The sequence below is a fragment of the Bombyx mori genome, chromosome 13, assembly GCF_030269925.1.
Source record: "Bombyx mori chromosome 13, ASM3026992v2".
NCBI classification, from domain to species: Eukaryota; Metazoa; Arthropoda; class Insecta; order Lepidoptera; family Bombycidae; genus Bombyx; species Bombyx mori.
In genome coordinates this window covers 8,635,239-8,707,327 of record NC_085119.1, presented here as the reverse complement: position 1 = coordinate 8,707,327, position 72,089 = coordinate 8,635,239, and the positions used below count along the sequence as shown (strand labels likewise).

The 72,089-nt window shown below is 35.5% G+C and overlaps 2 protein-coding genes across 3 annotated transcripts; one reads left to right on the top strand and one right to left on the bottom strand.

Moving 5' to 3' along the window:
• The first annotated feature begins 31,901 nt into the window (after window positions 1–31,901).
• Window positions 31,902–41,951, top strand: LOC101741162 (ankyrin repeat, SAM and basic leucine zipper domain-containing protein 1). The gene is made up of 8 exons (XM_004927804.5): window positions 31,902–32,166; window positions 33,385–33,499; window positions 33,819–33,947; window positions 34,052–34,278; window positions 35,612–35,871; window positions 39,963–40,214; window positions 40,977–41,205; window positions 41,781–41,951. Exons 1-8 carry the CDS (start codon window positions 32,092–32,094, stop codon window positions 41,934–41,936), a joined length of 1,443 nt encoding a protein of 480 aa, XP_004927861.1. The 5' UTR covers window positions 31,902–32,091; the 3' UTR covers window positions 41,937–41,951.
• A 9,781-nt stretch (window positions 41,952–51,732) lies between these two features.
• Window positions 51,733–61,096, bottom strand: Hsp21.4 (heat shock protein hsp21.4). 2 transcript variants are annotated; one of them, XM_062671619.1, is made up of 4 exons: window positions 60,461–61,096; window positions 58,761–59,470; window positions 53,224–53,404; window positions 51,733–52,602 (listed from the first exon to the last, which is right to left on the bottom strand). In XM_062671619.1, the coding sequence occupies exons 2-4, from the start codon at window positions 58,946–58,948 to the stop codon at window positions 52,408–52,410; spliced, it is 564 nt and encodes a 187-aa protein (XP_062527603.1). In that variant the 5' UTR covers window positions 58,949–59,470; window positions 60,461–61,096; the 3' UTR covers window positions 51,733–52,407.
• Between the last annotated feature and the right edge of the window lie 10,993 nt (window positions 61,097–72,089).

Genomic DNA, 72,089 nt, shown 5'->3' with positions numbered 1-72,089 from the left:
TTACTAATAATAAATTCGCATCAAGGATAACTCGACGTGATTTTTGAATGGATCAAGACTTTCTCACACGGAACTCAACAGGCAAATTAATTAATTAAAAGAAAAATGTAAGAGATTGAAAAACTATATATGCTCAAGCATAAAAGGTAGATTTATTTTTATTAAATAAAAAACTTAATTCGTCTGTCTACAATAAAAAAGATAATACCAACACAGGCAAATGTGTTTATTGAAAAGACGTATAGCAAGCCTGCATAGGCAGGTAGGTACCGTAATCTTGTCCATTTCTGCAACTAAGCAGTTACACATTCCGGATTTAAGGGTGAGTTAGATGTTAAAGAAATTTATTGAGACATCGATCTCATATCTCAAGATTGGTGACGGCACTCACTTTGTGATGTTCCTGAGCAGCAGCAACCATTTAACATCAAGTGGGCCGTGAGCTCGTTCACCGTTCAATGCAATAAATGAATAAGCTTAAGAGCATAATTTATTTTACCTTATTAAAATGTATTATTAAATAATAAATAAATAAATTTAAAAATTAAATAATAAGTAAACACCATATAAAAATAAACTAGATAAGCACTAAAATGACCATATTTCATACACTTGGACAATAATATTTATATTCTAATTACTATTACATGATGTAGCTAGTTACTATCGAACTTTCATATCGCTAATTCTTGATACGCAAAAGTACCTAAATCTATCATAAACATCCACTCAATATAATGCTATGTTAGAAGACTGTAACTAATCACAGACATATACGAGTATCTAGTGGAGTGTTCGTCTGCTGATCCATTATGCGCACATCGTAACGTATAAATAAAGGCAAAAACTCGCAAGATCCATTAAAAGTATTGCTGCCATACGATTACTTAATATGGATACTCGGAGTATTTTAATTAAGTAACAAATTGGTTTACATTAAAATAGATAAAACCGGCCTCATATCTTACCATGTTAAATGAAGTTCTTAAACAATGTTCCTACTCATTACTGACTCTGCGATAGGTACAAAAACACTAAGTACCAACTTTATCTTTAACCTACATTATGAAAATTGTACAATAAAAGAATTAAGATATGCTGTCAAACCTAGTAAATATTTTCATATTATCTAGCCTCTTTCTGTGTATATCTTACACAATGAAACACATTACGTTCCATTTCAAACGAAATATATTCTTTAATTAACCTAAACATTAATTACCTTGCACATATTAAACTGATAAACAATGAACAACTTCTTTATAAAAACGTTTGTGAAAAAATATTGATAAATGCAGATTGTGGGAGGCATATCCACTATATTCAACATCAACCACTTCCGTAAGAGAGTGAGTGCCATAAAGGAAACCGGGTGAATACGTTGACCGAGCCACTGCCAGCCTTGATTTGGCGGACACTTCGGCTAACACCACCCTCGTCTACCCCGATAAATATACCGGATTAAAAATAAACCTGCGAATTTTGTATCTATATTATTATTTAAAGTTATTTATGGGAAGCATTTGATTTGAAGTGATTTTTATTAAATACTAGCTGACTCGGCAGACTTCTTAGTGCCTCAATCGACAAATAAAAGACCTAACTTTTGTATAGAATAAAATTAAAACAAACAAAAGGAATCCGTCCGACGACACACCAAAGGAAAAACAAAATTGTTATTTTTAATTCCGAACATTTTACATATTTATCTTACCTTCTCTGGACTTCCATAAATAATTTAAGACCAAAATTAGCCAAATCGGTCCAGCCGTGCTCGAGTTTAAGCGAGACTAACGAACAGCAGTTCATTTTTATATATATATATATGCATACGACGCAGCGAAGTCAATTCAACAGCGATCGGTGTTAAGTTGCAACTGGGTGGCAGAAGACCTGGTCGCTTGTACGTACTTGGCGATGTACCGTGGAGAGCGTGATGAGAACTGCCAGCATGACCTGGAGCGATGTTAAGGAGCGGATGAAGCGGAAACAACTTGCGATGGCCCTATGTATCAGTGGTGTATTGCAGGTTCGAATCGTATTGCTTCGAAGAAGAAAAAGGCAGTATGGTACCCATCCGAGTAAGCTCACAATAACCCCTTTTAAATAAAATCCTATGAACAAAACAATTAGATATTATTAAGTCGCATTTCTCGTTTTGAAGTAGTATTATATCATAAAAAATTTCTTTTAGAACTTGAATTTTCTGCAAAGAGTCATACTGGATATAATTTCTGTTTTCCTTTGAGTAATATAACTGAGTAATATAACTAATATTATAAAATACACGTTTTTTTTTATTGCTTTTATGGGTGGACGAGCTCACAGCCCACCTGGTGTTAAGTGGTTACTGGAGCCCGTAGACATCTACAACGTAAATGCCGCCACACATCTTGAGATATGAGTTCTAAGGTCTCAGTATAGTTACAGTTATAATAGTTACTCTTATTTTGTTCTTCGTCTTCATTCAACGGGCCTGTATTACCTTTTTTCCCAACCTATGCAATGCGCTTGTAACCTGCTTTTCCTGCTATTCCTGTCTCATTCGGACCAGAGGCCTAACTTAATAGAAATGTCTCGCTGTACATTCATGTATTAATATTATTTTATATTGGTCATAACATAAGATTCACATAATATAACAAATTTATTTAAGCAGATAATTTATATACCTAGACGTTTTGTATTATAATTATAATGTAGTAGTTATGTATTCATTGCAAACGATTGACTTTACATTTTATTACTATCTTGACCAATCATGTTAGGATTATGATTATGAATTACTGATAACTTTTATGAGGATTTCTTCACTCTAAATATGAGAATTTTTGTTGTGTTTCTTCACTATTATCCTTCTAATTATCAAAGAGAGAATTATACATAATAATATACAACTTGTAAATATGGTGTCGAAAATCAGCGTGTACATTGTATTCTTTCTTTTCTCTAATCACGCAATCAAAATAAATGAGATACAAAAACAAAAATTATTAACACGTTTTAAACAGCTGTTAGCCTCGATGGATTCCCGCGTCGCCTTGTAATAATTGTGACGGGAACCACAGAACGTAGTAGCAAAAACTAACGGCATCGGTGATAAGTGGGTGCTTCAATAAAATAAACGGTTCCTAATCGCGAACAGCCTCGACAACTCTGCAGTTGATGTATCTAACTACGCGTGTTATTGGAATAAAGTAATCGTGGAGAATATTGTCCATTTTTTTTTAATTCTCTAGCCATAATTTATCTGCTGATGCTGTAATAAAAATGATATTATTTACGAGTAATCTTATGACGAATTTTCAAGAAACTTCAACGTCTTAAATTTTGAAGAACAAGGTTTTTTTTTCGAGTTCAAACATATAAATTAATGTGATTTACGTCTCGAAGTAACTAAAACTACCTTCTAATAATTTCATGATTCTAATTATAAAATGTCAATGTATTAACGTCCATCACAAATCAAGCTGTACCTGGTTACTTTTGTTTTAAGACGGTTCTGTCGTCGTCTAGACGGTTTTGTTTGATGTTCTCTGAACCAATCGGTTGCTCCGTTAAAAGTATGTGCTTCAAAGGCGAGCAGTTATTTCAATCTCGTTTGACAGTCCTATCGCGCAAAAACCTTGGAAGCCGCATACGCATGCGATGATGCCCGCGCGCACGACTTCCAATGAATTTAGATCAATGATCAAAAAAGAAACAAACCCGTCCTGATTGAACGGTAAAGACGATGTCACACTTTTTATATCCATTCTACAATGTGGCCTTACAAAAGGAAAATCCGTATTCGGCTTATATTAAATACTTCTTGTAAGCTATTGAAATACTTTTAAAACATCGTTGCAACTTGAAAATAAGTCTTAACCAAAAAAATAAATACAATTCCTCAAGATTTAATAATTAGATTCTAACTCCTTTCATGGTACCTGGAACGTTTTATTTTCACATAAAAAATGGAATTGTTAGATGGTTTGGCCTGGAAATATTTCTTTTGCATTGTAAAGGGACGCACTTGAGATGGTATACCAATTAAGCGCTCACCAAGAAAGGAAAGTGATCTTTTTGCAAGTCTCGGACATGCTTTGTAGACGCCGAACATTTTTGGCAATGACAAACATGCGACTGCTCTGAGCATTAGCCGGTCGGGACATTTTATCGCTACAAATATCTTCTGGTTTAATGATGTCTGCAGACGCCCACTTTACAGCGATAAACAATGAGCTAACTGGCTCTGGTACTACTTAAAAATCAGTGGAATGATACCTCATTAACTGAGATGAAGGCAGTTCACATTTTGTTTGAAATTCTTTCGAAAATGATCGCTATTACTTTTCTCATTGTAATGGTTAAGAATCACAATTGTTAGTATTGTATTATTTAAATTTTAATAAAGTAGTTCTTTGAGGCCTGGGTTCTTCAATAGTGAAATAAATTATGGTGAATAATAAATTAGCGAGTAAACAATTTATTTGCAAATAAATTTAATTTGTTAGTTGAGAAATTGGCTCTATTACTTTTTTTTTTTTGGGAATGGGTATGAGTTCGAGATACTCATTTATCTTTCTCAACCTATTTTTTAAATTAATTTCTTCCTTTTATGTAAAATGTATGTTTTTACCGGTGGTAGGACGATTAATAAATTAATGACGTCAGCGTGGCGTTCAGTAGATCGCAAGGTCTGTGGTTACGGGCCACTGAGAGTGCTGCCCGTCGATGCTCACGTTGTGGCTGAAGGGGTCATTGAGGTCGAGGTAGTTCAGACCGTATCGAGGTATCTGTGAGTTACGAAAGATCCCAAGGAATTTGAATTGAATTGAATTTTCACGGTGAAGGAATAATAAAGAAAAATTTTCTAACAATCACGCCACGTTAACTGGTCCCGTACTAAGCTCGTAAAGAACTTGTGTTACAGGTACCAGATAACGGAAATAAATGTAAGATTTTTATTATACACATACTAGACATATTTTATTACTACTGGCGGTAGGACCTCTTGTGATTCCACGCGGGTAGGTACCACCACCCTGCCTATTTCTGCCGTGAAGCAGTAATGCGTTTCGGTTTGAAGGGTGGGGCAGCCGTTGTAACTATACTTGAGACCTTAGAACTTGTATCTCAAGGTGGGTGGCGCATTTACGTTGTAGATGTCTATGGGCTCCAGTAACCACTTAGCACCAGGTGGGCTGTGGGCCCGTCCACCCATCTTAGCAATAAAAAAAAACTGGTGGCAGGATCTCTTGTGAGTCCGCGCTGGTACGTACCACCATCCGTCCTATTTCTGCCGTGAAACAGTAAGGCGTTTCGGTTTGAAGGGTGGGGCGGCCGTTGTAACTTTACTTGAGACCTTAGAACTTATATCTCAAGGTGGGTGGCGCATTTACATTGTAGATGTCTATGGGCTCCAGTAACCATTTAACACCAGGTGGGCTGTGAGCTCGTCCACTCATCTACGCAATAAATAAATAAAGTATTTCTCGACTTCTGCAAGTATCCTCTTCCGGAATTAATACAATACGCATAATACTCTTGAAGAAGACGAATCCTGATCACGCAGAAACAAGTCACCGTCGTCGCCCTAGACGTCCTTACGGATCCATCAGATCCAATAACTCTTGCATTAGACACCTTCAGCTCTAACACTAGGCTTAGGGGTAACCGTACTCGTCGGACTCGGCAAAGAGTTCGACGTCAACCCGCTGAGTTTCTCGCCAGGTCTTCTCTGCTGGTCGCGATTCCGATCCGGTAGTAAATTCATTCGCGAAGCAGCTGCTCTTGAGTTGTTAGGTGTTCTTCGGAAGCGCTGGGATAGCTGTTAAATCCCACCCCTCCTGGCTGAGCCTTGCTCGCCCACCTGTCCTGTGAAACTGGGAAGGCCTTCAGGCAACCAGTAATAATTCAATAATAAAAAATAAAAATAAAGTATTGAAGAAGTTATTCAAGTCACCATACACACACGTACAATAATCATTAATTAGCATTTGTAACAATCAGCCACTAGAAGACACGTAGTGAACAAATTCTCTCACCGTTTTCACGGAATTTACCCGTAAATAAGGTTGTGTAGAAACAACGAGCCTTGGTGTGCAATAAGCAGAGGTAGCGCACATGATTAGCGGCGGCCGGCTGGCGAGGGCGGCTGATTGCCGGCCCAATCGAGCCTTATCCGCCCGCACATGGGAAATATTTTTAATCAACACCTCCATTGAACTTACGAGCGGTCGTACGTGAGCTCTTTATAAGGGAGCGAATTTGGGGAAATAAGTAAAATGTTTATAGCTATTACCTACAACGTGTGAAACAATGTAGGCGTATTACTTTAGAACGATTGTTATCTGAAAATTGAATATAATTTTTAACGGGTTCTTACTACAATTTTCAACTTACACAAGGCTAATGAAGGGTAGAATGAAGACTGCGAGTAGAACGCTAGGAGCAGAATAAATCTATCTACCCTCTTTCTAGTTCATTTTGACTATTACCATAGTACATTGTTAAAGTGTGTATAATATTTACAGGTTGTAATATTATGCGTATATTTTTTTTTTAATTTCCCTCACATGTAATTATTTCGTTCAATACAATATGTAAACGTATCATATTAAACACATTATATACAGTTTATACAAAATTAAAGAGACTCATCATCCATTAAATCTGTCAATCGCTTTTGAACTGCTAACTAGACATCTGAACTCAACTTAGTTGAAGAGTTTTAATAAGAGTCAACCTCATTAAAGGACGTTGTTCCTAACGAGGTGCCTACAACTTTGCTTGTTAACCTTTTAACCAAAACATTTGTTAATAATTTCGTGATAGTCGAGATTAAACACAGCATTTGTAAATAATATACCAGTTCAAGAGATAATTTTGAGTTATTACGATAGAAAGATCCGAGCGAGATCACGGTAATTACTATACCACCTTGACAGGATTAGTGGTGAGACTCACTAACTCACTCATAGCCCTCCTTGTGTTAAGTGGTTAGTGGAGCCCATAGATATCACAAAGTGGATACTGCGATCCGGCCTGAGATATGAGCGCGACAATTTTATTTCGTAATGGCTGCCCCGTCCTTCAAGCCGGCTGCTTCGTGACAAATATAGGCAAGTAGTGCGTAACCCCATACGTTTACAAAATGCTGTATCTGCAATGATTCCTCCTTCTCCTCCAGTCGATCGCTCATTGCCGAGCATCGTGATGCGCCCGCCTGTGACCTTTTTTTGTAATCTTTAGCCACTTATGTCGGTCAGTGGTACAGAGAAGTGCGTGGTTCAGTCTCGTGTCCAGATGCTCGGACACTTGGTCACTCCATCTTTTTCGGCTCCGACCTCTGGATCGTCTTCCATTTTTTTTTATTGCTTAGATGGGCGGGTGAGCCCACGGGTGTTAAGTGGTTACTCTGGAGCCCATAGACATCTACAACGTAAAGGCGACACCCACCTTGAGATATAAGCTCTAAAGTCTCAAGTGTACTTACAACGGCTGCCCCACCCTTCAAACCGAAACGCATTACTGCTTCACGACAGAAATAGGCAGGGCGGTGGTACCTACCCGCGCGAACTCACAAGAGGTCCTACCACCAGTAATTACGCAAATTATAATTTTGCGGGTTTGATTTTTATTACACGATGTTATTCCTTCACCGTGGAAGTCAATCGTGAACATTTGTTGATTAGGTATTTCATTAGAAAAATTGGTACCCGCCTGAGATTCGAACACCGGTGCATCGCTCAACACGTATGCACCGGACGTCTTATCCTTTAGGCCACGACGACTTCCATCCACTTTACCCGTCACTATGAGTCTCTCCAGATTATGATTACTAATCTTCTATAATTACTTAAACATCTTGCTCGTCGCTAACTCGTTTATCCGTCCGAGAAACAAACAAACACAAAGCAGATGCAGACTACATTTTAATTTCTTAAGTAATAAACGTTTTTATTTCTATGATGCTGCTGTTAAATAGAAAATAATTATGACTGTCGTTAAAACTAAATATTTGAAACGTTTACATCTTTATCTCAAGAATTATTTGTGTTTTATTGCTATCTAGATTCGTACCTGATTGTGAAGGGATAAGTAAGGGGCGCGGATGGCAGCGGTTCGATACTTGATTGGCTCTATGAATGTGAGTAGATTGCATCGATAATACAACGATCACTCGCCACTGCTCATAACCACTATTTACCAATAAATTTTAATCTAATTTAGTTATTCGTTGAACGCATGAAAAATACAGAGCTATTATTAGCCACAAGAACGATACAGCATCAGATGGGTTACAAACACAGAAGGCAGTCTGTTGAAATAAATTTGGTGTTTCTAAATTTCTTTATTACGTTGTAAAAGAAGACAAGTTCATTTCATAGCTTGCACGTCACCCGTAGATAATTGTTTTGACGTGATAACATCTTATAAATGGATAAACACCGGCTGCATACACGAAAATATGTCACGTTCCGCCTGAGCTTGAGCGTGCAAGCGAGAGCGCGGAACAAGCGATAGAGAGGCACGATCTGCCCAACCGTTAATTTATCGAAAAACATCTAATTTTCAATTAACTCATTCTCTTTATAATGCTAAATAATGATAATTCAGTGATAATAATTCGATTCAGTTCATAAAAGTATGCATTTTTCCATCAATATTTCTATATAATAGGTTGGGGAAAAAGTTTCATCGCATTTTTTAAGAAAATTCACAACATTTTTTAATATAGTTAGTTTATTTACGTTTAACTAAAGTATGTAAGTACCATTTTGTTCGATAACTTTTTGTCATCTTGTAGGTTGGTAGGGACATGATCCCATTGCCATAGAAATTTTGAGGCTTCTGATCAAAATACCGCCACAATTGGTTTTGGCAGTCCTCTCGTGATGTTAGCCTGACACTGCCTAAAGAATTCTGAAGAGACCGAAACAGGTGGAAATCTGACGGTGCAAGGTCAGGACTATACGGCGGATGCATTAACACCTCCCAGCCAAGCTCTCTTAATTTTTGCCGAGTGGCTAAAGATGTGTGAGGTCTAGCGTTGTCATGATGAAAAACTACACCTCTTCTGTTGATTTATTCTGGCCCATGATGCTTTAATCTCATCACTTGTTCGCAATAGAGTTCAGAATCGATGGTCCTGCCTGGTGGTAACAGCTCATAATGAATAATGCCTTTCCAATCACACCACACATGCAGCATCACCTTGTTGCGAGTTATCCCGGGTTTCGCCACAGTATGTGAAGCCTGACCGGCCTTTGACCACGACCTTTTCCGCATGTTCTTGTCGTACGTGATCCACTTTTCATCACCAGTTATCAGCTTCTTAAAAAATGGTACGGTTTCATTACGTCGTAATAAACAATCACGAATGAATACACCTTCCATTAGGTTTCTTTCAGTGAACTCGTGAGGTACCCAAATATCGAGCTTTTCTGTGTATCCATTTTTTTTCAAATGCCGCAAAACTGTTTTGTGGTCAATTCCCAGTCCTTCAGCTACGTCGTAACTACAGATATGCCGATCTTGCTCCACTTTTTCAAAAATGGCATCCATTTTATCCGTAATAGGGCGACCAGAGCGACGTGCATTTTTGACATCAAAATTTCCGGATTGGAAACGCTTAAACCAAATTTGTGCTACTCTCACAGATACTGCGCAATATAGGTCCATAAACATCACAAAAAAATTTTCGCGGTTTGCTTTGCATTTTTACCTTTTTTGTAGTAAAATTTTAAAATGTCGATTTTCTTCAATAGATTCACTCATCTTGACAATACGAAAAATAAATAAAAATCACACAATTTCCTAATTTGAATTTGGAATTATCATTCTTTATAATTTAAACTTTTAATGATACCAAAACCAGCCAGATACAAAGAGTACCTATAGCCAAAGAGATTTTATTACAAGTTCATACATACTATAATGCGAAAGACTTTTTCCCCAACCTATTATATATATTTTATTGCCTTCTTTAAGACGTTATCACGTAAAACTATCGTCCGTAAACCGACTTTATAGATAACCAATTTACACATAAACATTACACATAAATTAAGTACGTCCAATCTTCCTTTTCATTTCAATATGCACCAAGACATTTTTCTAGGGGGAGCGCCCGTTTGCGCATTATTCTTATCAATTTATCTGATTCATATGCAATACATTCCATATATTTCAGCCCTACAAAGTATCTTGTATGTACTCGTGTAAATGTAAGTCACGTTTTCAATAACCTACAGTTTTAGCTTCATAATTTTAACCCCGGCTGATATTAGACTTCATTTTGTATGAAAACATCCAGCGGCGTACATTTTATGTAAAATAAATATATGTACATGCTTTTATAAAAGAAGCTCTTCGTTTTGCCCGTTTAGAAGTACATAAAAATGTATTTATATATTTAACTTAAAACCATCGAATGATCTGTTAATAAAATATAATAATTGTAGACTAAAATTTATTAATATCTCAACTAAATATATCTGTTATTTATATTTCTTAAGATCGTTGAATTACCTCATTAATTTACAGACTTTATTTCTCCAAATACCATCCTTACTATTATTGTTTTCTAGAAACATTATTCTTGATCAAACCATTTTGTAAAATGCTGAATTATTTTTAACGGACAACAAAACAAATACTGATTTCAGTTATCCAAAATCTTATCGCGAGTAACGGGTGTTGCATCGTGTGGCGGAAGCGGCAGCGGTTTCAGGCGTCATGTCATAATTGGCAGAGAAGGAACACCGAAGAGTGGCCCACACCCGCACTCTGTTCGTATTATTAACGACGTGTATTGTAATCACGCGGCGGGCGATCGCCTCCGCTGAAGGTAGGGCGGTATTAAATTCCGACAGCTACGTGATAAATCGAAATTGGAAAAGTTTAATAATGTTCGGTTGCTCCGAAAGCAATAAAACCGTTTATAAACGGGCACGAGCGAACGAGACGAACGGTAGGGACGCCCGCCTATAGGACTTTTAGGGACTCTTAGGTGAGACGGTGCGGCGCCCTTATGGACTCCGAATTGATTTCTCAGGTTCTCGATGAAGTAATAGAACGGTCGCATCTCTTAACGACTTTACAAACGTCTCGAAAGAAGCTCCATTTAAACAGAGGTTTTATTCGACTGTTTTTAAAATTTTAAAGTAATTGTCAGAGAAGTATCATAAAAATGACAACCCTGATTCTGAAATTCATTGTTTGAAGTTTTTGAAGATCTAAATTTGAAATCACGTCAGTTAACATTAAGTTCTAAAATATCGTTTATTACAAATTGTCAAGTTTAAATGATTCTTTAAGCAGAAATTAAATGTTTTACAATGGGTCTTATACTATTGTAATTGTGAATAATAGCATTTAGTTAAGAAATAGAATAAGTACTATTTTCTTGAAACATTCGGCTTAATAATTAGTGATGGTAATTGTAGGGAATATTTTAGTCAAAGAAACTTCGTTGAACTCTTTTGGAGGCCCTATTATTTTAAATTCAGCTCAATTCTTATCAAGTATACATTGAATTTAATTAGATTAAATAAAATAGGGTGAACATATTCATCCATTTTGTTTTTTTGTAATATTAATATTCTTAGATTTCACTCACTTTTAAAACAAAGTACCTATGTGTATATTAATTTTATGGATGCTGTTGAAGGTAGATGAGGAAATATTTTGAGTTTTTATTATTTTAGTTTGTTTTTTTTCACCAAGATTATGCGCACGACTCCTAATCTTCTTTTAACTCGATTTCTAATCTATCTGTAATGCAAAAATGATGCAGATAGCTGGCTAATTGTAGCATTGATATCGCGTCTTAATATCGTTTTGTCTTGTCGTTTTACGAAACTATTTACGTTTCATGCAAGAAGAGGTAATAATCATATTGGCGTCGTACATGCAAAATAATACATCACGAAATAATACGCTCAAAATATCAATGCAAATAGTATATTAGAGAACGGTCGCGCTCTGCTGTGACAATGTCAAAATTATTTTTAATTAAAATCAGTCAAATATATCGAGTTTGCATCGTCATATACTTGGCGGACGATGTTAATTTATTTGTTTATATTTATTTATCCTGTACATAATTTTAAAATTAAGTTAACCACATTAAAATTGTGGAGAATAATTTTTGTGAAATATAATTTACTACTATTTTCTTTTAATATAACTTTAAGAGGTAACAAGGTGTACAGAACAAACGTTTTTTAAAAAAAAAATAACTACCCAATGCTGAGCCTGTGTCTTTTATAAGCACTATACTTGAGACTTGAGAACTTATATCTCAAGGTAGGTGGCGCATTTACGTCGTAAATGTCTATGGGCTCCAGTAACCACTTAACACCAGGTGGGCTGTGAGCTCGTCCATCCATCTATTAATAAAAAAAAAATATTAAAGCGTCCTTTCGTGTCGCCTGTTGCCTTACTACATTTCTATGTCCAGTTCATGGTCAATTTAGTTGTATCACTGATCAAATATCCGCAAGGGTATGATGATCCGAATAGGCGAAATATTAAACTGCGGGCTTACAATTATTTGCTCATCTAATAGAATAATCACATCGTCGTGGTGGAGAAAGATAATTACGTATGTTCCCTAGCACGAGACCGTAATGGATCCCAAACTATACCTGGAGACCTTTTCATATGAGATGCGCGACAAATATAATTAAACAGCATTAGAACCGCTTAGCTCCCCATCCTTTGTTTTAGTGAGAACATTGTTTTGAATCCTTCGTAATTATTTCGCTTCAACCACGTTGAAAGACAGCGTAGTTCTTTTTTTTCGCATTCGTTTTAAGATATTATTTACATATTCAAATTACATCTATACAAAACTCCTGTTTTTAATTATAAACTTAATTTGCTTATGATAAATCTATGGAAATTTTTACCTCGAGCTTCAACCCTCTATAGCGCCAAGGGTAGAGTAATTACTTCTTTTCTTCGTAATAAAAACGGATTAAACTTTGCTTAGGGCGGCCCATTCATTTTGTTTACTATTCAGAAAGGCTTGTGCCGAGAAAAAAAACTAATTTACGCCGTTGTTTGGACTTGGATATCTGATTTAACATTTTAATGAAATTAACTGATCCATTATTATTCAAACTCTTTAATTGAGTTAAAACTGATGAGAAATGCATATTTTTTTTGTTTCAGTGCGAGCTTTTCAGTGTAGTGCTATTTCTGCCGTGAATCAGTAACGCGTTTCGGTTTGAAGGGTGGGGCAGCCGTTGTAACTATACTGAGATCTTAGAACTTATATCTCAAGGTGGGTGGCGCATTTACGTTGTAGATGTCCATGGGCTCCAGTAACCACTTAAAACCAGGTGGGCTGTGAGCTCGTCCACCCATCTAAGCAATAAAAAAAAACTGATAATGCTTCGAATGTATACAGAAACGTAACACCGCAAATAATTTTTATATGTTTAAAATAAACGTTATTTATTTATACATGAACATCAAGTTTCATTACGAGCGAAGTAATCTGTTCAATTACGAAGTATTAAAATGGTGAGCGTACGAAAGCCGAGCGGGGAACTAATAAAAAGAACACAGACAAATGAGCGCTTAATTTCTTTTCCCCGTTGGATGTTGAGCATTGATATAAATTATCAGGAAACAGGAGTTGGTATTGTAGACGCGAATTGTTCCATAAAGCCGCTAATCCTGGCCCGGACAACCCACAATTTGTCCAAACGGTTATGTTATTGCGGTCGGTAAGCCGGACCGAGGCCCTCCGACTCACTGTATGATTTTTAATAAAAACTTACTTCTGTCCTCATTCGTTGCTTGATTCTGAGCCGCTTAATTTTGAATTAGAATTTGCTCGAAGCAATTTGTAATTGATTTTGAGTTAGCATAGGTAGATGAAGCTTACGGCCTATCAGTTATTAGACAGTTAATGGCACTCACATTCATAATATCAAAGCGACCAAATTTTTGTAATGGAACAATGCGTATCAAGTCTCAGTTGTTTTGTTAAAATAAAAATGAAGCTGTTATCGTCCGGTGCAAAGTTATAACTTTCCTTACCGCCATCATTATCTAATCTTTTATTATTGCTTCAATAGGCAAAGGAATGAATACGCAGCCCAATTCATGGGAAGTAGTCACCGCCGCCCATCACCGCCCATGGTCACCTATAACGCATAAGGTGCAGTCACACCGATACCGACCGTAAAATACTCGTCTTAAGCCTCGTGTGAAGGAAGAGATGCATAGCTCCTGTAACACCGGTTATTAGGTCTGGCGAATACGAATCGAATTATTTTAATGAATAGACAGACGTAATACTCGCAAATAGTGTTACGTAACGTAATAATGTTAGTACTGTTGACGATTTATAGGTTATCGATTTTTTTTTATTTAAAACTAGCTGACCCGGCAGACATCGTAGTGCCTCAACCGATAAATAAAATACTTATTTTTTTTTATAAAATTAACTTAACAGAAGCAAAAGGAATCCGTCCGACGGGGGACACATCAAAGGAAAAACAAAATTGTTATTTTTATTTAATTCCGAGCTTTTTCTTCTCTACCTTTTAAACCGTTTCTGGACTTCCACAAATAATTCAAGACCAAAATTAGCCAAATCGATCCAGCCGTTCTCGAGTTTTAGCGAGACTAACGAACAGCAATTCATTTTTATATATAGAGATTAATTTCGATTCGAAGATTACAAAAATATTCGAAAGTGTTCGAATATACAAAAAAAAACCTCAACACCGCTGCTTCTGAGTAATCTTGGAGAGAGTAATGTAATTAATTTCAGTACGTAACGTATATTGTGAAAAGTCAAGCTACCCTGTCGTATCGTGCTTCAATGTGAGCGGACTCAATTTGTCGAAACTGTTATTGCACGGGACGAGCCGGTTCAGCCAACGCGCCGGTCCGGTTTTATACGGAATCACCCATAACGGACAGCACTGTCGGCCCTAACTCCTCGGAATGGACACTTGATTAAGATACTTGTGTCACTTTATTTTCCGATTACATCTGACATGAGGTTAGAACGCTCTTAATTGTTAATTCGGTACAAGTCTTACTGCTGTGGATTAAGTCGACTCTGAGATAAATTGAACTGTCACAATAACTTTATCTACCGGATATAAGTAGCAACGAATTTAATTGCAGTTTTAATTGACGATTTTCTACTGTTTCAAATTCGAAATTTTAAAATAAATAGTTTGGAGTTTTTCTGCTCACGAACGAAATAATAACCTCGAAATTAAAAGCAGTTTTAATTTATGCAAGTAAGTTTATTTTAAAGTAGATACTTAAACATTACATATTACGTTTACTACCTACAAAAGTTACCGATCAACATTCTCAGCCAATCCTGATATTGTGTGCATTCAATAAAATCATAATAATATAAAAATACCATACTGAGGAACACTACTAAGTTACATATTTTTTGTTAATATTACGACGTCGCCCAAGTTTGTCCTTCAGTCGCGTCCCTTGACATGTTGTCATCTAATCTATCGCGGAATCTCACATTAGGCGGATGTATGGGTATTCGAAATTGGATCGAAGATTGTAAGAGGGATTGAAGGACAAAGACGGCGCGGTGTGGGATGCGAGGGGGTGAGCTGCCCACGCACCACGTCCGACCCGTAATGAGTTGAAAGCGGATACTTGTAGCGCACTCAGCGCGCGCGTGTCCGGTTACCCGCCTAATGTTGCCCGGATAAACAATGACGGCCAGCCTTTTAGCGACATTTGTGGACCCACTCAACGCTGAACATAAGCCTAAAAAGATTTTACTATTTGAGATTCTTTCGGATGTGCCCATTAGGAAATGCCAAGTAATGTGAAAGAGGCAAGCACTTAAATATGTATGTATACCACACATTCTAAGTTTTATCGTGCAACTCCCAAATACTATCTTTTTGTGACTTTTTTCAAATAACGTTTTGGCATGCGTTCTTGGTCTTTTCGGAGTTCCGTAGCCAAAAAGTAAAATAAGGTATCCTTTAATTCATAATGACCAACTGTCTGAATGTCACAGTCATACTCTGAAATCGTCGTGGCCTAACGGATAAAACGCCCGGTACGGTATCGAGCGATACTACTGTACTGGTGTTCGAATCCCGCAGGCAGGTACAATTTTTTGTAATGAAAAACGTACTCATGTTCACGAATTACTTCCACAATGAAAGAATCACATCGTGTTATAAAAATCAATACAGCAAAAAAATATAATTTTTGTAATGATTGGTGAGCTCGCATCCACACATCTTTTACTTGCCTGCCTATTTCTACCGCCAAGTATTAAAATATCAGGTTTCAAAAGTAAGGGTAATCGTTCTACTATAGAACTGAGGCTCAAAACGGATGTCTCGTCGAAAATACATCGTAAAAATGACACACAGAAATCTAAATAAGTTTATTTATCGTTGTACATTTTAAAACTTAAAAGAAACTTGATCGACATAAGCAATTTTCATATTAGATGGAGTCTCGCTTTTCGCCGATAACACACTCGTCTAATTGAAACTTTAGAAAAATGCTTTAAAAACAAGATGCTTAATTTTTTTAGAAATGGGAAATTTCAATTACACTTTGAAAATTTTCCGTGCACTTTCATACTAACTACGGAATACGGAACCATTCCTCGGGCGTCCCTCGCTTACTTTGCCAGCCCTTTTAATCGGAAACGGAAATTAAAATAATTATAACAACCAACGATTAACCTACCATTGTTTATGGATATTAGAATAGCTAGTTTTGTTATTGCCGTTAAAATGACGTATAAAATCTTTGGAAAACAGTTTTGGACTATAAAACCTAAATATAAAAGATGTGAAACGTAAATTTAAATTCAAGCTAATTCTCTTTTAAACAAAAACGCTATGCTCACTAAATTATATAAATAACAATGAACAGCAATGTCACATACCTATTCTGTTATCAAAATAAATGAATAAATTTGTTTCAGCACACACTATAAGTTTATTAGGTATATACCTAGGCACATATTCATTTATACACACTATACTATCATCTAGCACATAATATATCTATAGTGTGTAACGTCACAGCTCCCAGCTACGGGTATTAGGTAAGTGCTGTGAAAGCCGCCAAGTCAACTATATAGTGACGGACCATCATTGCTCCATTAACTGAGCGAACGGCCAACGAGCCGGGGCCGGTGTGAGAGGTTTGATACGCCATTAGTTCATTAACAATCTTACATTAACCACAATCAATTATGTAAGGCTAGCTCCTCTTCCACAGAAATCAATAAATTTAATAATAGATTTTAAACAATCTACAACTTACACGTATACCGATTAATAATAATAAAAAATACACTGAAATCTTTCCATTTAAATCAAAAACCAAATCTGAATCATGGTTATGAAGGCGTTTCAATCTACTCCGAATTATCGTTATACATTTTGCGGCGAGCGAGCGAAGCTAGTGCAGGGGTGAACTGCAAGGACCGAAGTCCATTATCCCAAAGTGAGAGCGTCGCAACAGCAAAGACGTTTAGTCCGAACTCCGTGCATCGGCGACTTTATAACGTTATCTCTAACAGGTTCCGTCGTCGGGATGGAACAGCCCCGACTGCTAAAACCACGGGAACCTCTGTTATGCCTGATAATTGCCTTTAATGGAAAAGTCTGGTCACTTCTCGCGAACAGCATTCCAAGTTTTCATCTCTTAAAGGTATAACAAAGTTATCAAACTAATGGGCTTTGATAAGTTGGGAGAGTTGAGAAACAGCGCATGCATTTAACTTATTATTGCTTTCAATTAACAACTTAATGTTTTTTTTTTTAACTAATTCAATTTTATGTCGTATTATTTTTGTTACAATTTTCATTAAATTTAAGTAAACTAGTTGAAAACAGCTTATAACAAATTCACGGCAAATTGACAGAGAATATCGTAGTAAGGTTAACCACTTAAATATTTCTCGCTACCGATGGTAAATAAATCTATGCGTGCCCCGAATTCTTAAGCAAATTTATTTGAGCGCTTTATGTCCACATCAGTTAATACATAAGTAGGCTACTTGACAGAATGAAAAAGCAAGCAAAATCTAATACACTTACAAGCATCTTACAGCGCATACATATTTAACACGCATATTTACCGATTGGTGTGGATCGGGGGGGGTACCGGGATGTAGATGGGGATCGGGCGGGGGGTGAAGACGGTCATTCAATGAGATTGCTTCTTGCCGCCACTCCCGAGGTAATGGATCTCTCTGAAATAGACTGGATCAAGGAAACGTGGACATTGCGTTAGTGATTTTTGTTACGTTAAAACTGTAGATACGACCCTTGTAAAATACACTGAAGCCAATCTTAAGAGTGGTTTTCAAATATTTCATTAATTTACTCTTTTTTTTATTGCCCTTGTAGGCAAACGAGCAAATGGCCTACCTGATGGTGAGTGGTTACCGTCGCCTATGGACTTCAGCAATGGCAGTCCAGGGGCAGAGCCAAGCCGCTGCCTACCTTTAAGTACTCTCCACAAGTACTCTCCTTTTTTTTCTGGTGGTAGGACCTCTTATGAGTCCACGCGGGTGGGTACCACCACCCCGCCTATTTCTGCCGTGAAGCAGTAATGCATTTCGGTTTGAAGGGTGGGGCAGCCGTTGTAGCTAAACTTGAGACCTTATATCTCAAGGTGGGTGGTGCATTTACGTTATGAATGTCTCTGGGCTCCAGTAACCACTTAACACCAGGAGGGCTGTGAGTTCGTCCACCAACCAAATCAAAAAAATAATAATACTAGAGTCATTTGAAGAATTACATAATATATAATCTGTCAAACTATTCCAGTGTCTAGATTGTAATTCGTGACGCTTCCGTCGTCTATAAATTATAATTGTTTTTGAATTTACAAGTACACGTTATAAATTAAAACCGCAACAGCAATGCTAATAGCTACACGTAAACGCTCTTAGATCTATGATTTGCGGATATCTAGACGTAGGAGTGGAGATGGCCTCTCCAGGGGACAGCGCCTGGTCAAGACAAAGTGCACATCGATGTTTGAACAAGACAAGGAAAGTGGGTTTATATAAAGTTTAGACATCGCTATAAATAGGAATTGAAATGTAATATATCGCATACGACAAGATGCCGCAAAGTAATTTTGCATTTAAGGTTGACAGTAGGAATAATGAATTTTATGTCGTCGATATCGAACGTGATGCTTATGTAATACTTACGTCGCGTCTACACTATGAAATTAGTGGCATGACACTAATTTCACCAAAAAATCGCGCAGGGCACGAAACTTGTTTGCATTCATGAAATTAATGCATGCATTACGAAAATGTTAAATTACATGTGAAAATGTTGGTAAAACTAATGTCACGAAATTAATTTCATGCAACTAATATCGTAATGTAAATTCGCCCTTAAAACCAGATGATCGTCTACCTACCAAAGTAATAAAAAAATTAAAAAACAAAATGTGTGCAATTCACACGTGGTAGAAGTGAAACCTTCCAAAATTAAAATACAATTATCCTAAACGTCTTAAGTATAGGAAAAATTTTGTCATTAGTAAATAATTGTAAGGTAGCGCCCTCTGTGAATTGATATTTTATTTTCACGTACAATCCTAAATTAAAATTCACTACAAGAGCTTTCATACACACGTTAGTATTAAAAAATCTCACAGATGGCGCTGTATTAAATAGTATGTATATTTCTGTCTCATTCTTTGCTGGCTTCATCCTACACATTTTTGTATTTGTGTCTCTTACCTGTCGTTTTTTCCGTTGCATCCGGTTTGAAATCACAACGATTCTAAAGAAGTTTTCACTTCAAAAGGTTATTTTAAAAGCATTATTCTCGATCAATTTTTAAAATAATAGTAGGATTATTGGTAATATAGTTTTTATCTCAACGTTTTCGCTAGTCGCTTAAGGAGTTCCAGCTACTTAGATTTCCAGAAAGTTCATAGCTCCTTCCCACTCAGTTTCAATTTCGGCAAATTCATAACGCTAAAGCTATGAAGTAAAAATGCAAAAAAGCGTATATATTCTGTACGCGATTTATGTATAAAATACTATGTGTCATAACTGAATTCGATAGTAATTTTAAAAGATAAATATTAAATAAAAACTTTTATATTAACGTTTTTAAACCAAATATTGCCGGTTCAGCATTTCAAGTTTAACAATACAAATGATAATCATAAATAGAGCCGAACAATAACATAGTGGCCACATAAAGTACAATAGAGCTATATGTGTAGAACGTGTTATTGAGTGGTGTATCGGCGCACAATGGATTCGGTATGGATTGAATTATGGAAGACGCAAAACTGGGCCGGCGTTGGGACTAGAGGGAAATGGAAAATGTGTGTCGCCAAGTTACCCTAACAGCTCCTGGACAAAGTACGGCCGCCGATAATGGATTGATCAGATACACTGTTTGTGAACACGGAATAGCCATCGTTCTTAATGGTATACTATGTTGAGATGAGGTTTAATTGTATTAAAAACTTGGACAATTTATGTTAAAGCTCTTCAATTACTTAATTTATTACTCTCGATAGTTGGCTGTGTCCACTTGTTAGCTAGATTTTAAGGGGTGTGACGTATTATGAACACTTTTTTTAATTTTTTTCCTGCCTATTCTACTAACCTCGAAGGGTTATTCTAGATTCACCGAACTAGTTGGTGCACTCACGGGGCTCAAACCAGGTGTGTTGTTAAAACTGGCCCGAGCAAGAGCAGTGCTTCGCAGATTCTACCACCGGATCGGAAACGCGACCCATTGAGAAGACCCGGCGAGAACCTCAATGGGCTGTGTATATGGGTTAATTTACTCGTCCAGTCCTTCGTTATTGTGAACACGTGAGTTATGCAGTGCACTTAAAAATATGTATCAACCGTTTCTACAATTGTGACTTTGACCCGATGTCTCAATACGGGCGGCGGTATTCTCGTTATGATGTTCATGGGATCCAACTGATTTAACATGACCTGGGCGTTGGGCTTAGTTCCACCACTTAGGCATCAAGAACTATGTAAAAAGCATTAACAACATTTTAAGTTGGGTTAAGTATGGAGTAGAGTTCATCCATACTACCCGAGGCCACTGCGTTCATCCACAGTGCGTTTCCAGAAAACTTTTTTGCCGCGTACCATCCAGCTTTGGAATAAGCTCCCCCCTCCACGGTTTCCCGAGTGCTATATCATGTCCTTCTTCAAACGAGGCTTGTGGAGGGTACTTAACGGTAGGCAGCGGCTTGGCTCTGTCCCTGGCATTGCTGAAGTCCATGGGTGACGGTAACCACTCACCATCAGGTGGGCCGTATGCTCGTCTGCCTAAAAGGGCAATAAAAAAAGGTATATTATCTCTTCAAATAACTTTTGTATTTAAAATAAAATGAAGTTTATAATATTATCTATGTACAATGATCTGCAATTCGAAGTTAATATTTAGCGCTACACTTCAGATGTTTGGATTAGTTTTAAAAGAACAGCGTGACAGCGGTACAATAAAATTTATGAAGTACTAGAGAGCACGACAGACGTCCGCTAGTGTTAGCAACCTCGTCAGGTTTAAAAAAGAAAAAAAAAAAAAAAAAAGAAAAAACGTCGTAAATGGAAAATTTTAAAATGAAACTTTTTTAATAGACCGATTTGTGGATATAATAAGCCTTTCACTAATTCACTAAAATACACACAAAAAAGTTCATCAAAATCGGTCCAGTCGTTTAGGAGCCGTTCAGTCGCGTACACACGAAAAGAAGAATCTATACTAATCTATTAGATACTAATATGTATTATAAAGCTGAAGAGTTTCTTTGTTGAACGCGCTAACTACTAGTCCGATTGGAAAAATTCTTTCAGTGTTAAATAGCCCATTTATCGAGGCTGTAGGCTATATTATAACATCACGTTAAGACCAATATAAACGGAACACCAATAAAAAACGTTTCAAAATCGGGGTTTTTTTCCCTTTTGAGAACTTCCGCTGCGTACACTGCGTAAACAGTTAAAGTTTCGCTAAAATAGTGTATAACAGAATTGTTCCCCTTTAAAAGATCTAAAAAAAAATCTGCGATAACATATGTCTATATGTTAAGGTTGGCTCACTATAACGTTTTTTATGTTAACCAAATTTGTTCTAAAATAAATCATTATTTGTGAACTATTCCACGCGCACGAAATCGCGTGCAAAAGCTAGTTTTAATATAAATAAAGATTAAACTCAAGTACTGATGCAATATCACTTACGAATAAAAAAATTAAAAGGTCAAGAAAATACGTAAAAGACAAAAAAAACTAATTAAATTAATTATTGAAACGTGGGGATAAATAATTATCGATATTATTTATATCAACGTCTGTACAATAAAAGACCTCAGCGAGGCTACAGTCGCTAGTTCATTATCCAAATGGAATACAGCTATTTGATCCACTTATGTGATTGCCTGCAAGCATTATCTCTACACCGCTGAATGGGAGCCATAAGTCTACCTCGTAACTCTCCCGTTTCTTCTAACAATATTCCTAGTTACTTCACATATAAATATGTATGCACATAAATATTGAACAATACACCAAATTCGCTATCAGCTGATTAGTATACTTTGTTTCGAATATCCGATAAGCCGCATCATTGGTAAACTGTGATATAAAAAAAAAACTAACTATAGAGTAGCGATTCTTTCATATGTAAGAGTATTACTTATAAGCAATGAAAATACCTGAATGTTGATTGAATAAAATTCAAATAAAAGAATAGTCTTTTAATTTTATTTTCAATTCATTCAAAAACCACAATTGAATTTTTTTTTACATTGGCCGCATTTTTGAGGAAGTAATGTGTATCAAAAGTGTTTAAGTATAAATAATAGTTTAAAAGAACTAACAAAATACGCTTTTGTAGAAAATCCAACTAAATTAGGGATTTGTTTTTTAATAAATTTGAATTAATAATAGTGTAAGAAAAAATGATTTTAAAAAATCATTTTTTAAAATCAAATTATTGTAATCGATTTATTGTAAAAAATCAACCTTTTTTTTTCAATTTTTTGTTGTTGAATTGTCATCTGTCCTTAATAATTATACCAAATTTCGGGTTAATCAGACGTTTTGAAGGGGGTCAAAATCATGTTCAAAGATTCCGTTACAAACACACTGAAGCTAAGCGTATTAAAAATGCACTTAGTGTTACTTACTCCTAAACAAAATTTAATTTCGAAATACAAAGTAAGTAATTTCAGGATGGTATTTTCTTTTTCAATAGCAAAACAGATAAATACGACACATTTGTATTCATTGCCTCGAGTGAATCAAAAGAGTTGGGCGTGCTCGTAAGAATCAGTACATACAACATAATGAACAGATCCAATCACTTAGCAGGCGTCCGATTCGGACTCCTCTATAGCGATGTTAAGATTCTTGACAGCTCTCTAAATCTTTGTACAAGCACACAAATAATACTCACAAAGGCTTGGTTTCGTTGATAAAATATAACATTTCAGTTTGTGTTTTACTCTGTCGAATATGTAATTAAAGAATAATCACATAGAAGTGGTAGTGTACTAGTTCGGTGATTTATCATTTGATGAATCGATTTTTTCGTTAAAAAAAATGAGACTCGTCTAATTTATGAATTATTTAGAAACTGAGCATGTACGAATATCTGTAAAGATTAAACTAAGAGTATAGACGCAAAAATGCTGACGTAGTTAAATTAAAACATTACTCAGTGGGTAGATCGGTTAATCTAACGGATTCTAACCATTAAACGTTACTATGACAAATCACAAAACTAATCTAGTAATAGTACCGATTTGGACAATTCAAAACCAAGTATCACATACACTGTCTAAAAATACATTGTGAAGCAGTAATGCGTTTCGGTTTGAAGGGTGGGGCAGCCGTTGTAACTATACTGAGACCTTAGAACTTAAATCTCAAGGTGGGTGGCGCATTTACGTTGTAGATGTCTATGGGCTCCAGTAACCACTTAACACCAGGTGGGCTATGAGCTCGTCCACCCATCTAAGCAATAAAAAAAAAAGAAAAAAAAGATGAATCCGTTAATATTTTTTATTAGGTATTTTTAATAAAGCAACATAAAAATTTCTTAGGTTTTTTTGGGACCTGCAGACATGATTCATATCAATCACAGTTTTTATAGAACTTAAATTCATAACATCGAATATAATAAAAGCGAGATTGAGCTTCACAGATATTTTTATCCGACTCCTCCTAAAATTATTCATCGGAAATGAGATTTCGGATTAGACTGTCTAAAGACGCCAAAATCCACAATACGACGTGGAACTACAAACAATTACGAGTGGCAAAACAAACACAAAATATATCATTAATATTTCACTGAATCTTTACGTGTAATTGACAAAGCCATAGTATATATAGCCACTTTACAGAATTAAAAATCTACAAGACAGTCTAAGAGCGCGGGTTTTAAAGAGGATTAAATAAAAATATGCAACATTATTATTCTACACTCTTTGTAAAAATAGCTCACATGTCATTTGTAATAGATGATCCCAGGCGGGTCCCTATTTTTCTAATGAAATACGTACTTAACAAATTTTAATGTTCACGATTGACTTCCACTTCAAACCCGCAAAATTATAATTTGCGTAATTACTAGTGGTAGGACCTCTTGTGAGTCCGCACGGGTAGGTACCACGACCGTGCCTGTTTCTGCCGAAAAGTAGTAATGCGTTTCGGTCTGAAGGGTGGGCAATCGTTGTAACTATACTGAGACCATAGAACTCATATCTCAAGGTGGGTGGCGACATTAACGTTGTAGACGGGCGGTTGTCTACGGGCTCCGGTAACCACTTAACACCAGGTGGGCTGTGAGCTCGTCCACCAATCTGTGCAATAAATTAAAAAAAACTATGCTAGAGTTATTATTTGAAATGCCAATACGAACTATACAAACTTCCATTCTATCGATTCAAGGCCTAAGTACGATGGCACTGTAGAAAAATTCAGGATTTTAAATATCGCGTTCATTCAACACCAAGTATTTTTATGAAAATAGAAAAAAAACTCTCTTGCGTGATATTTCACATCAGAAAAAACAGGATTGAAGATTATATAGAAGTGTTTGTGGGTCATGGCCTATGACTTAGAATTTCAATAATTGAAATGAATTACATATATAACTTGTAATTTCATTTTCTTTTAATAACTAAACTACTTGAACTTCAAATTAGGTGAAATATTGACAATATTTAGAAAAAGGAACGAATATGAAACAATTAAAATTTTATATTGCACATTATTAAATGATCCAAACACTAAAATATCTCTCAGTGTGATCATTATCCTCCAAAGTGGTGAGTTAAATAAAGTGGACCGTGATATTCTATGCTATGAAATTTATAATATTATTATACCTAATAAAAATATCACAGATTTTTTATTTCTTTATAACTAGTTTGCATTTTCGTTACAGATCTTTTGTAATCTTGAGTTACCATTCAATTACATTATTTAGAAGTCATCGAAACTTATACCTCATTGGGTGAGTTATCCATTAATATGTGTGATATAGTTACCTACATAGATTGTGGTTACTAATGTCAATCAAAGACTCATGAGTAAATGATTATAATTGGTATTTTACTAAGCAGGTAGACTCATCAGGAGATATTTTACATCTTATATTTACGACGAGCTAATAATTACCCGACTTTTCGACCTTTGGGATAATTTCTGTTAATTCTCAGCCGTCTACTCCTGATCTACAAACACCAGCCACATTCATCCTGAAATAACGCTTAGAGATAAGAACTTATTGTCTTCTTAGTACACGTGACTATTGTCAGACTCTCATACCAAGTATGCGATGCAATCTTACTATTGCATAGATGTCAAAACCAGCTTGTAGACACTTGATGGTAGTTACGGAGTCCGTAGACATTGCAACGTGAATGTTACCGACCATCTTGATACATGAAGTTTGTCTCACAACGCAATTACACAACAATTGTTTTGCTGATACAAATATACCAGGCGTCTTAACCTTTAAACCATGACGACTTCCTAAAGTTAGCCAGGTTCATTTTACGTAGGTACTTCTCTGTGTCCCCCATGTCGAAATGCCCTGTATCCTTGTTAGACGGTTAAATTTGAGGGGACTGGGTTCTGTAGGTGAGTGGCTATTTAAAAACACTCTGCTTCATGGTTAAATAAATAAAATGGTAATGGTGGTAAAATACTTTGTTACCCTATTACACCATTACAATATTTGACTTTTATAAAACTCTAAGATGTTGCACTGTCCATGTCTAGATGAGAAGTCCTTGTCTTCACTGAAGAGAAGACAATCATCTGTTTTAAGCATTTAAATAAGCATTCCAATATTCGAAACTGTAACCTTAGGTACATGTGTCAAGTGTTGCCTGCCATTACTTTTATATTCAAACTCCAACAGTCCTGTTCCGAGCAAATATGTTAGCTGACTTCTATAAAGCCTCTATATGCTTTAATCTCACTCAGAAACTCTTTGGTACATCTTAATCGCTTGTAATAACTGTTCCATTCCGTTAAGAGAAAATGAATATTTAGCTAAGTAATTAAAGTTAATCAATTCTCAACAACAACATAAAATCGACTGGTTACAGTTACTAAATGACCCGTTCTCGGTTTTCTAAATTGCATACAAAATGTTCCGAACAGACTTGCGGGTTCCTGACGGCTATTACTTACAACGCAATATCAAATTGCTTTCAATTTATTTCGCAATTGCCGTCTTTGAGTTTCGCTTTGTAGGGGCCTCTGACGTCGGTCCGAGGCAACAATAAAATGTATTCGTCTCCGGAATGTTTAATATGGGGAAAAGTTTAATAACGCGTCCGGGCGGGCGGGCGCGGCCCAGCGTCCGAGTATTGGGCAGCGGGCGGTCGCGCGGGGTGGTCAGCGCGCCTTACTGGCCTACGACGATAAATCAAATTTCTTACCTCCTCCGTCGCTTACAAAAATCCTTATTACATTCGCAAATACTCCTTACGTTTACAGACAAGTATTGTATAATATGTCATAATCATTTGGATAAAGTATTCCACTGATTTCAATGAAATTACTCCCTATACTGTATTTTTTTCACAGCAAAAGCTTCTAACAAATCAATATTTTGTTACAAATTTAGTAACTATTTGTGTAAAGAGGTATTTGTAGACTTTCCAATGGGAATGTTGTTTTTTTACAACAGCGATAACCCATTTTTGAAGGCGACACGAAATGTATGAGCCTAAAGTTCAGAACTGAGTTTCTGACCGGATCTTCTCAGTGGGTCATGATTCCGATGCAATGGTAAACACCACGAAGCACTGCTCTTGTTGGGGCATAATTTAACAAGTTCTGCAAGCTGAGCCCTATGAGCTGGCCCAATCATGGCATAACCAGAATAATCCTTCGAGACTACGAGTATTGGCGCATAGGTCGGCAAAAAATATGTCAGATTCCGATAACAATTAAATACCAGATGGAGCGTGGCCTCATTTCTTTTATTACTGATGAGTTTTAAGTCTTTGTTTTATAGTGTACAATCGTTACCCCATTCTTCAAACTGGAATGCATTATTTTGTTCGCAGCAGAAATAGTCAGGACGATGTTACCTACCCGTGCGGGCTCACAAGACGCCCTACCACCGGTAAATCACAAATACGGTCATCTATCCAACTAACACAATAAAAGACACTAGCCGACCCTTGCCGCGATATTACATTCTCATATGAATATTATATTCGTTTCAATTCATATAATATCAATTTTGGTATTCATTTTTGGTGTATCTTTCTGTGTATTGTCATTTTTTTGCGTTTATTTAAACTCCCCATATCCGTAGTACATCGACTTACCCGGCAGGTATAGCGAGGCGGCCCTGGAGGCTGACGGTTCCAACACAATAGCTCTCTGACGTTAATTAAATGTTAACAAACGCCCTCGTCGCCTAATTGGAACTGTTGCCTATTATCCTTACCTTTCGACGAGAAGAATAACTTCCAAGCTTTAGAATTGTACTTCAGACTTTTACAGAGAATTCTTCAAGTTGAGTGGGATACAGAGCTTTTGTTTTTAAAGTAACTTACTCCGGCGCTCATTCATTTATTTTACATACTGTTCTGAAGCTTGATATAGAAATAATGTAATATAAATCGATAGGTAGATGAACCAAAACGTGAGAATGTTCATTATAATTTTAATTTAGGAAGTAAATAACTGGTGAAGTGCTTAAACTTTTTTTTTTTATAATAGGTTAAATAATGATTAACTTAAAAATGAATTAAGAATAATATATATGTTTCACGTTTATCCCATTAAAATAAGAGGCATAATTTCCTTGTGATGTCGATATGGGGAATCGCACCTTATCTAACCCTCGCACCTTACCTATCGCTTAAAAGCAATTGGTAACTCGTTCTTTGGCCAGCGAATAATAAATTCCAATAAAATCTACAGAGCTATTTCCGATTTAAACTTTATCAGCGTTAAAATTAAAAGTATAACGATCACACACAGACATAGTATAACAATTTTATTCGTGGTCGATTAGTCGTAAAGAATTTTGATACTTCTGTCATCATTGCAGATGTTTCTCGAAGAGTGCTGATAATTTCGTTAACGACACCATAATATTCGCCACTGTAGTAGAGTTCATCTCTTTTACTCTAACCATTCTGTTCATCGCAGTACCGTTCCAGAAAACACTTTAACTCCGTTTTATCAAGCTCTAGTATTCCAATATCAGAACTTGTTAATTCTCCTAAGCAGTATTTTTTTAGTGACGTCTTTCTTTAAAATAAGTTTTAAAAGAATGCCAGATCGTGGCGGTGGCCACTATCCTCGTGTAATTAACCTTCATTTTTCGAGGTTGCCCTGTATTTTTTGGTAAAAATGGGCTGTAATTATAATTTCGTCATTGCGGGTAATGTTCTTTAACGCTTAAATAGACTACGAGCTATACATAGGTTATAATAAAATAATCTGTAATAAAAAAATGTCAGATAAGACATCATACCTATTAATGTAAATTTTTTTAGTAAAGTAAATTTTTATTGAGAATTACACACAATCACACACGGTAGGCAGCGGCTTGGCTCTGCCCCTGGCATTGCTGACGTCCATGAGCGACGGTGACCACTTACCGTCAGGTGGGCCGTATGCTCGTCTGCCTACAATGCAAAAAAAAAAAAGTGTGTGTGTCCGCTCCGACGCACGACTGGAGTTTACTGGATATAAAAAATTAAACGAAACAATACGAGAAATAGTTCTATATTACGACAACACGATACACTACAGATTATTAACAAATTAACGAGACACAAAACAAACGACTAACAAATATATGAAAATACAATAATGAGAGAAACGCGCGATCAGTACGAGGCTTTGTGGCGGACTGCCGGCGCAGCAGCCCGGCGCGCATTTCGTGTGACATGCGCAATCAGGCGCATAACGCATTTCGTGTGACATGCTAGTACGATTTTGGTCCCCATAATTTTCATACCCCGGGCCTATATATGTAAATCGATTCTAAAGGAGTAAACTCCAAAAAACATTAATTTCACAGAATCGCCTATTTTTCGAAAATAATCAAATTAAAAAGGTTTAAGATATAAATTCAGTCTTTCATGTCAAAAAGTAAGCGGAAGCAACATGACTTATGAGGCGTTCCATTTAAGGCTTGAAGTGCAAGCGAGAGCGCGCAACGAGCGACAAAGAGGCACAGTCGGCCTCCGCGTTTGGCAGCGTTCGACATCTGTCTCTCTCCTACTTGAGTGAGCGATCATAGACCTATATAGTAGGGACACGACATATTGTTCTATACGTACAATTGCTTATATAAATAGCACCCATTTTGAAGGCACATACATAAACATATATCTATCTCGTTCTTACTCAGCACTTTAACTCGCAGGAAAACAATATAACAGTATTTCAGTGCGTACATAAAATGAAACATGAATATACGTAAATATCTCCGTCTCCGTCTAATGAGGCCGAAAATCCGCCATGTTTAGCGCGCCAAATGTCATTGTCACGTCAGTTCGGCCGTCTGTTTTGGGTTGTACATTATTTATTGACTATGATATCGATTTAATATGATTGATTATATAAAATTTCATAATTTATCATGCTTAAAACATACAAAAATAATAATTAAAACGTATTTTATAGGATCTCAAGAAAGTCGATGTCCTAAAACTATTATCTATATGTATTTAAATTCATTATGGAGCCCTCATCCGAAAAATCCATTTTTCGGTCGGAATCTATTGATCATGACACTAGTCATAAATACCACTTTAAGATATGTCATCAAAACATATTTAGACATTCTGTTTAGATATTTCGGGAAAAAGGCTACCGACAAAATCTCTTCGGAACTATTTAAATAAAATAGTTTTATTCCGCAGTGAGTAAAACACTATTGTAAATTTGTTAAATTTTTAATAATTAAGTGATTTTAGAGAGGAAGTCACAAGGAATGACGTTTGTAATTAATGAATAAATGTTCTGTAGGTGTTTTTTTTTTCACGCGGTCCCTTGATAAGTTTAAAATTTGAATCACTCTCAAGCGAAAGTGATTCAAATGGTGCGGCGCACCTTCCTTGGGGTGCGCTGCGGTAGTATGTTACGGACTTTAGAGTCAGCAAAACAATTAAAATAGATTGTAATAGTCTAAGAAAAACACGTACTCAAAATACGATAACATTTAGCATGCTAGAAATGGGCTGATGGCTTTGAACTACGCCATATCTTTATGTTTTGCGACAAACGACAACTTTATAAAATCAGTGTAGCAACTTTTAAAAATCATCATATCGTTTACTTGGCAAATTCGAAGGACGAACTTGTCTTAGATTTCACCCATCTAAATCATATCATATTTGCACATAACAATATACCTACTTACTTCCCATTAAAGTATAAATTCTACAAATAAATAATACTCAACAATATTTAAAATAAAATGAGCCAAGAACGTTTATCGATAAAACCTGATAACATTGAAATCTTTTGTACAGCACTAAAGCCGCCATGTTTTGTGGCCAGATGACGTCACAGTGGCACGAAATTTTGGTTGACGTTTCATTTCCATAGGTTTCCTACTTCATTGTGAGCGATGCATCCGCGTGGACAGCTGCTATACAATAATACATTTTAATAATAATACATGTTTTCGTTATGTATGAAATTCAATGAAAAGTGAATGTGGTGTCAATTGTTTAGAGCAACGATAATTGCGATAATTGAAAAATGAAACCATTCCATCAGTATTTTCTTTTATGACGTTGTCACGTTCACCTAGCGTCAGTAAACCGACTTTACAGCAACCGATTTTTTTTTTCTCTCAAAGAAGTCAATGCTAAAAGCATATAGAAGATTATTAACGGGAACGCGAGGAGCAAAGCTGTCTGAATTGTTTTATTTTATCTACCTATTTAATGTTTCTTCAGGTTTAAAAGTGTAATAACAGTGGCTTATTATATTTTGTATCTGTGAAAGTGCACAAATGTGGGAAAATGAAACAAAGCCGCTAGACGTAGCTTCTCGGTATCCTCCAAAAAATCAGCTGAAAAAGTCTTAGTAAATAACCACCATTTTACTGAGATTATATTTCATCCTATATCATCTCATCTCAATTCATTTTTAACTATTTTTTTTATTTAATTTGTTATTTATTATTTTTTTAATTAATTTCATTTAATTTCACGCCAATTGATTGATGTTTCAAATTAACAATATTAATTAAACAATAAATTAATCAACTTAATTTCATTTCACATCCTATTAATATTGTTCAATAAAATTATAAAAAATTAAAGTATATGGTATGATACTTTTGCCATTCCAGTTGGCAAAATAGAAATAATACTACTAAAAGCATAGATAATATCCTGTATTTAAATGTCAAAAGCTTTCCTCCATATTTATGTTTATTGTCTATACTCTAAATCTTCTCAATTTAAATCATAGATGATAGTCTGATAGTATGTTTGATTTGTAAATGAAATTTGTTTTGATTGTGTTTTAAAGTAATATGTAAGATTTTTGCATCAAATTCAGCTTATCCAAAACAAATAAAAACAATGGCTCAATTCAGACCAGCCGGATTTTCCGATGAGGATTCAGATAGTGATGATTACGGATTTTATGAGAAGCCGGTAATTTACATTATTGCCTTACATTTTGATTTCTTACTATTCATAAAATAATTGTATTTTTAAAAATCCCAACAGTAATAATAATCCATATGGAGCACCTTCCCTTATCTACTAAGATGATCCAATAACATGCACAAGTTCATAGAGTGTATAAAATAATTAGATCTCGATTTGCTTACATACTTTTCATTTCTTATTTTAAACTAAACAGCAAATTAAATAATAATAATTGAGAAACACTTGTAGTATAATTGTACTAATTGTGGAGAGATTACATATGTATATAAATTTATTCTTTCAAATATAATGAAAGAATACACGTTTTTTTAATTCATTTACATTGTACGTTTTTTGGTAAATGAAGGTTTATATGTAAACTTTTTTTTAAATCGCCCTTATAGGCAAACGAGCTTAAGGCTTACTTGATGGTGAGTGGTTACCATTGCTCATGGACACATTTTGTTTTTATCATACAATTGTTTATCAACAAATCTTTACTTATGTCAAAATTACACATTTATTACATTACTTACTACAATTGACACAAGATTTAAATTTAAAAAAAAAAACAGCCTTCCTCGAATACAATATCTCAGCTATCAATTTTTAAGTTTCTTCTATTTCATATTGTTCTTTCACATCGTTAATGTCCATGAACAGCAGTGGTCAATGACAAACAGGCATGTTTTATCCTCTTCAATGATTACATTTGTAACCCGGATATGGTGAGATCATTGTAAGTTCCACTTTTACTGCATTGAGTTCACCTTTCCCTTAATACTGTGTGTTGGCATGATCGTCTTAGCCGTACAACCCTATTTCTCACTTTTACTCACTAAATCAATGACTTAATTTGTAGCTGAAACAGCTGTGGCAATGCTGTTACTTACTTTTGCAGTGGTTTATAGTTTACAAATAGAAATTTGCATCTGTTTTGGGCTAGTATATTACTGAATCTAACATCTCCAAACCACTTTTTTCTGTTTTTATGTACTAGCTAAAGTGTCAACAAAATACACAAATATCCAGTTCACTTTATTTTTTCTTTGTATTTAGAGAATTGACAAACAATGACTATCATGTCATGTCATGGTATGACTATCAATCAACCCGTCAACTGAAATTGAAAAGCACCATATATTATGCATAAGAATGTGTTATTTCCAAATTACAATAGGCACTGTGATTGTTAATTATGTATTTAAATTATATTTACAGGTTAGAAACTATGACTATTCTAGTCAAATTAGCAGTAAGAAGAAGGTAGAAGTGGCTTTACAGGAAGCTATCATAAACGGAAACATGAAAGATGTAGAGGATCTTATAAATAATGGTATGAAGATAATCTAGGCTAATGTATGCATGAAGTGTAATGAAGATGTTAGATAAATACAAATATATCAATTTTCATAACACTAACCATACAATATTCCAAGGTGGTCAAATTTTAATAAGACAAGTAATTTCGACTGATCTGAGGGCCACAGAACTGAATTTAAAATCAATATCCCGCAGCCAAACAAATTAAGATTAAAGACAAATAAATTTTAACTTACTTTCTATTATTTTCATAAAGTATCAACATTGAGGCAAAATAATTCATTGTGTAAAGAAAGACCACATTTTAACCATAAACTATATGTGTGTTTCAGAATTGAAGAACAATGCTAACATAAAATTGGATAGTGGATGGACCCCACTAATGCATGCATGTTTCCATGCTCAAGATAAAATTGTTCAATATTTATTGGAGAAAGATGCAGATCCTAATTTACACTCAGGTATATTGAATTTATTTATTGTGTATGAAATGCTATCTAGCTCTCTATTTCTAACAATGCATTTTATATTTCATTGCAAATTAAGTTTTGATTTAAAATTACAGATTCAGTTACACCTATAATGGCTGCATGCTCAAATAGTAGTGCAGATAATGACACAATATACAGTATTGTGTGTAACCTCATAGACAGAAATTGCATACTGAATATTGGAGATAGATATGGACAAACCCCACTAATGAGGGCTATAAGCAGCGGCCGTGTGGCAGTGGCTCAAAAATTACTAGATATGCAAGTTAATATAGAAATGAGGGATCAGCATGGGTGGACAGTATGTAAAATGTACTATATTACTGTTACGCACTGGGGTTTGGGATAAATAAAATTTCACCAAAGTACAACTGTATTGAACACTTAGAACACTTAAACACTTCACAAACACTTTAAAACTCTCCGAGTAGTTCCAATTACTGATGGACTGCGTGCCATGTCTACAATGCTTTTACGCAGCCGATACCTCATCCCCAGAATTATCGAGAATATTCCACACATCTCTAGTAGTAGTTCCCGCTATCTGACAATAAATAGCGTTGTACTTTTCGAGCGTTCTAGGTCCTTCGATATTCGTTTGACTATTCGACGATAGATGGCGTTACTCTTACCGGCGTAACATTACCTTTTTTTAATTGTTTGATTTCTGCTATTTTTATGTTGTAGGTGTTATAGTAAATTAGTTAAAACTACCACAATACCATTGCTTGTTTATACTAATACTGATTCTAATTAGATTAACTAAACCAACTAATAAGGTTGAGTATCTGGTGATGGTAGTTATTTGAATATTTTTTATTACCTTATTAAGTAGCAAGGATAAGTAAGTAATAAGGAGCATACAGCACACTTCATAGTGGGTGGTCACAAATACTCATTGAGATTAGCAACACCTAGACTATAATTGAATTTTTCTAATGAAATACGTACTTGACAAATGTTTACGATTGACTTCCATGGTGAAGGAATAACATGGTGTAATAAAAAATCAAACCCGCAAAATTATAATTTGTGTAATTACTGGTGGTAGGACCTCTTGTGAGTCCGCACGGGTAGGTACCACCGCCCCGCTTATTTCTGCCCTGAAGCAGTAATGCGTTTCGGTTTGAAGGGTGGGGCAGCCGTTGTGACTATACTGAGATCTTAGAACTTATATCTCAAGGTGTATGGCGCATTTACGTTGTAGATGTCTATGGGTTCCAGTAACCACTTAACACCAGGTAAGCTGTGAGCTCGTCCACACATCTAAGCAAAAAAAAAAAACTGCCACTCAGAAATAATTTCAAATCTCATTTAAAGAATCACTTCTCATAGTGCTCAGAAAATATCATAGTAGGGCTAATCCCAGAGCTGGTGGTTGAATTTTCTATCTGAAAAGCAACTGAGTGTAGTTTCCTAGTTTGTATGGATGAACTGCTCTGATGACAGGTGATATAATTCATTGCAACAATGAGTTATTTCTTTGTAAAGTAATTATTGACATGCCCACTTAATAGAACTTCAAACTACACATACCAACTGTTAAAGTATTGCACAGCTCTCAAAATACTTCTCTGTTAAATGGAGCATATATCTTACATATTTTTAATACCAAAAATCAAATTATATTCCAGGCTGTTTTCTGGGCTGTCCACCACAATCAACCAGAAATACTAGAAATGTTAATTGAAAAAGGAGCTAGACTAACTGAAGTTGACAAATCGAACCGAACGCTATTAGAAATTGCCAATTGTCATGATCATCAAGTGATAATTGAAATATTAAAGAAATCACTCAACCTAGACGATGATCATAAAACAGATGAAAACTCATACTTAAACCATCAATTAACATCTTGGCAAGATTATTATCCGGGAATTGAGAAAAATGAACGGTAAGTAAGTTAAATAACATAGATTAAGACATTGTTCTTAAATAAATATAAAATTATGCCTTGAGATTCTGCACATTCGTTCGTATCGCTTCTAACTTTAGAGGCCTATTTCCCTGTAACCTACCATCATTCGTTTTTGCATGTCCCACTAACCTACAGTTCCCCAAAGCGGTCTAAACATTTCTATTTACTCCCTATAATACTGGACACGATTTTTATTTACATCTCGATTGCTTTATTAAACTACTCGATAATATAGCAATAATGCCACCTATTAGTAGATATCGTTATTCGCTAGTATCGATATATGACGATTGTTAGATGGCTCTATGAGCAGCTCAATTTGTAATAATAAGTTTTTTTTCAATTATTTTATGCTTTAAGAATGATGAGGCTGAATGGTTACATACTTATACAATCATCAATACATCAAATGTTTCCGTTTATTAACATTTTCTATTATTAATACGAAAAACGACAAATAGTCGATCTACTAATAACAAAGGAATGGTAAATTTAGCAACGGTAGTAATTGCTCTTTAATAAAACCTTGCTCATTTCTACTACAGTGTAATCAAGTACCTTGGATCGAAGGGTAGGGTAGCCATTAAGCAACACTCAAACATCACAACAGTCCTTAATGCGAGTTTTTTAACTTCTCGATCGCGTAAAAGTTAACTCCACACTAAGCACACTGATCCGAATTCGTATATATATATAGACGACTAGCCACCCAATTGCCACCCTCCTCCAATTCAAATTCAAATTTAGTACTTAAGAACAATCAAACTAAACATCTTCCAAAACGGCTGGTCACCGAGGAAGATTACGACTACAACCCTCCAAGTGTATACATTAACAGACAGCTTATAAGTAAAACAAATAAAGATAATGAACAAAAACTTTATATAATAACTTTCAACGTGAAAACACTATCTTCTTATGAAAAACTAATAGAATTAACAGAATCACTAAAATCAATAAAATCAGACATTATTGGAATGGCAGAAGTGAGACGTCTTGGGGAAAAAATAGAGGAATATGAGGATTTTATTCTTTACTACATGGGCCAGACACCTGGACAGTTCGGCGTGGGCTTTTTGGTGAGAAAAAATCTTAAAGTAAACATAGAGAACTTCACGGGCTTATCAGAACGAGTCGCTATATTAAACTTACAATTCCATGGGCAAAAACTATCAATCATTCAAGTCTACGCACCCACAGAAGCAGCAAATGAAGAAGATATTTCTTATTTTTATGAGACAGTCAGAAGGGCTAGGGAGTTAGCGCATAAAGACTATATCATAATGGGCGACTTCAATGCTAAGATAGGTAAACCAAGACACATGAGATTGGTATAAGAAATGACAGAGGCCAAAAATTGATAGATTTCGCTCTAGAAACTAAGACGGCAATAATGAACACATACTATCATAAGAAACCAAACCGCAGATGGACATGGCGCTCACCAGGTGGCGCATATAAAAATGAGATCGATTACATTCTATCTAACATACCGCAGAAGTTTCATAATGTGGAAGTTCTAAATATCAACTACCCATCAGACCACAGGCCAGTGAGAGCAACCATATCTCTTGAAAAAATAAAAATATCCAGGACTAGATACAAGACCAACCAGTGTGCGAGTCTAAAATACGAAAGCGAAATACTCAGATTCAGATTAAATCTCCAACTCTACCTGCTACGTGCCGATGACCAGAACTTGAAAGATACTGATAATATACAGACACAATACAACAAAATAACCAATGCCATCTCGAGAAGCCTAGAAGAAACGCACAAGGAACACAATTCGTACAGACACAAAAAAATATCGCTACGCACAGAAAAACTCATGACTAGAAGAAAAGAATTACAGAAGACTAAAAACAAAACCAGAAGTATAAGAAACGAAATATCAGCTTTATACAAACTCATTAGCAAGTATATCAGGCAAGATTATGCAAAATACAGACAGAATACCATAACTAAGCACTTACAAGTTTCAGGCAGCACAAAAAAGGCTTATAAAGAGCTAGCACAAAATAAAACTTGGATCGAAGGACTTAAATCATCAGGAAAACAATCTATAATAACAAACCGCAATGATATCATTAATATGGCCACTGAATTTTTTAATCATTATACAGTAAAAAAACATCCACATATGTAGACATAACACCAAGCAGTAATATATCAAACAACGAAAAGGTGCAACCAATCACGGAATCTGAACTTATTGCAGCAATATAAAACCTGAAAACCGACAAAAGCCCAGGCCCAGATGGCATTTCAAACGTAGCTTTAAAGGCAGCTGACAGAATATTAGCGCCACCTGTGGCAAAATTGTTTAACCAGATATTAGAAAGTGCTGAGATCCCCATCCAATGGACAGAATCAAATATAATTTTAATCTATAAAAAAGGAGATCCAAAGGACATAACAAATTACAGGCCTATTAGTTTACTGTCTTGTTTCTATAAACTCTTTTCGTCAATTATAAACAACAGAATCAGTGATTCGCTAGAGAAAAATCAACCAATTGAACAAGCAGGATTCAGAAAAGGTTTTTCTACAGTGGACCACATTCACACCTTAGAACTCTTGATAGAAAAATACCAAGAAAAACAGAGAACACTATACATTGCATACATAGACTACCAAAAGGCTTTTGACACTGTGTCACACGATAGTGTATGGAAGTCGTTAAAAAACCAAGGGGTGAATGATAAATATATACAGATAATTAAAAACATTTATAAAACTAATACAAGTAGAATAAAACTAGAATCTATAGGCCCAAGATTTTCTATCAAAAGAGGTGTAAGACAGGGAGACCCATGTCTCCAAAAATTTTCATTGCCATACTTGAATCAATATTTAGACAGCTAGATTGGAAAAACCTCGGCTTAAATATTGAAGGTAAATATTTGACTCATCTCCGCTTTGCAGACGACTTAGTAGTGCTGGCAGAATCAAGTTCAGAACTTCAATACATGGTTGAGTCTCTCCACAGAGCCAGCATTAAAGTAGGCTTAGAAATGAATACAACAAAAACTATGGTAATGACAAATAGTGCTAGAAAGAAAATAACAGTCGGAAACGAACTATTGAAATACACAGACCACTATATTTACTTAGGAAAACAGATCAGCTTTGAAAGAAAAAGCAATGAGATGGAGATTGGAAGAAGAATCCAACACACCTGGAACAAGTACTGGAATTTACGTAAAGTACGTTGCCAATATACTTAAAAACCAAGGTTCTAAATTCCTGCATTCTACCATGCTTGACTTATGGCTGCCAAACTTGGAAGTTTACATCAAAGGCCAATAATCTAATAGTAAGCTGCCAACGAGGAATGGAGCGAAGTCTGCTGAATATAAGAAAGATTCAAAAAATCAGACACACAAAAATCAGAGAAAAAACAAAATCTATAGATGCTCTTGAATATGCCAGAAACTTAAAGTGGAAGTGGGCTGGCCATGTAGCCAGACTTAAGGACCAGAGATGGACTGCAAGAATAACTGCATGGGAAGGGCCACAAGGGAAAAGAAAAAAGGGTCGCCCGATATCAAAATGGGAGGATGATATAAAAGCTATCGCTGGCCCTCGATGGATACAGGTAGCCCAAAATAGAACCAAATGGAAGGACTTGGAGGAGGCCTTCACCATGTTTAATGGGTTCCTGCCAAACATAAGTGAAGAAAATTAAAATTATTATATGTATACCTATTTACTTTGTACTTTAGCAGGAAATAAAAGGCTTTTTATTTTTATTTATTTTATATAGACGACTAGCGAACCGCCCTCGTTTCGCTCCGGAAACTGTAATTTATTATTGATTTCTCCACTATTTAATAGATGCTATACATATAAACCTTCCCCTTCAATCACTCTTATCTATTAAAAAAAACCGCATCAAAATCTGTTGCGTCGTTTTAAAGATTTAAGCATACATAGGGATATAGGGACAGAGAAAGCGACTTTGTTTTATATTATGTAATGAGCTAAAAAACAAATGCTAGTCAAAATTGAGTAGTTTATTTTTAACAGCTGTTCCTGTTTTTAAATTAAAAAACAAATTACAGACCGAACTATAAAAACGAAATTCAGAATCTGCTTTACGGCATGAGCTGTGAACGTTTGACGCCCCTGATCGTAACGTCCGGCATCGATTTGAGGACGTTCCTACTGCTGGACGCCGAGGAAATGGTTAAATTAGGTATAGAGATGCCATACGAAAGGCACAGACTGAAATACGGATTACGGAATTTCCATTTGAGAGGATGGAAATTAAACGCGGTGGCCGGTTTGTATGCTCGGAAAATGGATAACTATTGGTACGTAAAAAATGTAATGTGTTCTTAAGCATTTACTGTCTTCATTTTTTTAACAGTAAAATAATCATATAGTGATTTTTTTAAATCAAATATAATTCAAATTGAAGAGATAAATTCGTAGCTATCAATGGTTCATGAACTTCCATGATTATATCATCGTTAAATTGAACAGCCAAAATCTATATATCGTCTTCTCGCATTAAAACTGTATATTCTCAAAACTTACTAATTTTACAGGAGAGTGTTTTATAGGCTTACATGGTGTTGTTTGTTCCATGGTTACATGGGGTTTTATAGGTGTGATATTTTTAATATTAATCATCTTTGCAACATTTATTTTTTATTTTTTACCAGTTACATTATGTATATGTCTTTTAAAGTAAGATAAAATTATGTATTAATTTTGTAAATAGTAGTCCAAACATAGGTAAAAATACTGGTGATACCAAATCATTCCGCATATTAACTCAATTTCGAATATTTTTGGAAATTGTACACTTTTAATGCGAAAAGACGATAATATATTTTTTGCTTCATTATTGGAAGTAGAGCGCATTTACACAAGTTGCCCTCACAGATTGTCACAGATTGTCACCACTTCACCCTATCTTGCGCTCTTCCCGATGCGTCGCCAAGTGTGTATAGGGCGACCTAATTCTATCTGGAGAAGACTTGGTTATGTTAAATAATAACTCGAAAATGTCTCTTAATCAATTAAAAAGTTTTAACAAAATTTTACATCAGCATAATGCTTTCTTTTAGCGTTTTAGACTGTTTAACTTCATTGGGGAGTCATTTACATCAGATTTACATACTAGAGGCCACGCTACAATATATTCTACGCGAGTACGCTAAAGTCGAAAATCAAATAAAACACCAACCTCCGGACTCGCCTTTACTTAAAAAATTGAAAACATCAACAAAGAAAATGCTCACTAACATAAACAGCATACGAAGGGAAATTAAAAGCATGAAAATTACTTTACAGAAGGTAGGTACAAAAAATATATAAATGCTCATGTTCCACTTAGTGAGGATGTTTACTGGAACCCATAGATATGTCAATATGCACCTATAGATGTGAAGTCAAAGTGTAATATTGTACAGAAACAGGAATAGTTGCTTTAGTTTTGATGCTAATTAATACCAACTAAAACACACCGACTAATTACAAAGATAAATGTCGCTTAAACCAAATGGCCTTTCACCCCTCGATATGTATTCGTGTGGTCTTACAATACACTCCTCCGCACTCCTATCACCAGTGATGACTGGAGACTATCGCATTGTTCTGGAAAATACGCAGAGAACTCTCAATTTATTAGCCTCATTTACGACATTATGGGTGATGATATTCTAGGCCATAAATTATATATACAATGTTAAGTCATTGTACTTTCCTAAATGTTTATCATTATACTTCCACTAGTTTCAGGAATATAATGAGCCAACTAAGAGCATACACGAATCTACACTACATCTTTTACTTCGAATTATGTATATCAATGCAATTTATCTTTGATGTAGTTACTATTGGTTTATGGTTACACTATTTGCTGTTTTCAGATTGATAGTAATAATCCTCGCCCCGCCGATCTGCTACCAAAGAAGTCAACTCAAGAAATTGCTATCCAATATATCACAAAAGCCGTCTCGCTTTGCTCTCTAGCCTTTATACTATATCAAGGACGAACCTTGTTGGGCAATTTGTTAAAAAAATAAACGTCTTTTTATTGATTTGTGATACTCTTATTAAAATTGATTCTTTTAAAGTATTGAATTACTCGGTCTAGTCAAAACTGTGCGCCTAGTGTGAGTTAACGTTCTCGATAGCGTAAAAGTTAACTGAAATATGTATGCAGTTGGAACAGCGCCCCTAGCGGCAAACGTAGGCAAACGTTCCAATTCCATACATTTTTGAGTTAACTTTTACGCTATCGAGAACGTTAAATAACTCGCACTAAGCACACTGACACCGATATCGACCTACAGTTATTATACGTCCTGTAGTAAGTACTTCGACAATGTTCTTATCTATTTACCTCGAACTAGTTTCTTATCCTTCAGCATATCTGAAGCATTGGGTGCTAAGGCATTTTGCAAAACCGGTACGATCCATTGTCATTCGATCATTTTTGCTATAAAGCAATTCTACGTTGTAGTTTTAAAAGGGACACACTTTCTCAGACTTGTGTCATTTTAGTCGTGATAACATCTTTACAAGACTTTTTTATTGCTTACTTGGGTGGACGTGCTCACACCCCACCTGATGTTAAGTGGTTACTGGAGCCCATAGACATCTACAACATAAATACGCCACCCACATTGAGATATAAGTTCTAAGGTCTCAAGTAGTTTACAACGGCTGCCCCACCCGTCAAACCGAAACGCATTACTGCTTCACGCCAAAAATAGGCAGGGTGGTGGTAACTTCCCGCGCGGACTCGCAAGAGGTCCTACCACCAGTACCTAATTACGCAAATTATAATTTTGCGGGTTTGATTTTTATTACATGATATTATTATTCCTTCACCGTGAAAGTCAATCGTGAACATTTGTTGAGTACGTTAGACGTACATTAGAACAATTGGTACGCGCCTGAGATTGGAATCTTTAATTATGCTTTAGACCACGACGACATCAAGACTATCTTTACATTACATTTTATATTCATTTCTTAAGTTAAAAAAGCACCGTTTTAGAAAATTTATAGGTACTAGAGGTCCCGCAGTAGTCGAAATTCGACTATAATTAATTGGAATTGTAAGTTTGCACACTATTCTGATTGTATTTTATACTTCTATAATCACAAATTTCGCCAAGACTACACTATAAAAAATATTAACAAAGACAAATAATATTTAATCTATTCTCAATTTGACAACAGACGTCAAGAACAAAAGCGTGACAATAAATAGTATGCATGCGTGTGTGCGTCAAATACATTATACGTAGTGTGTGTAATGTTTTCTTTATCGATTTAATGTATCTTTTATGCATTATTTAAAAAAAATATAAGCGTTGTGCACTTCTTCTCTATATTCTCTATAAGTGTGGAAAATTTCATACACCTCCGTCCGCGCAATTTTCGTAAAAAGGGATACAAAGTTTTTGCTTCACGTATTAATATATATAGGTATAATATTATTTTGAGAATCTGCAAACTAAAATCTTAATAATAAAATAACCACCTTATTTTTAAATACGCACACCAGCATGCGAGGCTATACTTTACAATCGTGTAAATAGGAGAAACAAACAGTTAAATCTCGGATTTAATTGCAGCGTCACTTGCCAGATCCCATAATATATTTTGTCTCGAAAACTCATCAACATCGGTCTATTAGGACCCGGTGGTCGTTAAATTTTATACTAAAATGGTTCGACCAAAAATAGCTTAATCGGTATCCTCAATTAAAACTTGAGTAATCTGACTCCTAAAAAACAAAATTTAAATTTTTGTTATAAAGACAAATAATCGTTATCAAATTCATTAACACGCGAACGTGCAAAATTAAAATTTTTAAAAAGATAAGTAAGCCCCTGTGTTATTTTCACTAGTTCTTCTCAGAACTTTCTGGTAGTTTCGTTTTAACAAAATTATCATACGAACTATTTATAGATTCTTTTGAATTTTCTCCATAATTGCACGTTATAATAGACGGCCCGTCAACCTCAAAATATAAGTTGTTTAGTGACTACATTATAATTGCTGTTCATAAACATGTCAACATTAAACTAACGTTCCCACGTTGATCTTGCAGCCAATTTATTAGTATGACTAGCCAAAATGACTGATGCATAGAGTCGACCCAATTCCGTGGCCAATATGTACGGCACTTTTAATCATTACATTTCATACGAACTCGGACAGTAATTCATAAAGTTGACATGCATCACTATGCATTACGTAAGCGCTGTTATTTAAAATTACGATCGCCACTTGCGAATTTTCAATCAGGTCAACCTTCTCATTTATTCTCGAAGAACAACTTTTGCCAATGAACTGAATTAATTCACGTTAATTTACATCGTACTATGCTAACAGTTGATGATACTTTTATTAATACAGTTTGTCTGTTGTTATTCACCATTAAACCGAATTTCACAGTGACTGTACATTTGTTTATCCTTCTTGCGAATAAGCGAATGTTTAATCATTTGTTTTTCGTGTTCTTGTTTTCCACTGGATTACGTTTCTATTTTTGGTTCCGTTTCGCGTGAGTCATTTTCAGTTTTGTATGCTGCGTCTTGAACCTCGTAACCCGAAGTATTTAAATAACAACCTACGTAAGTAATTCGAAAGTATGACTTCATGTATGTACCTATAGGTATGTCCTTTTTAAAGAGATTGCACATTCATAAAACGTAAACAATAACTATAGGTACATTACCAACCTAAAAATCTATGGATATATGAGTCGTCTATTATCAAAGGCGGCAATCTGACTTTTGGACAATGATTGGTAAATCAGAAAAACGAATTATTGACTTTGTATTCCATTGGCAGTCACAAAACTCTTCGGAACGACATCTTAGATAAATAACAGGTTAACTATTAACCTTTATTTAATGCAGGTTTTGAACCGTATTCTTTGAAGGAGACGATTATATTCAAATAAATCTGTATTGACATATCAATAAAAATTTTTTGTCCAAATGCACAGATTGCCATCTTTGATAATAGACGACTCATATATAAAAATGAATTGCTGTTCGTTAGTCTCGCTAAAACTCGAGAACGGCTGGACCGATTTGGCTAATTTTGGTCTTGAATTATTTGTGGAAGTCCAGAGAAGGTTTAAAAGGTAGATAAATATGAAAATGCTCGGAATTAAAATAAAATAACAATTTTGTTTTTCTTTTGATGCGTCCCCCGTCGGACGGATTCCTTTTGTTTGTTTTAAGTTTATTTTATACAAAAGCTTAGGTATTTTATTTAACGATTGAGGCACTACGAAGTCTGCCGGGTCAGCTATTTAGAATAAATCAGTTATAAAATTAGTAACTATGTATGAAGATAATAATTTAAAACGGGTGTAATGATTTTTATTTTACTGCCTAAGGGTATGTACGTATGTTGAACGGGTATGGTTGAACGAGCTCACGGTCCACGTGTTGTGAAGTGGTAACCGGAGCCTATAGTCATCACAACGTGAACGTTGCCATCAATTTTGAGACATCAGTGTGCTTAGTGCGAGCTTTTTAACGTTCACGATAACGTAAAAGTTAATTCAAATTTGTATGGAGTTGGAACTTTTGCCTACGTTTGCCGCTCGAGGCGCTGTTCCAACTGCATAAAAATTGATGTTAACTTTTACGCTATCGAGAACGTTAAAAAACTCGCACTAAGCGTACAGGTCAAAGCTTCGATTGTTATTGTTTATCGTGAAATTATTTTGAGTTTCGGTATAAAATACACGATAGCTTTGACTTAAATTTTAGGTGAATAAACACTAGATACATAACTATAAATACTTACCTTTCATATTAATAAGATCACAATACATAAGTAACATTGATAAAAATAAATGAGAAATACATAGGTATTAATACAGTGAAACGAGAGATCACCTTAAAATGTATGTATTGATTTTATCTACAGTACATATGAGTCATGAATCTATTTTAAACATAGAAACTTGAATAATTTACGTCATGTAAGATTTGTTAATGTTGGATATAAATCATTTTTTTCTTCTTAATATAAACTGTTAAACAGAAATATATTTTTAAAACCTGCGTCTACACAACGATTTTTACTGTTTTTCGAACGTAGGTAGTGACCGAATAGAGAGAGTGGAAGCAGGTATTTAAAATACTGAAGGGGTTACGGTTGCGCTTGTGGCAATCACGACTTGCACAAGGCCATCATTGTTAATTCCTGGTAAACTTCGCGCTTCTAACTGCTAGCAGTCACAATTCGGGTCACAAAACCATGAAAAAGGTAGGTATGTCGGTGCTGCTAACACTATCGTGTTATTATTGCTATCACATATTTGAAATTTCCAAAAGAGGACGGATAACTGTTCCCGATTCCCGATCGTGCGGACAGTTTTTTTTTTTTTTCTTTATAGCAACGTCGTCAGGTTTGAGTCCCGTAAGCTCACCTACTAGTTAAGGTTACGCTGAAATAGCCTCTCATGGCTATCAGCGTAGGTAGGAAAAAATCCCGATATTTATTTACCTAATTTACCGATTCCAAAAAAACATTATTACGTGCTTTCCCCTTCAGCAAAATTTATAATTAAAAGACTTAAGTATATTCTGAGTCGGAAGCGCCGTGCGTGACGACAAGTTACTTCCTTTCAAGAACGATTGATCTAATTTTTTTCACAATCACAGCCCAACTGTTGATTATTGAGACCGGATCGAAATCTCAGTTATTTTGTAGTAAAAGTTTTCCCAAGCTTCAAATAGAAAACAGATATTGTTTTACGACAAAAATAGACACGATCTTCCCTAGCACATCAGCGCCCTGCTAGCATTATTTGAATCATAAAAAGAAGTGTTAATATAAGAAGAAATGGTACACGACCTGAGATCTTTAGATACGAATATTAAACATACAAAGGGTGTCTAACGACACTTCTTATAATTTAACACGCCCTTTTTTCATAGTTCAATTAAAGTTTCAAGAATTGCCTTGACGTCTCATTCTGCCAGTTAAAAATAATCAAAAGTTTGGAATCACTTACTTGAAATTAGTTCCGCGCGATCTCGTGTACTAATTTTTTTTTTAATAATTATAAAAATTACATCGTTTTAAAGGTTCAATTCTTAACTTTAAATTGATACTAAATTCATTAAAATCAAGCCAGTATTTAAGAAGCTATCCCGGATTAAGTGAAGGAATAACGAAAAAGACGTGTTTCAATTGATTGATACGTCGCGAGTTGCGACTTATTGACCCCTATAAAAGCACCTGTTATCGGATTTTCTTTACCAGTTGACTTTCACACGTTGACCGGTACACATATCCGCTAATTTTGATCCTTTACCTTGTACGACAATGGAGACAACACCTACAGAAGCAGCACAAATCGTAGACCTATTGCAAGAAGGGCTCAGCCAGCGGGTTTTCGCTCGTCGGCTCCACATAAGCCAGTCCTGTGTTTCGAAAGCTTACAAGCGCTTTCAGGAGACTGGTGGCTTTATCCGGAGACTAAGATCTGGATGGCGCCGGTACACATCGGAGAGGGATGACCGTTTTATCGTGCCCACCTCTCTCCGAAATCGGCATTTACATGGTGTCGACGTTCAACAGGAGCTCCGAGATATTCATGGGGTAGCAGCCAGCGAGTGGACACTTTGTCGACGACTCAAGCTAACGAATCTGACTCCAAAAAGGCCTCCCACAGGCTCAAAACTCACGGTAGCTCACCGACAAGCACTCCTTCAATTTGTTCGCACCCTTCTTGATTGGGAGGTTGAGCAATAGAGGCAAGTCCTGTTCTCCGACGAGAGCAGGAAGTGTTTGCACGGTAGCGGCCGAAGAGGTCGGGTCTACAGGCGGCCTGGGAAGCGATTTGCGCAGTGCCGTTTCGCTAAAACAGTGGCTTATGGGGGCGCCATTGTATGATGTGGGCCGGCATTTCCTTCGATGGTAAAACTGAGCTTGTTTTCGTGCCTGTCGGGGGACGAGGAGGCGGTCTAACTTCGGACTGGTACATTTCCAATATTCTGCTGGAACATGTCCTTACCTATGCTGGATATATCGGTGATCACTTCCTCCTTATGCACGATAACGCTCGTTGTCACACTGCCCGTGTAACAACTGTATACCTCGAAGAAGTCGGTATCGCCACATTGGACTGGCCAGCGCTCAGTCCTGACTTGAATCCCATTGAGCACGTGTGGAATGAATTGAAGAGGAAGTTTCGTTCCAGAACTCCTGCTCCTTCATGTCTGAATGAGCTGAAATCGGCGTTGATTTACGAGTGGGAAGGTATCCCACAAGAATCAATTCAGAAGCTGATCATGTCTATGAAGAATCTTCTTAGGGCGAGGGAAGGGAACACAAAGTACTGATACTTAATTTTAAGGCTAAATAATTTCTTTTACTTATTAATTTTTGTTGTTTTGTTCATTCATTATTTTTCCATATTTCCTTGTTTTCCTACCTCCTTTACTCAATCAGGGATAGCTCCTTAACTACTGGCTCGATTTAAATGAATTTGGTATCAATTTAAAGTTGACAGCTGAACCTTTAAAATTATGTAATTTATAAGATAATTATTTAGTAAATTTAAAAAAATTTATTTAGTAACCAAGCTCGCGCGGAACCAATTTCAAGTAAGTGATTCCAAACTTTTGCTCGCGTGTATAGTTAAAAGTATTAAAAACTTACACACATTTTATTGTTAAAAACCTTGCTCTCACCTTGGGAATGACAACTAATGTGAATAATTGATATCGCGTGTGAAATTAGATAAATTAATAATTGTATGATTACTTATTATTTATGAATATCTAAAATACACAAAATGCAAGTTATACAAATTCCTTTGTTGCAACTATTTGAAACTAAACACATTTATGTGTGCATTCTAAACGGAATTATGAAAATGTTACGTAATTGATAATTAAATATAATTAAATTACGCCCACGAGAAAACTGGATGTGCCAATCTAATACACTTAATGTGCATGCAGTGTAATAAATTAAAAATAAAAATATGTTTCAAAATTGATTAAAATCATATTGAATGACGAACTTGGCACAAGTAGGTTGTATAATTTGCTTTAATAAAGTGTACTTAAAGAAGATTTCGCCTTTAGAATCAATCACCTTCTCGGATTCTAGTGTAGGTAGTAAGTAAAAAAAACAAATTCATAAAAATGTCTAAAATACAAAATAGGGTCTTTTTACGTTTAATTTTATTATAAGTCTCTAGTTTTCGCAGTAATAAATACAAACGTAAAATATATATTTTATTAATATATTATGTACTTGATGGAATTTATCCCTGAAGCAATGCATTTTCTCTACAACAAAAGGAAATCTATACCACGTGGTTCTAGTAAAATTGTTAAGATTTTAAAGATTAAGAAGTATAAAGACTAAATTTATTTACTGAAAGTCATTAAAATTGCCGATTAAATTGCTTAAAATTAAATTGCTGAGTATTTTTTTTAATATTAGGTACGAGTCGACAGAAACTTTACTTGAGCCCGAGTACTTATTAATTAAAGTTTGATGTAGTAGGAACAATAGGGAAAGCTACACAAATATAATAAAACTAAAATAGAAGAAAGGTTTTTTCATATTGCCATAGGAGACAAAGGCATAGCTGAACCGCTACCTAAAGTTTAGGACTCTTCAAACATCGTTGTCATAGCGCTCGAGCGAAGATGATTCCAGAATTAAATAGTATGTGATATGGTAGATTTACTAAACATAACCAGTCTTTTCATTTCTTCTACACGCTTAAATCTAGCAGATATATTTTTATTCTCAAAATCCAAGTGCAACATCAACAATAAACACGAGCCGCTTTCATATCTTATTTCCCACAGGCGACCGCAGACATACCTATACAGCTATTAAACGTATGTATATGTGTATTATCATCTTACAGTGGGAACTGAGAACTGATATCTTACTTAAGCAGGATGTAACTTCGTGAGTAAGCTTAAACTCATCGAACTTGCCTTTATTAAGAAATCAGTTAGTTTCATTTTAAACGGAATTTCAATGTTATTTCTTCGTGTCGGATCTCTTGTGCAATTGTGGTCAATCATAGAATTACTTCCGTTTTATGCAGGGCACAACCTTAGGCTTATGCAGCCGGAGTAATAACGACCCACAACAATAAATTGTGAAGAAACTATTTAATCTATACCCGTACTTTTTTTACCGTTTATTCTGTGAGAGCCGCCGGTCAAACTTAAATGTTAATTGATGAAGAAAAAAAAACGACAACAAAGTTTTTATATTTATGCAATCTGTAAATAAAATTCCGAATCATCAGTAGTCAGAGTATTTTGTTAATTCATTTCCCGCCAAAAGCTTTAACCTCACTGCCTTACCACCACATAATATTTTAGGCACATACCTACCTACTTTTGCCAATACGTATTTTCAAATAATGTTTTGTGCACGATAAATTTAACGATTTACAAAATTTCATAAATTTTAACAAGTGGGTATAACCTTCAACTTGTGATGATTCTAAGTTTGTGGAAGTAATTTTTTTTATTTTCTGGCCGTGGCCCGACCCTCCTACGAGGTTCTCGCGCCTAGCAATCTGCAGAAGATCTGCAGATCTGCAAATGTTGGGAGCAGACTGCGGGCCCGTTAATATTTTAAGGGCCCTACCGCACTAAACTCCCCTGCACTCTTACATCCGACGTCTGATCTCAGAAGCCGGTAGAACAGAGTAGAAGGGTTCCCGCGGTCAACACTACAACCAGACTCACGGCGCCACTCCGAGGACCGTCGGGTTGTCGAGGCGATAGTCCGCGGTACGGCGGCCCTGCCAGACCGCCCGGGGGATGCCGTTGGTGTTCCGGGATACCCCACTGGGTCAGAACCAGCCTGCCAGGTCAGAACGCGATACACCGCAGACGTGCAAACCCTCAACCCTGCATGTTTACAGCCAATGGAATTGAGATTACAACCACACATGGCAATATTCACATTAAAATGTTTATAGAACACCTAACACCAGGTTATCGGTGAGTTCGCAATATCTAGCGCAATAGAAATAGCCTATAAAACCTAAAAATATATAGCCTAAAATAAAAATAGTCTAAAAACGTTTTTAACCAAACTCCTCAATATTTCCTTGAACCGTTAATTTAATTTGAATATTCTACAACACCTCGATCTACAAATCTAAATTTACATTTACGATAACATCGAAATGACGTTAAATATTTACATAAAACTGGCCCCCAAAAATAAATTGCATACGTTGAACCACACTAGTAACATGAAAATGTTTTATATTCCGTAGCGATCGTGTTACCGCTGGTATTAGTCACTTTCCGGCGGGCATGACGTCACGGCGCGGAGTTATGGTTATTTGCAGATGGCATCCGCTGAGCTATTGTTTTCACAATCGTAACACTGTAAAAGCAGTAATCTCTATTGGTAGTTTGCAATACACATTCCCTTGCGTACTTTCTTTTCGACGTTTAATCAGAATGTCTGGATTGCCATGAAATAGACGCTTGACTACACAACTAGGAAAACATCTCAATAAAATAATAAGAATAATAGCATTTTTAAATCTTATTAAGAAGTAGAATTGCAGCAATAAGCGGCTTCTGTTTTCGCTCACACAAATACTAAATTTTAGAACCAGCAGAAGTCAACTTTTGGCAATTGTGGCAATATTTTTTTTTTTTTATTCATTCAATTCAAGCTATTTAATATTAGATCAGATTTGTTCTGCAATTATGGCTATTATTCAAGTTCATAATGATATTTCCATTTTTTTTCTATCATGTGTTTTCTTTCTTTATTTTCTAATGTAATTATTGTCTAATGGTAGTTAATAAAATAAAAAAGTACGTTTTTATTTATTTTATTTGACATCTAAAACATTCGTAACAACTGTTTGTACTAAAATATAAATGTGTATCAAGTTAAGCTGTTAAATTGGTGTATTTCATTAATATCCTACTTATCGCTGCTATTAGCAGGTGGCATTAAGCAAAATGGACATTTTTATATATAAGACACTTTCCATTCGTCGTTGTCATAGCCGATTATTCTTAAAACAATTCACAGTACTTTCAATACTACATTGAACACGCGTTAGCTCATTTTATAGTTGGAGCTTGATGGCGTAAGAAACTAATAAAATATGAATAAAATTTTCTTCAACCCATCCGAATGGAATTGAGAATGGTACATTATAATTCATTTTTGTTACAATCACGACAAATAATTATACCAACTTCAAACTCCACTAGCACAGTGAAAGCGAATGTCACTAAAGCAACATTAACACGCAGACCGTGTCCCACAACGCAAATTGGAATACGCAAAAACATTAATTGACAAATTACAACGAGTAAGTATGTGGTGTTAATAAATTTTGAGATTCACTAAAATAAGATTCTAAATAAATAACGCCGATTTTTTTCTTATTTTAATTTATAAACGTAAATTAAAAATAAATTATTAACAGTTATGGAATATCTGCTGCCTCAGTGGACTCGTGGCGAATGATGAGACCGCTCAGTGCTTCTGGATAGGAATGTTCCTGTCCGTGATGGCGAGTTGTGGCAATGGCGCTTCCACGGTAAGCACACCGTCCCGGGACAGCGAAGACTTAATGGCCTCAGGATTTGTTCCCTTGGGCAACAAAAACTCCCTGTTGTATTCTCTGTACACAGATTTCGTATCAGATTTCTCCTCGTGTTTGGCATGGACCTGAAATCATCACATAAATCGGTATTTAAAATTCCTGTCTGGTCAAGATGACTGTGTTTCTTGACCCCGATAAAAACGAGAGCTCCGGTGCACAAAACGAATCTATATTGTTGGCAAGTTGCCTGCGCTGTGAATGTTATGCGAGCCAATTTCTATGTTGTGTACATAAATAAAGACTGATTTCAAAAATGTAACGTTTTTTAAGCAAAACATAAATTATTTTAAAGTACAGAATACACCGCAGTTATGACAAAAACAAATAAAAAATAAACTCTATCATTGGTTGTCCTCAAAATACGAAAGATAAATAATAAATAAATGGAATTCGAGAATAGGAAAATATTACATAATAATAAAATTTTAATATTGATACATAATAACCGCTTACAGATTACACGCGATCATCTGGCCCCTAACTAGGGTTCCCTGTACTATGGGAACCAGACAATACATACTACTGGGTAATAATACCTATACGTTTTGAAAATTTTAACATTTTCCCATAAGAATCTATATCTGCTGAGTGCATCATCCCTAATGTGGCCAATATCAGTCAAATTGCTTAAAGCAAACAGCTTAATACAGTTGACTGCGATTTTATCAGATACGAATGATATTTACCAGTAATTTGTTGTCGACAGTCTTAACAACGATCTCTTCGGGAGTATACTGGCTGACATCAAAGCGAAGCTTGAGAGTCTTGCCGTCACCCTCGTCTTGAATGAGCGGCGAGTTTAAGCTATCCCAGTGACTGGGCTCAGCAAGCTGTCTGCTGTCACTGTGCTGTGAAGATGTCGTCGTGCTGTAAAAATTCAGAGACAACGCTAAATAAGGATTTTATTGAACATACATGACATATCGTCTTTTCGCATTAAAACTGTATAATCAATCTTAAAACTTACTTATTTTACAGGAGAGTGTTTTAAAGGTTTATTAACATGTGATATTTTTAATGTTAATGATCTTTGCAACATTTATTTTTTATTTTTTACCAGTTACATTATCTGTCTTTTAAAGTAGATAAAATTATGTATTCATTTAGTAGTCAAAACAGGTAAACAAAAAAAAAAACTATAACTAAACTATGCTCTTTTGACAGTATGTATGAGAAAAATACTGGTGATACCAAATGATTCCGTATATTAACTCAATTTCGAATATTTTTGGAAATTGTACACTTTTAATGCGAAAAGACGATAATATATGAAATGATTTTATTCTCATACTTATAAAATATTCTAGAAATGACAAGCATCTAAAAAAGGAAGTTTAGAGCGCAACAAACAATAATACTATATTGATCTGCATAAAAGTAGTTCATATTCAGGTAACTGGCCTTCAAGTAACGTTAGTGAAGTGAGCAATCCATTATGTTCGCTGTGGCTCTGTGAATTGTTAAATAATCATAATTGAACTAGGTATATAGGTATGTTCGTCTGCGGTGCTCGTTGTAACTATTAACGTGGTTTAAAGGTCGCTATGCCCTTGAAAACTTGTGATAAAACAAAACTCGCTTCTACACTGCATTTGAATAATAATACTGTGCATAGCATTTTCGTTGGTTTTCACAAGTCGTCGAAATTAATTTGAGTCATTAAAAGAATTTAAATGAAATAGATTTGTTTTAAATTTAAATATTATTACCTATAAAATACGTGTAAATTAAGATGGGTATACATGGCCTTAATTATGAAAAAAACGTAGATTTATTTAAATTCAACTCATGTATTTTTTAATATGCGTATGGAAATATGAAAGCTATTAAAGTAATTTAAAGTCAGCTTGTAATCTAAGTCTCGTGTGGCGTGCAAAACGAAACATTATTCATTTAAGTCCCTCTAACGTACGTTTTATCAAAAACATCACATCGGTGGTACAATATCACCAATTATGTAATGATTAACCAAAATTATATCACGCTACACTACAAAATATTTGGTAAGCACTCTCAAATTTTCATTAAGTATTGAGGTGCTGTATATGATAAAATTAAGGATACTGGTGATCGAACTACTGTGTTCTAGATTATCTTTACCACGTTCGAAGCTTGAAGTGGAAAAGAGACAATGTTAATTGCTCTGGACTACCGGTGGACCAAATAACTCACTGTCTGGTCCAAGCGCATACAAGTACAGAGGTTGGTCGAGAAAAGGCCTGACGATCAAAGGCTTTTATATAATGATACCGAAAATCGGTTCCCGGCCACTCAGACGTACTTTCCCGTCATCTATGCACAGGGTAGAAATATAACGAAGACGACCCGATTATTTTCAGTCTAAGTTTCACCCAAATTCATATTTTGAGTACTGACTTTGGGCGGTTTTACAAGAGCGAGTTTGTACAGCTTTGCTTTTCTGACGCGGATTAGTCCGATTTTTAAGTAGGTATGCAAAACATTTTCCCTGTGCACTGATATATTACTAAGATTGAACAAACTTACCTCCAAAAGTTTTAATTATATTCCAAATATGGAAATAAGTGGTAACACATTAGTATGTTTTAGTCAAATTTGTAATTGTCTGACAACATTGAAAAATCTCGCAAAATATACGAGAATTTAAATAATCTCGGTGGTGACGCGTTGTTGATAGTACCATAAATGATAGGTATTTTTTCTTGATAATAGAATTCAATAATCCACATAGCATTGGATCAATAATTGAAATGGATAATGCTGGATATTTTCAATTGCATTTTAGCTTTTCGTTTTTTTATGTAAGTATAAGTAATTGATTATCAAGCGTGATGTCATGTTCGTGTCATCTGTGTAGCCGCAAGGTCGTGTCAACAAATAATGAGATCATCGATATTAGAGTGAGCAAATAATAAAACCAATGTATTCAGTTATCAACCGTGGGAGACATTCAAACCTGTGATGAACCTGTATGCCTACATACTATTACATAATCATCTCTGGGCATGTTAGAAGTAGCGAATATTCTACGTCGTATTGCGAAAGACAAAACTAGAGCGGTCGTGTTCTCTCTGGAACGAAACGTGCCGTATAGTAAAATAAAATAATCTAGAATGTACATAGGTATGTAGGTATGTGTGTGGATGGCTTCAAAAATATTTTATTTACCCAACTATTACTAACCTCCCATATTTCTTTTTATAATTTCATACTAGGTATCTCTGTCTGGGAATTTGAAAACGAGAAAACAATGATTTGTTTTATTATTATTTACTGGAGTACGTACCCGAGCCTTAGATATAATTAAAAACGCGTATTTTACGATTTCTGTTACTTCGGGTGTCAGTAGCGACTTAAAAATTTATAAAATAGATTCAAGATTAAACCATAACTAGTTTTAATTACATTACATATCATTGTGGTTTTAATAGTCGTTACATTCTCTGTCGTAGCAATCAAGAGAAACAAAAGAATTAATGAGTGCCGTTGCAGCTGTAGACATTTCGAATTAAAACTTCTCATAATTTAACTTATATGCTACATGTTTTATTTTGTAAAATAAGTACTGTCGGATTCTATTTATCTACATATAGGTAGAAAATATTTTTAAAAACAATTTCCCTAATCTACATTCCAAAGTAAAATATAAGCTTACTAGCGACCCGCCCTCGCTTCGCTTCGGAAACTGTAATTTATTATTGATTTCTCCACTATTTAATGGATGTTATTATACATATAAACCTTCCTCTTCAATCACTCTATCTATTAAACCGCATCAAAATCCGTTGCGTAGTTTTAAAGATTTAAGCATACATAGGGACATATATAGGGACAGAGAAAGCGACTTTATTTTATACTATGTAGTGCAGATACAATTTCAATTACTACAAGCAGAAAAAGAACATCGACGAGCATGCGTTTATATTAATGTTTTACATATGCATATAATCTAATAATTTATTTACATTTAAGATTATAATAAAATATACATAAAATTAAATAATATACAATTACCTCTCAGACGACTTAGTTACTCCTCCAGAGGAGACAGATTCGAAATTGTAAGACATGCAACAAGCATTATATGCTGTTAGTTTCACTGTATTCGACAGTTATCTTTTCGATTTGATACGAAACGCCGATGGACAACTGATAATGATACACGAGTTCAGTGACACTTATGGAAATGCCGTTAGTAGATATGTGATACGTGAGATACTTCAAATGAAAATGTTCAACCCGATCTAATAAATTCAATTCCCTTTATTAGCAGTCTTTCTTTGTTATTAACAAAGCAGGGAGTAAAGAAAAATTCCTCGTTTTGTCCATCACAGACAATGGCCATAAATAGACTATAAATTGAATAGGTTTGTTGCAAATGTTTTAGTAGAATTTACGAAATGGAATAGTCTTTAATACTTTTTCAGCTAAAATCTATATTAAACTGGCAGTATAATTGATATTTATAGAAATATAATTAATTCACAATGAAGCTAAGCTAGCGTAAAGTATAGATATAATTATCAAACACGATATCGGTAAAAGAAAAATGTCATTAATCAAATACAACACCGAATATACCTAAGTGTATAAAATTATTAAACAAAGCGATAATTATTTAACAAATACGATTATAATATTTAAATTTTACAAAGTTTGTATAAAGCGAAACGGTCCTTCGGGTGTAAATAGATATTTAATAAAAAAAACCTACATAAATAAAATATTAGCCATTATACCATACTCCAATAAAAGCAAATAAACGTAGCGAGCTTTCTACCAACTTTTACCCAAACGGGTGTAGTTGTTCTAACTCCGTTGCCATGGAACGAGGTAGCACACAATCGTGTCAACGTAATTTAATTATTCAGGATCTTTATCGTAAGCAACTGTCACTATACCCAAATAAGACAAACAGTTCACCTTTTAAGACAACTACCCACGCAGTATTACAATCATCTACTCGATCAAGACGGCATGGGCGGACTTGTTCAAATGCAATACCCACACTTAAAAAATTACTAAGTATCTTTCCAATGAAACCGTGAATGTAAAATTTTAGCTACGCATTCAAAGAGATCATAAATCAATGTTAACACGTAATGCTTGTTTTCCATTTAGATTTACGCGAATTTCTCAAGTTTTCCGCGGTCATCTATACTTTGGGTAGTGCAACGTTGAGTGAAGGTTGGTATTGCATCACAAAACTACAGCTGAAACAGCCCCGACTTGCTCCAAGTGGGTCATGTGGTCAAGCTATTAACATAACTTCAATATACTCCTGCAAACAACTTTGGTCATGCCCACACTCGGCGTTAAAATAATTCGTATCGATAATTCACGGACTTTCACGTTAAAAACCCGAATAACTGGCGATTAAATTTGAACCTTAACAAAACATAATACCTAGTTCAACATTGATCTGTTTTAGTGAAAAGATAAAGTAATCGTAAATTTAACAATATTCGAACATTTTACTCATAACTACCTACTGAATAAATAAGTAAATGGTCAGCTCTGAAAGAGTGATTAGCGGCAGCTGAGTAAAAAGGTTACTTTTCAATATACCTATTGATACTTTTTTACTATCACGATTCTACATTAAAATCATTATCAGTGTGGATGCTTGATCTCTGCTACTTACCGGTATCTGTAATTTTATTGATAATGTTAAATGGATTAGATATCGGTTAAAAAATTATGATCTAACAACAAGTTACTTGAAATTGTTTATCTCGGAACAATCCAGAGCCGTACGTGTTATGTGCGGCGTCTTGTTTGTCCTTTCGTGCATTTCTTAGTTTTAGCAACAAAATTTTACGTGTTGTAAGCCGCCGCAGCCGGCGCTATTTCTATTTATGACATCATCCCGCGTCGGGCTTACGTATCGCTGCACGCTTTAAATGGAGGCGAATAAGATGTCTGCAGTTGATGCCGTTCCGGACCATGGTTGCGGATAATGCCCTTAGGGCAAAGTAAACTTTCTTAAACGAAGATAGGCGGTGGTAATCGAATAACCCAAGTACCCAGCTTATTAAATTAAAAAGATACCGTGTCAGGAGTTCAAGGCTGGCGTGCTAATGTTATAATAAAAAGATGAAATTGTCAATGTTCGACGTAGCAACACGTTATTTTAATGTTATTTTTATTTTCCCTGCTAACTGTGGGTAACTTTGTCACTGTAAAATATTGAAAACTAAATTATGTTTTATAAAATATTCATGTATTATTTTAAAATATATACCTAGTTGTGCTCTTGAAGAAATTGTTGCTTTCTCTGTTCATGAGTTCTGATCTGAATTTGCTCATTTCTTCTTCCATCTTCCTCATTTCGGCATCGAAGCGCTCTCTGATGCTTGAGAATTCTGTATCGATAACCGAAAAATCGCCAAGCTTGATGGGGATATTTCTCTTGAGACCACTGTCAGCCATTTTTCACGTTATTTGCCGCGTGGAAATTGTAGAAACTAAACAAACACTGAAACGTTCTCGCGTAAACACGTTTCACTGGAATAATACGCACTCGACGGCTGACAAGACAGTACTGATCATTAGTCGTCCACTGTAGACTCGGCGCCAGGGGGCTTGCGCACTGTTTTAAATAGCCTCACGTTCGAACGCCGTCGCGGAGTTGCTCCGCGTCACTCGGCATTCGGCCCACACTATGCCTTCTCGCTCATTCCACGTCTCCTCATACCTCACCTCGGATACCCATCCATCCATGATGATGCAGACTGCAGAGACGCAAAGATGCGATGGCGGTATCCACCGCGTAATGGATTTGATGAATCATAGTTTCATTTCGATTCATGTGTCCACTTAAGGCAAAACGAAACCACAAGAGATACACTTATTCATTGTGATATTTTTAATGACTGATCATATCCTTCACAAATGGAGCAGTCATCCAAATTCCTAATCGAATATGTCTTCATACTCCATTCTGCTTGATACCTAATTAAAATAAAGGCTTAAAATTATTATTTGTATTGTTTTTAATTACAGATCAAAATAATATACAACTAGTAAGTAAACTTTATCGAACGTCTAATAAGACCGTTTTTATTTAAAAAAAAATCTAAGTAGATATACTTTCACATCATAAGATATTGAAACAAGATTTTTTTTGACATCTATGGCACATTCATACTCAGTTCATGTAGGTAGTGTGTAAGGGGTGCTTGTAGAAAATCCTTGAAGGAATCCCATTATTTCCCTTTTCATCAATTGCGCCCAAAGATTAATTTTGCGACGTGCTATCCGTGTATACAAAGACCTCTCCTAAATTATGCTTCCTCGGTTATTTCCCATGAGGTTAAATAAGAGCCCTTCATGTCCACGAGATATAGTGACATTTAATGGGACCCTATGCTTTAACCACAAAAAATAAATAGTAATGAAAAGAGTAAGTAAATCTAAATTATGGAAACATTTTGAATATTCTTTCTGATTTTTACGTTTAGTAATTTATAAATAATTAGCGACCCGCCCTCGCTTCGCTTCGAAAACATTAAAACACACATGAAACCAAAAAAATAAAATAAAAATAAAATAAAATAAAGTAGCCTATGTTCATCAGGGACAATGTCGGCTTCTAATGGAAAAAGAATTTTTCAAATCGGTTCAGTAGTTTCGAAGCCTATTCGAAACAAACAAACAAACAAATCTTTCCTCTTTATAATATTAGTATAGAAAAACCGCAATACCTACTCTAAAACAAAAAATGTGTGCGTGTACTAGTGTACACACGTAAGAAGTGAAACATTAATGCTATCCCTACTCCGTTGGAGAAAGTGAAAGTACTCTTCGTCTGAACCAACCGTGGTAGGGGCAAGAAAAAGATGGCGCGTAACAGAAAAATGTGACGCGTAACCGAAAAATGTGACGGTAAATTTTTTTCCAACGCCGATAAGGAAGTTTCACTTCAAAAATTAAACTACTTACCCACTTTCTTCATCATCGTTACAATTTTTTACTTTATTAATACTCATATTGTAGTACATTTTACAAAAATCACAAAAAAGATTGAACTGAAAACCCATAAATGTCACTTCTTATTAAAATGTGCTGTGTTATCTTTAACAGCGATTTTGGCCTGTCCCATTTGATATGAGTGTCTGATGGGCATTCTTAGATTTGTCAGTGACCATACCAAACTTTAAACACGGTCGTTATCCTAGTCAGAGAAATTTGGTCTTCAACGTTGAATATTTTTCTTTTTGTCTCTTGTATTTTCCGGCATCCATAGGACAAAAGTTCTAGCTTGGAACGTTGAACGTGGAAAATTATTTATCAAAGTTAACATAATAATATTGCATAACATATCATGACGTGGTTGTCTGAAATTTGGTCTAAAATAACAACTGTTAACTATTTAACTAGCAGCCTTGAATGATTCACTACGTAGTCATGCGCTGAAGACAAAAAGTTCCAATTATGTCAACAGCTACCAGAGTATTTAACTACAACAGTGTGGGTGTAGCTGGCTTTAAAATTCTGACCTTCACTGTTAATAATACTAACTTATACTTTATTATTTATACTTATAGAATAAAATACATTAACGTATTATATTTACATGAAACCCATTAATACATAATATACACATATATACAGAACAATTCTTTTCCGTATATACAATACACCCACACATTCAGAAAACAACTTTACCCAGACTCCAAATTTAGTATTATTAGGCATATTTTTAATAAATGTTATCTTTCACAATGACGCTGACTTCCACTGAAGCTCCGTATAAGGTGTGAGGGTAATCATAGTTGGACGCGGCTAGGCTGAAGGTGCATACACGTGTTATTAAGGTTAATAGACCGGAAAGACCGGACCGGAATTTTTCTGGTCTATTATTTTTATATTTTGCGCGATATTTTCACAGGCGACGACCTGTTTGTCAATTTAATTTGATAATTCGTATAAATTAGATGCTGAAGCTTCTTTTAATTCAAACGTCGTTTCGATTTTTGTTCATATACATAATTAATTTGTTAATGGTTTTTAGGAGGTTGACATTAGCTTTCCTATTTTGGCCACATAAGAGCAGATGTGGGCTGTTATTTCTTACAGGTAGGCGGTTGTTCTTGAAGCCACGCAATGCCTAACGCAATTATTTAATGTGGCTTGTACGCCTAGTCTGAATTTAAAGCTTTATTACGATTTATAATCATGAATATTGAGATCAATGAGAAAAATATTAGTTGAAAAATACAAACTTTTTTACGCAGTAATATTTAGTTATTGTTATGTCAGCAAAGAAGGTGTTTGGTCACGTAGGGACTGATTGGAAAGTTCGTGAGTGCGATAAGACATGGGGTCATTAACACCTGACTTTAATTATTAGGAAGTATACATACATAATTGCAATCAAAACGAGGATCGCAATTCTACGCAATATGCAAAGAAAAATTCCATTCACGGTATAACCAGCGACTATTTTGGAATGGAAAACATGGCTTACGTTTCAATAAGGACGGGTGAACGACCACTACCAATTAGGATTCAAACGAGTTTATGACGTAATCAAACTATATAATAAAATGATAGAAGCACACAAGTGGACGCGTTGTGGAAAATGTAGGATAGGAATTTGAAGGAATACGGTAATATTTTAGTATAGTCGATCCTACTGCTTCTAGAGCCCTTTTCAATAGGAGTGTGGTGCCTAAATTGGTGTCAGTGAACCTCAGATGAAGTTTGATCGTCAACGAATTAAACATTATGTTACAACAGTTATGTATAGCATATAGAACATCATTACTCCCGTTCAAAATGCGAATTCACAGACAAATTTACCGATGCAATTAAATATTATATTTTATACTTACTCGTAAAAGGTTCACGTGCTAGTTACTCAGTTTTAATTTTAATTAAAAAATATCAAAAACGAGCGTGTGCTCAATTGATTAAGCCATTGTAGAGATAAGAGTGTACAAACTCAGGAATGACGTCGCCACCTTGAAAATGAATTTAATGTAAGATTTTAATACATTTTTATTATCATTAAATTTATTTTAAATTGTTTACTTGAGTATGGTCTCCATAGGGTGTCTTTGGAGACAACACAACGCGAATACCCCTTGAGATATGAGGCTGAAGTCCCTATTTGTTGTATTGTACAATAGCGCTCTCCTACACTTCAAGCCGGAACACATTACTACTTCGCAGTAAAAACGGGCGGTAACGGAAGAATATGTGGTACATTTCCGTCCGGATTTAAGTTCCTCGGATCGGTATTATTATTATTATTTTTCTAGTGGAAGGATTACTTGTGGCCCGGAGGCCTTTCTAGTTTCACCAGGACAGGTGGGCGAGCACGGGCTCAGCCAGGAGGGATGGGATTTACTAACGTCTGCCCGATCTCCTCCAGAGGAGCCCTAACAACTCAGGGGCAGCTGCTTCGAGAATGAATCTACTACCCCTGAGAAGGTATTATTATATTATAATACAATAATTATACAACCTTGTTATTCTGTCATCGTGGAACTCATTCTGGAACACGTTGCATCATTTTTTCTAAGCAAACTGCTTGCGGAATTTGATTTTTTTATATTTTTTACTGCAAAGATGGGTGGACGAGCTCACAGCCCACCTGGTATTACGCGGTTACCGAATCCCATAGACATCTACAACGTAAATACCGCCACCCACGTTGAGATATGAGTTCTAAGGTCTCAGTATAGTTACAACGGCTGCCCCACCCTTCAAATCGAAACGCATCATCGCTTCACGGCAGAAATAGGCAAGCGGTGGTACTTACCCGTGCGGACTCACAAGAGATCCTACCACCAGTAAAAAAATACCATTGAATTGAATACCAGCATAACCGCGTGGATTGATAGGTACGTACACCGAGCCTCTTATCCTTTAGGCCACGACGACTTCTCGCTAATCACAAATACGTACCTACTTGTAATGTGGAATCAAATCGTAAGCACTTGTTAGATAAGTTATGCTATACAATTTTGCTCACGAAAATTGCTACATAAGTCATAATCCGAGCAGCGGTAGTTGCATCACCCGATGTCATCACACTGTGTGCTTTATCTAGTAGGCCATGAACATCTATGGGCTCCATTACTTCTTAATGCCTGAACTGATCGGTCCTCCGTCGCTAGTAAAAAATCGCCACAAGTAGCTAATAGTGGTGGCGTGCTGGTGCTTAGGAATAATGTGCTAGTATCGGTGATATAGATCGTAAACTTCATCAATTCATGAGTTATTCAGGTTTTTCTTAAAAAAAAAATATTTTATTTTTTATGGCTCTTGTAGACAGACGAGCATACGACCCACTTGATGGTGAGTGGTTACCGTCGCCCATGGACTTCAGCAATGCCAGGGGCAGAGCCAAGCAGCTGCCTACTTTGTTTATTACTATAATATCATTAAAAATCCGAATTGCAAACAGTCTTGCTAAAATCTGATACTAATGCAATGACAGATTTTTTTAAATCGTAGCAGCGTCTTTCGCCTGTGGGTTATCTCTGGTCTGTTTACTTCCGCAATTACATTCAAGCTTGTTTTAAACATATTATAATTATTATTGTAGGCGACTATGCTGTCATATCCTCAGGGTCATAATGTTTTGTTTTACTTCGATATTGTATTCTTAGAGATCATAAAACGAGCAAAAACTGATCAATTTGATTGATAAACACAAAGTTTTTTGTTTGGGTTCTTCAGTCTGTGGTCTCTGTATTTATTTAGTCGTGAAAAAAATTAAACAGAGCGACATTCACGTCGCCACCTACGCATTTTTTTTACATTTTACACGTTCCTACGTGACCGCCCACTCTTTAAATATGCACTTCAAATGACGTCACCAAATACTTACATTAGGAATGTAAATGTAAAAATGCGAGGCAATTGACTCTTCTTGAAATAAAATTTCTGAAGTCCCGTTTTAAAGGCTTAGGTATATGGACAGATTAAGATCACGGCTCGTCTCATTGCTGTTACCGGAGTTCGAAGACATCTTGTGACAACAAGTTGAAATCTCAAGAATAACATTATTATTTATACGTGTACGTATATTTATACGTACTCACTTATGGTACTCACATCACTGGAAACGAATGGTCAATCTGAAATTTTCGCCTATAAGGCCGAGAATGTCACGTTACTTAAAGGAACTATTATCTCAGTTCACTTACACGGGCCGCACACACCACATACACACCCTAAAAGTCATTCCATCCCTTCAATGCCGTTTTTGCAGGATAGCCGTGGAAGCATCGTGGTACGTGAGGAATGTAGATCTTCACGACGATCTATAATTAGTATTGAACCATAAATATCTGAAGACAGCGTCAGAACGGTTCTTAGAAAAAGCGTCGCAATACGATAACCCTCTTATTATATTATATGGTCGCCGCAAATTACATACCCGTATCAGATGATAGAACGACATAGAGTCGACGTCGCCCTAAACACGTCATTGCGGTTCCTCCCAATTACGGCTCGGTGCTTTTCACCTTTTTGTTCTGTGTGCTTAGTGTGAGTTTTTTAACGTTCTCGATAGCGTAAAAGTTATCTCATATTAAAATTTGTATGGAATGGGATCGTTTGCGTACGTTTGCCGGTAGGGGCGCTGTTCCAACGGCATACAAAATTGGGTTAACTTTTACGCTATCGAGAACGTTAAGAAACTCGCACTAAGCACACTGGTCCTTTTCACTCGATGCAATCCGCTTACCGCTTATCGAACCCGTCGAATGCGAATGCGTCGTGAGTTTCTGACGGAGTTTCTCGCCGGAGCTCTGCTCTGAGCAGAACAGAGTTACCTAAGTTTCCCCGGTTGAGTCCCTTGAACTTCGCCTACACATTCAGTAAAGCTAACCCCTTGAAGTTACTAGCAGTAGGTAGGCAAACAAAAAAAGAGGTTGTTATACTTATCTACATTTCAAGCTCGTGTCTCACGATAAATTCCAATTTAAATTCAAATTGTACCTAGCATGTTTTCACCAACAATTTCCACGATGAAGAAATACCATTCTCTAATAAAAATTAAGGACGCAACAATTATTAATTAAAGTAATTAATGATGGTAACCCCACGGGAAGGTACTACCGTCGTGTCTATCTCTGTGAATCAGTTATGATCTCCTGTTTGAAAGGTGGTACGCTCGTCGCACATTAACATTACACTTGAGGCTTTGATCTCATTGGTAGAACGGATATGGACAAAATGGGTAGCGGCATTCACTTAGTTATTCATGTGGACGCTGGTGACTTAACACAGTGTAGGGTGCGAGCTCATTCACTCATGGAACCAAAAGGATATTAAGAATCACAGATAAGAACACAGGCAGTAAAGAAATATAAAAAAGGTCACTTAATTTAAAAAACGATCATGGAAAAGGGCCAAAAAGTTCTAGTGACGTCGCATACCGGAAGCCGTAGACTGGGAGACCTCTTTCACAAGACCGACCGATGACCTATTCAAACTCGCGAAAATCTGCTAGATGCAGGCAACGCAAGCCCAGTCGTTCCGGAGAAGTTTGGGAGAGGCTTGCGTCCAACAGTGTTCGTGAGTGAGTTCATGAGGGGGTCTGACTTATTTAAAAACATGCCATTCTTCTTTTTTAAGTTAAAGATATCGGCTGACTTCTTGTTGTCTATTCAATAGTGATAGTAACGATATAATTTCTCTAAACGAGCTATGGTAACTACAGAGCTTAAGCTCCTTGACGTACCTAAATGCACTCTACATTCTCTTCGACAAGGTCGAAGATTCTGTAATAGACAGGACTGTAGTACCGACCCACCCTTGGTCTTACAATATAAGTAAATAAGGAGTAGAGAAAGCTCGATAGGAAGATTGATGAAGACTTCACTTCCAAAGATGGAAGATGGTAGAAGAAACTCAGGAATATCCTAACCCATACCCGCATCTTCTGATTAATAGAACTACAAGATATTGGATGTACTTCGAGACCATAATATGCACACTGAGTAAGCTAATTTAAATTATAGATATAGAGATAGATACCTATATTTTAACTGCCAATTAAAACGATGTGGGCGTCTTCGTAAAAAATGTATGTCTCATACACATAGTACCTTTAAGCTATACATTTCGAGTATATTTGGTCATCATCCCGAAAACATGTCCGTTTCTATTTTTAGTAGGTAAATGCTTGCTCATAGTCGACACTGTCGGTGGCGTCAGTACAATGTAATCTTTGAGTTAGCCAACTCTTTTAATAAAAAAAACCTCTCGTGTACCGACAGTAGCTTCTGATTATGTATCTTTTTTTGGAAATTCTTACAAACACTGAATTAGCTCCCTACATGTAAAAGGCGCGCGGAAACATATAACCGCGAAGGTACATCGCATATAAATAATCGTCGTATCCATGGAAGGTTCCGCTAATGGTCCTCACTCGCTGGGTTTCAAGCGTTCAGCAATGGTTCATGGTTTGACCTCGCATAGCGAATTACTTAGTCATATCTCTGGGCCTGGGCTCACAATTAACAGCTACACACTTACATTTTACTTCAAACAAAACACTTGAATTGTCGTCTACGGAGAGACCGGTGCTCTCTGCATTTTGCATAAACACATGCTACGGTTCTTTGGAGTGTCTAAGAAATTGTTTGATATGATCAAGTCATCTGCTTTTTACCATCGTCCAATAAGGCACAGGAACTGAGTTCATCTCTGCCATGGGCGAGTCGGAAATATTCAAGTCGACTCTTTCACTTGTAAAAACATCTCGATGGCACTCTTCCTATTCCTTGAGATTCTGCTCTTGTTAGGGGTAGGTAGTATAGTAAATTCTCTCAAGTTGAGACCGTGAGTTCACGTACCCATCCGCGCGTAGTTCGAACATAGACCTATATAATAGGGACACGACATATTGTTCTATACGTACAATTGCTTATATAAATAGCACCCATTTTGAAGGTACACACATAAACATATATCTATCTCTTTCTTACTCAGCACTGTAACTCGCAGGAAAACAATATATCAGTATTTCAGTGCGTACATAAAATGAAACATGAATATACGTAAATGTCTAATGAGCATAGACCTATATAGTAGGGACACGACATATTGTTCTATACGTACAATTGCTTATATAAATAGCACCCATTTTGAAGGCACACACATAAACATATATCTATCTCGTTCTTACTCAGCACTTTAACTCGCAGGAAAACAATATAACAGTATTTCAGTGCGTACATAAAATGAAACATGAATATACGTAGGTAAATGTCTCCGTCTCCGTCTAATGAGGCCGAAAATCCGCCATGTTTAGCGCGCCAAATGTCATTGTCACGTCAGTTCGGCCGTCTGTTTTGGGTTGTACATTATTTATTGACTATGATATCGATTTAATATGATCGCTTAAATAAAATTTCTAATTTTATCATGCTTAAAACATACAAAAATAATAATTAAAACATATTTTATAGGATCTCAAGAAGGTCGATGCCCCAAAACTATTATATATATATATATATATATATATATATATATATATATATATATATATATATATATATATTAAATTCATTATGGAGCCCTCATCCGAAACATAGATTATACACTTAATAATATATTTGAATCCGAAATATCGGACACCATTTTTCGGTCGGAATATATTCATCATGACACTAATCATAAATACCTCTTTAAAATATGTCATCAAAACATATTTAGACATTCTGTTTAGATATTTCGGGAAAAAGGCTACCGACAAAATCTCTTCGGAACTATTTAAATAAAATAGTTTTATTCCGCAGTGAGTAAAACATTATTGTAAATTCGTTAAATATTTATTAATTAAGTGATTTTAGAGAGGAAGTCACAAGGAATGACGTTTGTAATTTCATTAACGAATAAATGTTCTGTAGGTGTTTTTTTTAACAGTCGGTCTCTTGATAAGCTTAAAATTTGAATCACTCTCAAGTGAGAGTGATTCAAATGGTGCGGTGCACCTTCCTTGAGGTGCACTGCGGTAGTCTGTTACGGACTTTAGAGTCAGCAAAACAATTAAAATAGATTGTAACAGTCTAAGAAAAACACGTACTCAAAATACGATAACATTCAGCATGCTACAAATGGGCTGATGGCACTGTACTATGCCATATTTTTATGTTTTGCGGCAAACGACAACTTTATAAAATCAGTGTAGCAAATTTTAAAAATCGTCATATCGTTTACTTGGAAGATTTGAAGCACGAACTCGTCTTAGATTTCACATAATATCTAAATCACATCATCTTTGCACATAACAATATACTTAATTCCTATTAAAGTATAAATTCTACAAATACATTCATACTCAACAATATTTAAAATAAAATAAGCCAAGAACGTTTATCGATAAAACCTACTAAAATTAAAATCTCTGGGCAGCACTAAAACCGCCATGTTTTGTGGCCAGATGACGTCACAGTGGCACGAATTTTTTGTTGACGTTTCATTTCCATAGGTTTCTTACTTCAGTGCTAATGAGGCCGAAAATCCGCCATGCTTAGCGCACCAAATGTCATTGTCACGTCAGTTCGGCCGTCTGTTTTGGGTTGTACATTATTTATTGACTTTGATATCGATTTAAAATGATTGCTTATATAAAATTTCATATTTTATAATAATAATAAATAAATAATAATAAAAATCATTTATTGCCTTTCTCATCACAAAAAATAAAATGGAATACAAATAAAAGAAAAGAAAAAAAAAAAGAGAAAAAGGCAAAAGGAGGTGGCTCAGCTATTGCTGTTCGAGGTTGATAAATCGAACAGCGCTGATTTTCAGTCACCCCCGTTTCCCCCTGGTTCTTTGCGGGATTGAAGGCTAATTACGTGTGTACATACTTAGAATATGGTATAAATTAGTAAAACTAGTAAATAATAAAAAATTTAAGAAAAAAAACAAAACAAAAATCAAATTAAATTGTGAACCCGAATACAAAAGATAATAAGCACACAGTAACAACACCCCGTAGGCAGCCCACAACGAAACAACAAATAAAATAAAATAAAATAAAGCACGATAATACTATTACTAATACTGGCAAGCAGCACAACATTTACACGTGTACATTAAAAATAAATAAAAATAACTTTAATAAAAGGAAGTTTTCACAAGCAAGAATTAAACCAGTTACTATGAATACTATAAATTAAATTAGTTTTTGTGAATCCAAAAGAAATGTTTTTAAACGATTAATAAAGCCATGCTTTGTTACAATGTGACGAATAGGTGGTGGGAGATCGTTCCAGCAATGCGTAGCTGCGTATTTAAACGCTCCCCGAAAAGCAGCTGTTTTATATTTGGGCGTCAACAATGGCTTAACAGCAGCTCGTGAGCCATACCTGTACTGAGTGCTTCTCCAATCTAACTTCTCATACAAGTACCTAGGTTCATGTGTCGAAATCACTCCAAACAGTAAGACTGCTAAGTGCAACCTTCTTCTAGCTGCCATTTTCAATATATTGTGATCATTTAAATAGGGCGTTATGTGTCCTCTCACAGGAATGTCAAAGCAATACCTGGCACAGGCATTTTGAATGCGTTGTATTAATTTTTCAGTTCTCGAGAGTAAACAGGGACCATAAACAGTATCACAGTAATTTAATTTCGACAAAACTAGACTATCGATAAGCAACTTCCTAATGGGTACACTGACGTACTGTCTAAACGAGTACAGAATCTTCAGTCTGTAAAAACAAGTTCTTAAATTCTTTGTAATATGGGCCTCGAATCGCAATTCGGGATCAAATGTCAAACCCAAACTGCATGCTAACTCCACCCGATCAATTTCCTTACCCGAAACAGTCACCTTAGGATCGAGTCATCCTACCATGCTACCCCGCTTAAAACATACAAAAATAATAATTAAAAACTATTTTATAGGATCTCAAGAAAGTCGATGCCCCAAAACTATTATCTATATATATTTAAATTCATTATGGAGCCCTCATCCGAAAAATCGGACCCCGTTTTTCGGTCGGAATCTATTGATCTTGACACTAATCATAAATACCTCTTTAAAATATGTCATCAAAACATATTTATACATTCTGTTTAGATATTTCGGGAAAAAGGCTACCGACAAAATCTCTTCGGAACTATTTAAATAAAATAGTTTTATTCCGCAGTGAGCAAAACACTATTGTAAATTCGTTAAATATTTAGTAATTAAGTGATTTTAAAGAGGAAGTCACAAGGAATGACGTTTGTAATTAATGAATAAATGTTCTGTAGGTGTTTTTTTTTTATCACGTGGTCCCTTGATAAGCTTAAAATTTTAATCACTCTCAAGTGAGAGTGATTCAAATGGTGCGGCGCACCTTCCTTGAGGTGCGCTGCGGTAGTGTGTTACGGACTTTAGTTCAGCAACAGAATTAAAATAGATTGTAATAGTCTAAGAAAAACACGTACTCAAAATACCATAACATTTAGCATGCTAGAAATGGACAGATGGCACTGCACTACGCCATATCTTTATGTTTTGCGGCAAACGACAACTATATAAAATCAGTGTAACAAATTTTAAAAATCATCATATCGTTTACTTGGCAAATTTGAAGTCGTCTTAGATTTCACATATTATCTAAATCACCTCATCTTTGCACATAACAATATACTTACTTCCTATTAAAGTATAAATTCTACAAATAATTCATACTCAACAATATTTAAAATAAAATGAGCAAAGAACGTTTATCGATAAAAGCTACTAACATTAAAATCTTCTGGGCAGCACTAAAACCGCCATGTTTTGTGGCCAGATGACGTCACAGTGGCACGAATTTTTTGTTGACGTTTCATTTCCATAGGTTTCATACTTCAGTGTCAGTGAGTTCGAATAATCCCCTAGGCTACCAACAAATAGGTAGGGGGAAACAAGATCAAGATTTTTTTAGACTTCAATGTGTCATTCTCTTATCTCGATTCTCAAGGCACATGATCTCGTGTTGCATGTGATCATTGTTTGCCTAAATATATTATATTATTTTGTATGAATTTTCTAACATACTGCTTACTTGTAGATCAATTAATCATAACATTTATATGGACATCCATGCAGGACTAAAAATATGAGTGTGTTAAAAGTAGCACTATACAGAATTTCAAACTATGTGACTAGTTTATTTCTGGTAGTTACCATCCATTATTCTGTTAAACAATGAAAATTAACTCTCATTATTTTAATACCATACATTACATATCTTGATTGAAATGTATGAATAAAATATATCTAGATGTTTCTTTAATCAATATTGAATTAAGAAGTGCAATGAACTAGTTGTTTCAATCTGACAGCAATGTGTGCCAAATGTGATTGTTCTGTAAAACAGAAATAATAAAGCAATTGAAGAATACACATTTTATTACATCTATACAATACAAAATAACTAGGATAAGTGTTACACATATATTGATTTAGTATAATACAACATTAACATTTTTCACTGTCATACAATGATAATGGACTTCACTATAATTAACAAACTGATTCATCAGTTGCTTTGAGAAGCTTCCAGACTTTTATTAACATTAAAATTCAAATATGGCTTAGAGACGATTGATAATATAT

Coding starts and splice junctions, on each gene's coding strand:
- LOC101741162 (XM_004927804.5), top strand. CDS start 32,092: ATGGCTCAATTCAGACCAGCCGGATTTTCCGATGAGGATTCAGATAGT. Junction 33,500..33,818: donor AGAGGATCTTATAAATAATG/GTATGAAGATAA, acceptor TGTGTGTTTCAG/AATTGAAGAACAATGCTAAC. Junction 34,279..35,611: donor GGGATCAGCATGGGTGGACA/GTATGTAAAATG, acceptor ATTATATTCCAG/GCTGTTTTCTGGGCTGTCCA.
- Hsp21.4 (XM_062671619.1), bottom strand. CDS start 58,948: ATGGCTGACAGTGGTCTCAAGAGAAATATCCCCATCAAGCTTGGCGAT. Junction 53,405..58,760: donor TTCTTCAAGAGCACAACTAG/GTATATATTTTA, acceptor GAATTTTTACAG/CACGACGACATCTTCACAGC. Junction 52,603..53,223: donor CTGTCGACAACAAATTACTG/GTAAATATCATT, acceptor TGATGATTTCAG/GTCCATGCCAAACACGAGGA.